The 72,089-nt window shown below is 43.8% G+C and overlaps 1 protein-coding gene and 1 long non-coding RNA gene across 2 annotated transcripts; one reads left to right on the plus strand and one right to left on the minus strand.

The window, feature by feature from the left end:
• Positions 1 to 5,276: 5,276 nt before the first annotated feature.
• Positions 5,277 to 59,455, minus strand: slc12a3 (solute carrier family 12 member 3). The gene is made up of 26 exons (XM_034087937.2): positions 59,085 to 59,455; positions 58,150 to 58,284; positions 37,831 to 37,906; positions 37,611 to 37,706; positions 37,331 to 37,470; positions 37,101 to 37,211; positions 36,211 to 36,322; positions 35,923 to 36,053; positions 35,680 to 35,764; positions 34,812 to 34,972; positions 20,203 to 20,310; positions 19,998 to 20,121; positions 19,549 to 19,650; positions 18,832 to 18,987; positions 18,632 to 18,731; positions 16,156 to 16,267; positions 15,392 to 15,529; positions 13,344 to 13,450; positions 12,433 to 12,515; positions 12,184 to 12,252; positions 7,526 to 7,624; positions 7,181 to 7,292; positions 6,784 to 6,870; positions 6,269 to 6,404; positions 6,043 to 6,110; positions 5,277 to 5,824 (listed from the first exon to the last, which is right to left on the minus strand). The coding sequence occupies exons 1-26, from the start codon at positions 59,346 to 59,348 to the stop codon at positions 5,683 to 5,685; spliced, it is 3,054 nt and encodes a 1,017-aa protein (XP_033943828.1). The 5' UTR covers positions 59,349 to 59,455; the 3' UTR covers positions 5,277 to 5,682.
• On the plus strand, positions 48,178 to 54,536 carry LOC139434143 (uncharacterized). Its single transcript, XR_011643576.1, has 3 exons — positions 48,178 to 48,395; positions 48,750 to 48,841; positions 54,369 to 54,536. It is a non-coding gene; the product is annotated as an uncharacterized lncRNA (long non-coding RNA).
• Positions 59,456 to 72,089: the final 12,634 nt, after the last annotated feature.

Here is a 72,089-nt window from a genome sequence, read left to right on the forward strand (position 1 = left end):
ATTAACGACATGTTTGGTTTTGAAAAGTGAAAGAATGGGAGATAAATATCCCCAAATCTCAAAATGGTATACAATACAATACAACTTTATTTATAAAGCACTTTAAACCTCCAGACCAAAGTGCTGTACAGGCAAATAGATAAAACACAGCTCAGCTCACACACCATAAAACAAGTAAAAGTAAAAACAAAAAACAATTTAAATGCAAAAAAAGCAACACTCTAAAAGATGTTGAAACGCCAAATGTTAAAACGCTAAGGAGAAGAGGTGGGTTTTAAGAAGCGATTTAAAAGCAGGCAGTGTGGAGGCCTGTCTGATCTCCAGGGGCAGAGCGTTCCACAGTGTGGGAGCCGCTACAGAGAAGCAACGCCCCCTCTGAGCTTTTACCTGGTTTTAGGCACATTCAGGAGCAGTTGGTCCGCTGACCTGAGAGGGCGGTTCGGCGTGTAATGCTGTAGCAGCTCAGTAAGGTATGGTGGGGTCATGCCATTTAGGGATTTAAAAGTAAATAAAATAATTTTAAAATGGATCCTAAAATAAATTGGCAGCCAGTGGAGAGAAGCTAAAACAGGGGAAATGTGGTCAAACTTCCGTGTGCCAGTTAAGAGCCTTGCTGCAGCATTTTGCACCCGCTGCAGTCGTGCGAGCGAGGACCCACTGACCCCCATGTTGAGAGAGTTACAGTAGTCCAGCCGGGTGGTGACAAAGGCATGGATTACTGTCTCAAACTGCTGTCTGGAGAGAAAAGGTTTTACTTTCGCTAGCTGCCTCAGGTGATAAAAGCTCGTTTTTACCACCGACTTAATCTGACTCTCAAGTTTGAGTTCACGGTCCATTTTCATACCAAGGTTCGTAACGGTGGGCTTGGTGTACTGATGCAAGGGACCCAGGTCTACAGAAGTGGTGTCGGTGGTGCTACCAAAAACCATTACTTCTGTTTTTCCTTCATTGAGTTTAAGGAAGTTGCACGCCATCCAGGCCTTTATGTCATCTAGGCACTTTAGCAGTGGGCTAATTAAGTAACCCTCCTTCTTTGTTAGAGGGACATACATCATGTCAGCATAGCAGTGGAATATTTTGTGTGTGTTTGTGGTCATCTTTCAGTTGAAACACTGTAGGTGAAGGATGCTTCAGGAAAAGACCAAACACTGGATGTCTTTCAGTCGCCAACATGTGTTTTCGAGACACAGATATTAACGGAGAAACCCTGCAGGACCCAAATGCCTCGTCTTTGTTCCCCTAAACTCATTTGGGAGTGATGACTGGTTATTATTGTTATGGTGTGTGAAGCAGGTAGGACCCAAATGCAGATTAAAGTAAAAATAATTCCTTTATTTCAAGGTTATATATACACAGACAGAACAGAACACTCACCGAGGACAAGCCAAATCACAAGACGAACCGACACTGAACACTGGGAGACAGGGGAATTTAAACACAGGGTAACTAGACACAGGTGGGAACAATCAGGAGTGGGGCTGACACTGATGAGCACAGGAGACACACAAGGAGTGACAGGTGAAAACAATCAGGAAATTAGACACACCAGGGAAACTAACGACGAAACTAACGACAGACAGGCAAAACTAGGGCCACCAGGGTGGGTGGAGGGGGTCCGGAGGACGGGTCTTGGGCTGACAGCCCAGGGGCACGGCAGAGGACCAGGAAGGGGTCTCGGGCGGACGGCCCGGGGGCAAGGCAGAAGCCGAGAAGGAGGACTCTGGCGGACAGCCCGGGGGCAAGGCAGAAGCCGAGAAAGGGGACTCGGGCGGACGGCCCGGGGGCAAGGCATAGTCCAAGGTGGGGGACTCGAGCAGACGACCCGGGGGCAAGGCAGAAGCCGAGAAAGGGGACTCGGGCGGACGGCCCGGGGGCAAGGCATAGTCCAAGGTGGGGGACTCGGGCGGACGGCCCGGGGGCAAGGCAGAGTCCAAGGTGGGGAGAAGGCCAATCAGCTCCGGAGGACGAACAGAAACCGGAGCCGGTGGGACAGGCTTCGGCAGGATCCCCCACGGAAGAGGACCAGGAGTTGGCAGGACCTCCGACGAGACCAGTGCTGGCGGGACCTCCAACTGAACAGGACAAGGGGTTGGCAGGACCCCCGGCAGAAGACTTGACAGCGGGACCCCCAACGTGACTGGACATAGGGTTGGCAGGACCCCCGGCAGGAGAGTAGTCGGCGGGACCTCCAACGGCACAGGACCTAGGGCTGGCAGGACCCCCGGCAGAAGAGTCGTCGGCGAGACCCCCAACGGGACAGGACACAGGGTTGGCAGGACCCCCGGCAGGAGAGTAGTCGACGGGACCCCCAACGGGACAGGACATGGAGCTGGCAGGAACCCCAGCGGAACCTCCAACAGCACAGGACATAGGGTTGGCAGGACCCCCGGCAGAAGAGTAGTCTGCGGGACCTCCAACGGCACAGGACCTGGGGTTGGCAGGACCTCCAGCAGAAGAGTAGTCTGCGGGACCTCCAACGGCACTTCAGTAGGGACTTGAGATGGGACTAGTGAAGGGACTAGGAAAGTGACCTGAGGAGGGACTAGGGAAGGGACTACAGGAGAGACTAGAGGAGGGACCAGAGGAGGAACTAGAGAAGGAAACTCGAGAGGAGACTTGAGAGGGGAACTAGAGAGGGGACTCGAGGAGGGACTAGAGGTGGGACTAAAGGAGGGACTAAAGGAGGGAACTGGAGAGGGGACTGGAGAGGGGACTCCAGAGGGGACTAGAGGAGAGACTAGAGGAGGAACTAGAGGAGGGAACTCGAGAGGGGCCTGGAGAGGGGACTCCAGAGGGGACTAGAGGAGAGACTAGAGGAGGGACTAGAGAAGGGAACTCGAGAGGGGACTTGAGAGGGGAACTAGAGAGGGGACTCGAGGAGGGACTAGAGGAGGGACTAAAGGAGGGACCAGAGGAGGGACTAAAGGAGGGACCAGAGGAGGGAACTCGAGGGGGAACTGGAGATGGGACTGTGGCAGCTGGGGCCACATCTGGGTCTGGAACCAAGGCTGCTGGGACCGGGACTGGGGCCGGAATTGAAGCCCGAATCCTGGCTGAAAGGTCCGGTTCTGGAGCCGGAAACATGGCTGTAAAGTCCGGTTCTGGAGCAGGGACCATGGCTGCTGGGACCGGCACTGGAGCCGGAACCATGGCTGCTGGGCAGGGAACCGGAACACGGATCCATGGCTGTGTGGGGTGGTACTGGAGCACGGTACCATGGCTATGTGGGATGGTACTGGGGCACGGAACCATGGCTGCTGGGGCCAGAACTGGGTCCGTAACCATGGCTGCTGGGGGCTGAACTGGATCTGGAACCCTAGCCCTTTGGGCTTGTGCTGCCAACCTGGCCTTGCGACCCCTTCCTTTAGGAGCCGTTTTGAGGCTCCGTGGACCTCCAAAGGCCAGACGATTACCAGCGAATGGCTCCTGGACAGTAGCAAACACTGGGTGAGAAGCAGGGGCTGACGCCAGACGGACCACACCAATGCGTGTGGTGTCAAAACAGGAGTTGGGAGACCTGGGTCTGTCAGGATCGGGAAAACAAATTGTGAGGTAATCCAAAAGCCTGGCAGGTAAGAATTTCACCAAACTTTGATTCCTCAGTGTAAGGTGGACTGCATCTGCCAGAGCAGCATCTCGCTGCTGAACCCTGACCGCTCCTATCCATTGATCAGAGCAGGTAGCCAAAGAAAAAGTCAAATCTAATAACTCCTGCTCAAAAGGATCTGCTGGGCCCATATTTAAGGTCGGGTCGTAATGTTACGGTGTGTGAAGCAGGTAGGACCCAAATGCAGATTAAAGTCAAAATAATTCCTTTATTTCAAGGCTATATATACACAAACAGAACAGAACACTCACCGAGGACAAGCCAAATCACAAGACGAACCGACACTGAACACTGGGAGCCAGGGGAATTTAAACACAGGGTAACTAGACACAGGTGGGAACAATCAGGGGCGGGGCTGACACTGATGAGCACAGGAGACACACAAGGAGTGACAGGTGAAAACAAACAGGAAATTAGACACACCAGGGAAACTAACGACAGACATGAAAACACAGGGAAAAGAGACCAGACAATATACCAGGAGGAAAATACCCATAACCAGACATACAAAATTACAAACGTGACAAAACATGAGAATCCTGACAATTATCAGTCCGGGGGACTGTGGCAGGCTGGCTTGACTGTGTTTTCCGAAGTGGAGGCTGGCTTGACCGCAGTCCCGGGGGTAACGCTGCCCTTCCTCTGCACGTTGTTTCTCTTTCAGAAACACAGAGGACTGTTTGTATGATGGGATCACAGACACGCTGCAATCGGTTTCCGCTAAAAGTCGAGTCCAGTGTCTGGAGTTTCATTTTTATTTTTTAAATATTATATATATTATATAGTATATATATATATTTGGGAAGAACGAAATTCGGTAGGGAAAGCCAGCTAAATCGGTAGGCGGTAGAAACATGTCAAAAGCGATAGACTACCGCCTAAATCAGTAGGGTTGGCAGGTATGCTTATATCCGTTAGCGTAGCTAGCACTAGATGCTAACCACAACGATCTCCGGTACCGGCGCGCGCTTGCTCGCGCACGTACACAAAATGACTTGTGCACACACACACACACACACACACACACACACACACACACACACACACACACACACACACACACACACACACACACACACACACACACACACACACACACACACACACACACACACACACACACACACAGAGCAGAGCTTGAATGAAACACAGAGACCCAGAAGTAGGCTACTTGTAGTGTACTGTAGCATATTATTTTCAAATCTATCCTTTTTCAAATTATGAATTTCACACGATAAAAAAGACATACGTTTCTTGGGGGTGCTTAAGGGGTGCTATGGCTATCCTGGGGGGTGCTTCAGCAGTTGCTAATATTTCCCCTAAAAAAAGACTATAACAAAGCCCTCTGTCCCAATGGTATGCATGCACCAGTAGCCTACATGCTTTGTAAAAGCAACTACAGTAGCCTACTCTTTTTAATCTATTGAAGTTGTATCAGTGATGTTACATCAGCCGAGCCATACTTTGACATGCACAGGATCTCAACCAATATCCAGTTATCCTAGCCAAAGAACACACCATCATATTTATTGGTTATTTGAGGCTTCGGATGTGAAAATAAAAATACTGCTGAAAATCGAATCAAAGTGGTTTGGCAAATAAGATGATATACAAATTACAGCACTTCAATAAAACCGTTTTTTTCTATCAATTTAAATGTTTTCTTTAATGTGTGCATCATCAACAGGTGTAAGTGTCCAGAACATGGTGATTAAAGGAATCATTCATTAATATAAGGATTAGATGATCATCTTTAGTCATCAAGGCATCGACATGTCTAAATCTATACATTCATCTGAAATGGTCACAAGTTATACTTTGAGGTTCAGTATCTACAGCTCTTGAAAAAATGAAGAGACCACTCCAACTGTTTCTTACATCTCAATCTCTGCAGCCAATCCATGTCAGTGACGGCTGAATTCCAAAACAGAAAAATGTTGTCAGTAGTTTATAGAATAAAATAAAAAAATGCATTGTACTCAAGCACATACCTATATGTAAAACCAGAGAAACTGATAATGCTGCAGTGGTCTCTTATTGTTTTCCAGAGCTGTATACTGTTCTCATGGAGACATTTATTGGCAGTAGTAGGTGAGGACGTTTTCCTGGTTTCCTCTGACCAATAGGATGGGAGCTCTCAGATCTCGAGACAGGAAGTCGAGCCAGGCCAGGTATAGAGTGTTGGGACACACCCCTTTCCTCCCCACTGGCATGGTGCTGTCAGTAGTAATTAGAGTCAAATTAATAACTTCAACAGTTTGTTACTACTTATAATGAAATACAAAATGTATAAGTAAATACTTAAAGACAAATTGATTATACTGGGCCTGTGTATGCTGGCAGGCTAAGAATCAAGAGCCATGTAGTAACTCTGCATTGTCTTCTTTGTAATAAAGAAGAACTCATGGACTAAAAATAAAAATGACCGTACTCACATAACAATCAGAGCAGCTTCTCTGGAGTAATCCTGCAGAACCTCATTCAGACGAATCTGACGAAGAGACTGGATCACGCAGAGAAAGTACAACATTTAAAGAAAAAGACGGGGGAAAACGTTTGTAATGTTTGGAGTGTGTGTGTGTGTGTGTGTGTGTGTGTGTGTGTGTGTGTGTGTGTGTGTGTGTGTGTGTGTGTGTGTGTGTGTGTGTGTGTGTGTCAAACCTTGGCCCTGTTCCTCTCCAGATCCTGGTCAGTGATCATCGACAGCTCCTCCTGTCTTGGTAGATCACAATCAGAGTCCTGTTTGGGATTAGTTTCCATCTTGAAGCGACCCACCATATCCTCAAACTGATGAACACTGAAGCACACAGAGACAGACCAGGAACATGAGTAACTGCAGACAGTTCTACAGTAAAACAAGTCTGAATTAATGCCTTCCTTTTAACTGTTGTTTTTTAAACACTTTTCCTGGCAATTGCAATGTTTTTGTTTCGTGAAATATGGACAATTGATAAGAGCTGGTGAACATAAAGGCCTCGGGTGTTATACTGTATCATTTAGGATCTGATCCATCATAACTCTACAGTATCTATACATCTTTTCCCCATGGAATCTTTGCTTTTTCAAAGATGGTTAACCCAGCTCAACATGAATCATCACATTTCACATCGCACAAGGCAGATCTATTCCCTGTTGTCAGTGCTTTGCTTCATTCTCTCAACTTTTGGCAGCCTTACTTTCCCAGCTGGGGTGTTTGGTAGATGTCAGGAAGCACTTCAACGTCATGGAAACCAAGGCGGAATTTCTTGATCAGTGCCAACACCCTGAGAAGAGAATGTAAATGTATGGACAATTAGGTTTTCTCATGTGTAAACCCCTGCAGTAGTCTTGAAATCACGACTAACATGTCTCCTAGCACGGCTCTGCTGAATGTGTAAACAGGTATTATTGGGAAATGTTGCCATGTCAACTGTTTCAGTGGAGTATATGTGAGTTGTTTAAACACCTTGTTTCTGTCTTTACTTCTCATATATCTGTTAACTCACTCACTGTCACTGTCTGGGGCTGTCAGTCGTCATAGCGCTCACCACCAGCTGTTTACATCTAGAAGCACAATTAAATCAAAGTACTTACTTCTCTTTCTGCTCGTCCTTCTGCTCTGTCTCCCCCCCCACAAACACTCGGACCTTACATCTGGCCCAGCGCTTCCTCCGAGTCAGCAGGTAGGGCAGAAGCAGGGTCAGACCTGGTTAACACACACACACACACACACACACACACACACACACACACACACACACACACACACACACCACACACACACAACACACACACACACACACACACACACACACACACACACACACACACACACACACACACACACACACACACACCCACACACACACACACACACACACACACCCTGTGATAATATTCTTGACGTAAGAAGAAGATGTGATGGATGGATGTTCATACCTCCGTCATCAGACAGCCAGTACACATCGATAGTCTTCTTCCCTTGTTTTTTCTGGAACACTGTACTCAACTGAGGTCCTGGTTCAATGAATTCAGAAGCTGCAAACAATTTTGAATGTACAACAAAAAGTAATTTTTTACATTATAATGAAATTGGTTAATTGGATTAGCAGGTTTTTAAGTTCACAAATGTTAAACATGTTCTATTCAGTGCCATTGACAGTTTTAATTTCCCCAGATGTAAGGGCCACTCAGGTCAGGTTTACTAGATGTTACCATTTGCCATGATACATTTAAGAAATAAGGTTAAGTAGTTAACTTAGGTTCGGGAGCAGGACTCAACTCAACTCTTATCACCTCCCAAGCACATTTATATCCAGCACATTCAGACAGTTGTCTGTTCATTCGCTACGACAGAGGGACCAGGGTGCCCCCCCAACGCGTGATCTCATAACTCAAAACTTCCGTCCCACATTTGTACTTTAACAGACTTAATGGTAATTAGTCAAGTCAACACTGGGCAGTGGTGTAAAGTAACTAAGTACATTTACTCTAGTACTATACTTAAAGACCCGTGAAGTGTGTGCCTGTGCATGATCTGTTATGCTAATATAGTAATGACCAAAAGTGTCCATTGAAACCCATATCAAAAGATGTTGGAATAGCAACTAATTTGATGAGTTTTGAATTTGCTGCCGTGAAATCCGCAGTTGACCTCCGCCTTCGTGGGCGTGGCTTGCGATCTACTGCGTGACGTCACGAGATGGTCGCCTCCGAAGTGTTTACATTCATCACAGTGTATTGTTTCTCTGTTTCAAAGTCGAATTTATCAAAGTTTTTGAGCGAGTATTTTACTGGAAAGTGTGTCGGAGTCGACTGGAAGTGATTGCCAATCGAGAAAACCTGACAATGGAGGCGACAGTGAAGAAAAAGGGAGGAAAAACACACGGGAAGCGATGCATTGCCGCTGGCTGTAGTAATGTCAAGTCTGCCGAAGTGGCGATGTTTCTGTTCCCAAAAGATGAAGGTGAGTCTGGCTGGTGTCATTGTTTCGTAGATTCGTTGATTGTTCATGACAAATAAAGGCCACTGGTCGATTCGAGAGAAAGAGAAAGAGAGACTGAGAGAGTTACAGGGTTGTTGTTAGCATCTAGTGCTAGCTCGGAGCTAACGGAGATTAGCTGTTTCAAGAGGGAGAGTCCTCTCCTGTTGGACTGAGAGAGATAATGTCAGCTCAGGGAGGTAAAGGACTCTGAGTGATTAGATTGTAAACTGTAGCCTAAGTTTTCTCAGTTGGTTTGGTCATCTATGTAAACAAATATTTCCATCTATGTTAGTTGTGTAAAATAGGTTAAGAAATCCTTCCAATGTTTTTTGATTATTGAAATATATGTTTGATATGAGTGTTGAGATCTGTATCCATAAATCTCTTAATGTTGCCCTCAAAGTGCACCAGATTGATGCCTTTAACTTCAATTTAAAAAAAACATCTTCCCGGGTGAGGGTGTGAGGTCATCACAAATAAAACAGGTTCACATGGATAGGATACTAGATAAGTGTGCACACTCATTATGTACATTACACATTTTTCTTGGATTTGTTAACACTATAGTCCCTAATATATTTGTAGAAAGGCAGGAAATGGAATTAAATCGAGAAAAACTGTCAAAATCAATCATTTCTCTCACACTTGTATCACTTTCCAAAGTCTCCGCCATGTTTACAATCACAACTGGGCCCATTTTGTGACGTCACCGCCGCTATCGTCTGCAACTTCCGGTAGGCTCAGACGGCCGTTATTATTAAAAAATATTTTTTAATTTTTCATAATGAATTAATCAATAATTAAAATTATTTTAGCCATGAACAGGCACAATGATATGTAAGGAATGAAACTGCCATTTCATTTTGGCGAAAAAAAATGCACTTCACTGGCACTTTAAGTACTTGGTCATTTTGATAGACTGGAATACTCTTAACTTGAGTATTTTCATTTGTTGCTAATTTGTACTTCTTCTCCACTACAATTCAGAGGTCAATAATGTACTTTTACTCCACTATATGTGGACATGTATTTAATAGTTACTTTACAGATCTGGATGAATGATGTGAAATATAACCAAGTCTTAAATCAGACTTTAGTTCCACCTGGAGTGAATCCACCAGCTACCCTGCAGTCTACAAAGTACTTCAGACTAGCTGCACCTTCACCAGCTTTGAGAACACTTTCATGATCAATCATTATAAAATATATATATATATTATTCTGAAATGGACCAATCTGCACAACGACTACTTTTACTGTCGCTACTTTAACTAGATTTTGATGATAATACTTTTCTGCTTTTACTTGAGGAACATTTTGAATGCAGTACTTTTACTGTAACAGAGTACTCCTACACTCTGGTACTTCTACTTTACTCAGGTACAAGATCTGAGTACTTCTACTTTTACTCAAGTACAAGATCTGAGTACTTCTACTTTTACTCAAGTTCAAGTTTAGATTAGATTAGATTAGATTACTTTATTGTCATTACAAAAATGCAAGCACAGTGTAACGAAATGTAAGGATGGTCTAACCAGATCGCAAAACAGTCAGTTACATACACATTTATCAGAAGTATATACCAAAAAAGAATGATACAAAAATAAAGGTAAATAGATGGGAAATGTATAAATAGGAATAAATACACAGATAATAATAAATAAATACAGTGAATACAGAATTGCGCTTCAGCACAGCACACGACAACAACTAGGCAGTATGGGACAGCGTGGGGTTCATTGTCAGCAGTCTGACTGCTGAAGGGAAGAAGCTGTGCGTAGTCCTGTTGGTTCTACCCGGGAGGCTGCGGTAGCGTGTCCCAGAGCGGGTGCCACGTAGGTTCTGAGTACTTCTACTTTTACTCAAGTACCAGATCTGGGTACTTCTACTTTTACTCAAGTACAATATCTGAGTACTTCTACTTTTACTCAAGTACAAGATCTGAGTACTCCTCCCACCTCTTAGCTAAATGGGACACCTTTCTTCCTTGTTTAATGTGTTACCTCCACGGTGCAGTCCTCAACACTTAAGAGGCTTTGATCTCACAACAAAAGTAGGAGAGCCTGAAATTTAAACCTGCCATAACTCCCAAAACCTGCACTCTTAGGACATCATTTTTCATGAAAAACATAGGAAAACCTTTCTTAGGTTGAAAAATAAAAAAAAATAATAAAAAAAAATCAACAAAATGCTTCTTGAGAGCATGACAAGACAAAGACTTTTCACCATGTTTCCATTAAGGCCCATTGTAAATGCAGCCTCGTCTTTCCTCAGAGCGCCAGCCTCATACCTTCAGATAAACTGCCAAAGAGCCACATTATTGACCCAAAAGTACACAAAAAGCAAGTTTTTCCAACAGTCAGTGCAATGTATTTGAGCTTTAACAATTTCAATCCAAATAATTGCACTTTTCTGCATTTTTCCTCTAAGTTCAGCAACACACTTAGGCCTGCTTGGTGCATGTAGCTAAATACAGCTACAGACAGCATTCAGCTGTTCAAATATTCAGCTTTTTCTGCCTTTTCAGCAACACATGTTCTCGGCTTACAGCATTCGCACGCATTTTCAGCAGCAAATGCATTTTCTAGTTAATATTCCATTCCTTACACATTTAATGTATATATAACATCCTGCTTTATATTTTCTTAATGTCAATTTGTATTTCAACCTGTATATTTTCTACTTTTTCAATGCTATTTTATTTCTATTTGAGATGTTTACATTTTGGATTGTTTATTTAGTCTTTTAATGTCTCTAATGTACAATGCCATGTCTTTTTATGCTGCTGCAACGCAAACATTTCCCAAATTGGGATCAATAAAGTAATTCTTATCTTCTTATCTTATCTTAAACATCCGGAACTTCAATCAAACAACATGTTTTTAGAGTTGATCTTACTACTAAAATAAATGTATTAGTTAACATCAGGCCTTAAACACTTCTCTCATCATCCTTTAAACTTCTCTAAAGTCTAGACCAGTGTTTCTCAAACTTTTTCACAGCAAGGACCACTTGACCAATACAAAAACACTCGCGGACCACCTAACTCCACAAATATCCAAAAACACATCGTTTTTTTAGAACAGATTACAAATCGCCTGAAAATGGTACAAACAAGTGGCAACATGTGTGATTAAGGTGTTGCGCTGGGCTATATCATGCAATCGAAAGTAAAACTTAAGCTCTCTCCATTGTGGAGATATTCCTGCGAGAGTGCGGAAAACTTAAATAAATAAATTTATTTCAAATGTGAAATGTTAACAATATACTCACGGACCACTAGGGGGCGCTCACGGGCCACCAGTGGTCCGCGGACCACACTTTGAGAAGCACTGGTCTAGACACACCCTCTGTTTCCTTTCCATTCATCCACTCTCTCGCCTACCTCATCCTATCCCCTTCCCTTCATCCTTCCCTTCCTTCACACTTCAAGCCTTTCTGTTCAATCGTATGCAAAACTCTCCTCTGGCTGATTCTTGTTACTGGGGCCTGTAATCACATCTGGACGGAACCCCCCTGACTTTAGAATGCATCCTTTTCCCGCCTTTACCCATTCCATTCTTTCCCCACAATCCTATATACCTCCAGAAGAGATGATAATGGATATACAAACATGAAGCTCTTGTCTGAATCCGGGAAGGGACAGGTGTACTCTTGTGTCCTTCATCAAAGCCTGGATTAACTGAAATAAAAACAGTGTCACTTGTTACATATTGATTAATATAAAGTTTGTAAATGATAATGATAATAGATGGATGTGGACATTAGTTAACACGAGTGCAGCAGCAGCAGTCGGAGGTCATTCGTGAGTTTACAGTCATTGTGCCCCCCCCCCCCCCTGAGTGAGAAACCAGGCTCTCACTGTGCGACTGAGCTGTGTGAGAGACATCCAGCCCCTCCCTCAGTCTCAGGATACACACTCCGTACTGCAGGTCGAAGGCATCACTGAAACACACAGAGCAGCTTTATTACAAAACATATGATTCATCGTTCAGAAGTACACCACACACACACAAGCATATGGCAAGCCGGTTGAGTATCTATTCCATATTCTTGATATCCGATGGCAGCGTACACAAGTTAGCTATTTGTTGACCACTTATTAGACATTTGGTCACATTAGATTAGCACTCTGTTTTACTAGTTGAACAAAGCATTCTACAAGTCACTCTTTTACAGCAACAAGTGGCACTTTTGTCTGACTAGTTCCTTCATTTCATTTCAAACCTTTATTTATACAGATAAATCCCATTGAGATAATTGATCTCTTTCTCAAGGGAGACCTGCTCAAGTAGTTCCACATGAAACATAACAACATAAACAGAACAACAAAAGGACATGGAGCCAGGAGCTGCACGAGTAGCACCAAAGTCCCACTACTCAGCTTGTTGATGAACGAGTGGCCCTCTGGAGTGAGTGACACTAAGAGTCCAGTTAACTAGCGAGCTGTAAAAGCTCTGACATGTCAACAAGCAAAAAATAAGCAGACACGTTAACTATTGGCATACATTATTTGCACTAGTTAACTAGATAGATCCAAAATCACTGATGCATCATTGGATTATGCTTGTTAACTAGTTAACATTTTGGCCTAAGCTAGCTAACTAGTTCAAGAAAGTGTGAACAACTTGTCAACAAGTAAAGTCAAAAGGCACTCCTACTAGTTAACTAATGGGCATTTCGGCGTACACTAGTACAACTAGTGTTGGATGAAATACCCTTACGGCCATACGAGCACACGGAACACGGTGAATGGATCCTCGCTGGACTCACTGCAGTATTCCTATGTAGTTGTCTGCAGCCTGAGGTGTGTCACTCTGCCAATCTTTCTTGAAGCCCATCAGCAGAACATTGGGCTTGATACGACCCAGACCTGCCCCCTGGTGGACAGATAGCAGCAAGAGAAGAAGAGATCAAACAAGGTCTGTGTCACAAAGCATGTTCAACCTCTCAGGCCCTCTGAGATATTCACCAGTTCTGTTTAACTAACGTCAGCAACACATGAGAAGAAGACAATGCTACGGAGGGGGGGGGGGGGGGGTGCTAGTGGATCGCCAGAGCTGTTAGATTAACAATAACATGCTTACTGTAGTTGTAAGTGCACGGCCTTGCGGCCTGAAGCAGCATCCTTGATGGAGCATAAGGAAAGGAGTGAGCAGAGGGTAGAGTTGTTCATTCTTGTTCTGTTTTCTGTGACTATCTTCCTCACCCTCTCAGACTTTCAGTTTTGCGCACGCTACTAAAGAGACGCGTTACCATGGAAACCAAACAATGGTGTAGCTGTATTAAAGTCCGAGTGGAAACAGTCCTGAGTAAATCTGATTATGTCAGAAATCGGGAGAAATATGAACCCGGGAGGAAACCGGGAGAGGGTTATGAAATCGGGAGTCTCCCGCGCAAATCGGGAGGGTTGGCACGTATGACCCTGCTGTCGTGTTCATGTCTCCCCCCTTACTTTGGTGTTCCCGCTCAAATTGGACCGGTCTGTTTTAACTGCTCTTAAATGAACACAGAACCCATTAATCATCACCACATTGTTATTAAACACCCTTTTCAGCTGTAAACATAAACACTGTCGGACTACTGGGTTCATGAGTTACTGCAGTGAACACACAGACACTGAACATGTGTTCCAACATTAACATGTTGTTGAATAGTGCGTGTGTACTATAGATGGATGAACATAATCTAGGGCAGGAGTCACCAACCTTTTTTAGGATGAGCGCTACTTTCAAAAAGTAAAACAAGTCGTGAGCTACTTTCACTTATATGCTGACCTTTAACCTTTGTGTGCTGGCTGTGGGACCCGTTTTCAGTGTTTACTAAAAGAACATGTTTGCAATTTAATTATTTTAACCTGCTTTTTTTTAGGGGTGGACCTTTTTTAAAAGTTGAAGTGAAATGCATCAATCTGGTGCACTTTGAGCACAAAGGGAATGTATGGATACAGCTCTCAACACTCTATGAAAGGAGCTGTATACTTTTCAATAGTTCACACATCTTTAGAATATGATCACAACCAATAACAACTCATTTAAACTGGTTTATTCTTATCCTATGTTACCTAGTTAGCATTCTTTCTTTCTATCTATGCATATTCTACTAATCACTCCCCTTTTAAACTGAGTTATTAGTTTTACTGTCCTACAGTAGGCTACACATTGGAATGATGTCCTTCTACATTTCTTACAACTAGGCTATATTAAATAGATAAAGGTCTCTCTCTCTCTCTCTCTCTCTCTCTCTCTCTCTCTGTGTGTCTCGCTCGCTCACAGAGGCTGAGTGCTCCTCCGTGGCGATGACGGCTTGCGTTAACACATAATAATAAACATAGGCCTATTTGTAAAGCGGGGGGACACATTGCTTCTCTTCCCGACTGCAACACTGTTGCCATCGGGAGATTCAGGACTTTTCCCGGTGGGCCGCTGCTGTTCGTGGGCTGCTGCCTTTAGTGGGCCGCTGGCTCTGGCATAGGTGGGGATAGCAAGTTCGAGTCCCACTGCAGTCAGCATGTCGTTGTGTCCCTGAGACACTTGCTCCTGTGGGGATTGTCCACAGTACTGAATGTGTAGTAATAGGATAAAAGCGTATAACAAATGACATGTCATGTAATGTAATGCCGTAGACTTTCACAGCACCGCATCCGCCGCATTTTGTCAACTCTAAGATCCTTGTCGATTGGTCCGGAGCTGGTTGTCTACTGTGTTTTGTTCTCAAAAGAATTGTTTGACCTGTAGTTCCCACGCCACCATGAGTGGGCCGACACAGTTCAGTAGATGGAGACAGTTCTTTAGAATATAACAGGTGAGGTGAAATCCCACCTGCAGCAGAATGTTAACTCCTGACCGTAGGTCTGCAGCCGCCACACCTCTGTAGAATGACTTGACCTTCCGTTGGTTTAACCAGGCCACATGACCTTCACAGCTCGCATCTGGCAGTACTGATGGGGAGGGACCAGCCTGAGGGACAGGGGCACATGGACAATGATTGGATCGACTGTATGACAGTGGTGTACATGCACTCAAGTACTTTACTATTTTCTCTCTGTGCTACTTAATACTTCTAATACAATACCATACAAATGGAAATATTGTACTTTAACTTCACTACATTGATTTTACAGCTTTAGTTACTTTACAGATTCAGATTTTAACACACAAGCGAATTATACAAATATGATGTTTTTATTTAGCGTAAACATTCCAACATTATACTTAAGTACACCTAAAAAAGTGACTTGGTTGACAGAATATTGGCAGTAATCTTACTAATTGTTTAAGTATTGTTCTGCGTAAAAAACATTTAACAGTTCCAGCTTCTCAAATGTGATTTTTGTTCTGCAATGAGTACTTTTACTTAAGTATATTTTCATAAACATGTATTTAAAAACATATTGTTCTTGTGTTTTTACATCATCAATATGTAATGTTCACTGAGGTGTGTGTGTGTGTGTGTGTGTGTGTGTGTGTGTGTGTGTGTGTGTGTGTGTGTGTGTGTGTGTGTGTGTGTGTGTGTGTGTGTGTGTGTGTGTGTGTGTGTGTGTGTGTGTGTGTGTGTGTGTGTGTGCATGATGGGGTGGACTCACAGTCTCCACACTGCCACACATCATGAGACTGAGGCTCTTTGTGAGACAGGAGACCAGGTCCACCAGAGCTGGTCTCCTGCTGGGAGGACCGGTCAGCACCAGACACTGCGGCCTGCAGCCAAGAATCACAGTCACATGTACACTTTCATTCATCTCTTAGGCATTGCATTAATTCTATCATTTATCATTTGTGCCTTTCACTTGACTTATAAAGAGAGGTTTTTTACTTTTTAGCAGCTTAGCAGTAAACTTGATGTTGCAGTCAAAGAGTAATATGTGAAGATTGGTATGTACGGGTTAATATGTAGTTATTGCTAGCAGGCAGTTACAAAATACACCTGCAAGCACCTTTTAAGCTCACTAACCACACTTATGACGCACTTCCACTACAGCGCGGAGCTCGCTTTAAGCGTGCCGTGCCCGGCCCATTTTTGGTTGCGTTTCCACTAGGCGTAGTTCCGGCTAGCGGGTACTTTTTCCCAGTTTTCTGGCTCTCCAAAATCGAGGTTCTTTCCGGGCCAACGACCGTTGGCATGCTAAACTAGAGAGAGAATCGCTGGCAACTCCAACAAAATGAACATATTTGACCGTGATTTAATTGTAATACACGTTTCAAAATGATGCTGAAGTAACACCATACTGATACCGGTTAGTGAAAACCATGAATTAATGCTTTAACAAGTCTGCAGACAGACGGCAGAGAAACACCTTTTAAAATGCGTGTTTTCAGAATGGAGATCGGCTTAGCTAATATGCCAGGGTTGCCAACTCTCACGCATCTGGCGTGTGACACACGCTTTCACTCTCAATGTCACGCTCTCACGCTGCCCAAACTATTCTCACGCCAAAAACAAGATGAACCGGCGATCGTTTTTGGTTGGTTATTTACAATGTTGAGTTGACAGCTGTTCAAGCTGTCGATCCGCTCCCTCCCCGCCCCCACCACTCTTAACAACGTTAACAGACAGCAGAGCAGTGGGAGCCGGTCGGTCAATCCCCGACCCGTGTTGCGCATGCGCAGATCTAAGATCCAGTGGAAATTATCAAAAGTAAAAGTCTGCTGCTTATTGTTCTACTCGGCCAAAACAGACTCAAAGAGTATATGAGAGTGAGAATGTTTTAATTAATATATTTGGCGTGTGTTTCATGTATAGGCCTCTCACAATAATACATTTTGTTGGATACATTTTCCCAGAAATTATTGCGATAAACGATAATATTGTCGGCACCGTTGTATGACCATTTTAGACCACTGACATAATAATAATAATAATAATAATAATAATAATAGTTCAAGTACATACTTTCAAACTGCTAGTCACATCCTCATGTAAATGGAAATGTATCGAGGTCAGAAAAGTTATGGAGTTCATTTTTATTTATCGTACGATAAGTCAATTAATTGCTTATCGCGCCTATGCACACAATACAACAGTGGAAACCAACATGTGTTTGACTTTCATTAGTGAATGAAACTTTGTGCCCTTTATATTCTGTGTCCAATATTCTTCTGTATTGGTATATATATTGTATATATATCATATGCTATGGTCCCGCTACTGACACGATAGCAGTCATTTAGTGCGCATATGTGTAATCAAACCCATGATATCAAAATCTCACTCCAGCCAGGTACCCAAAGTTGGCTACCCTGATATGCTCCGACCGTCCACACTCACAACAACGGCCTACAGACATAAATAAACCAGCGACTGTATTCTCCATGACACAGGCAGTCTGTGGTTTGTACTTGTTTAACTTGTGTCTAGTTTCTGAACAGATATGAGGAGCTGTGAGCTCTGAGTGCTAAGAGCTAACGGCTGTGTTGTTTTTCTGGGGCTCTCATTGAAGATGACGTCACGGCTCCGCCTACACTGCGTTACTATAGTTACTACCCCAGTTCCTAAACTGTAATGGAAATGCAGCATAAAGTGAGCCTGGCTTAACAAGGCCTTACGAGGCCTAGCCAAACCGTACTAAGCCGAGCGAGGCCCTACGGTGGAAAAGCGCCATTAGTGCAGTGGTTCCACATAATCACTCTCTGTCCTCTGCTTTCAAACTCCTGTACAATTGAATTGATAACATTTAGGAAGGACAAATAACGAGGATTAGTCTAGCTGCAAAGGTCAGTCTAACCATGCAAAGGCCGAGGATAACAGACATTGAAAATATGGTATCTCCATACCACCTAGCCTCATATTAAACAGGTATGGGTAAACAAAAAAATGCTAGTGTTGATCTTCTTAGCCAGTTAAATGGATGTTTGTATTGAACAGCCAGCTATTCCTCACACTATGCCGGAACTACGGTAAGCGACATCCTTGACCAAGCAATATTCTGTCGATGAACACCAGATAGTGGAACATTAACAAGTTACTTAGTTGATATTTAATCCCTACACAAATTCCAAAAAGCAACAAAATAAACATTCCTCTTCTAAATGTAGAGAAAGGAACTATAGGATCCTGTCACCGACCTGTAGTTCTTGACATGGTCCCCCACCTGGTTGAGGGCCACACACTGGGTGAGAGCCATGTTGTAGGAGCCGGCCTGCACCGAGGAGCCCCAGTTTACGGCTGCACAGAGGGGGGCAGCAGAGTGAGGGTGGAGGAGAAGAGGCAGGCTAAGGACATCTGACTGTTCATGGTGTATCCCACTCTATATGAGTGAACTTACCAGGCTTCTTGTAGAGTGTGTATCCCAAAAGGACAATGACGATGCCGAAGGCAATGAGGGCCGCCCACCAGCTGAGCAGGAACATGATGACCAGACAACACACAGAGACCAGCAGAGACAGCCACTTACTGTAGAACCTGAAGGATGGACGCCAACCTGTACACATACACATGTTGTTACACAGTGTTACTTTTGCCCCTACATTTCAGCTGCAATTCCTCTTTGTGTATTTGTTATAGTTGTATTTAATAAATAAAATCATTCATATGTGTATGTGGCATAAACAGTCATGTTATGCAGGATATGTTAGTGGTGATAATTGAATAGTGTAAAATAATAGGCTATTGTTGCATTTTCTTTGTGTCCAGGGGAAGACATTTGACATTTTAGTTAAGAGTTTAGCAAGTAATATTGTTTATTGCCAGCGTTGTTGTTTATACATTTCAAATGATTGCCAATAGGTGTCAGTATTGCTACAGTGTGTTTGCAATGAGAACGTGATATGAAGTCTGACGAGAGCAGGTAAGAAAATGAGAGTCTTTGGATGGACATTGTAGTAGTTAGCGCCATGTGGACATGCATGTGGCTTTCTGCATTGTTCAGAAAACCTTTGAGCCTGTGTGACTATCATGCTGTGCACGCTACATGTAGCTTTCTATCTTAATGTTAATCATTCACACCTTCATTCATGCATTTATCAAAGCCAATGAGTTGTACCTGGTGAGTTGGTGATGGAGGCGTGGAAGCAGCTGAAGTTAATCAGACAGTAGGAGCAGAGGTAGAAGTTGGAGATGATGGGAGCAATGGTGTTCAACTCAGCTGATGGAGAGAGACGACAGAAGGGAGTTTAAGAAAAACATGTATGAGCTGTATTACGATCCTTTTAATGCAAACCAAACATGTCCTACTGCCACTGCTATATAAAGTGTCCGAATGAAACATAAGGTGGCTTGAAAATCTGATGTCTTTGTCACCGAGGTTACTGCCCCCATCTCAACAGTGTTCTCATATGTGTAGCTGTCTTGTAACCACTTTCCCCATTTTAAATCACAGAAATGTATTCTTCTCTTTATGAAGTTTCAGGACATAACAATTTCAATTCAGACGTTATTTGTTGTAATTCCTCTGCTCGTCTATAGGGGTCGGAGGGTTCTTCAAAGCCTTACCAATAAGAATGAAGCAGGCAGCGATGATGTACGTTAGAAAGTAGCCCCGGAGCGGTTCATCATTCCTGCCATACCCTTTCCCAAAGACGCCGATAAGAGGGTACAGTTTGTCCTTACACAGACACTGCCGGAGAAATACATGTTGGTCACATCATGAAGAAAAGCTTGTTGTTAAACACAGACAGTGAGTAGGAAATATGTGTACCTGAAAGACTTTGGGAGCAGACACCAGGCAGGCCAGAGCAGAGGACAGAGTCGCTCCAAATATCCCCGCAGTGATGAGAGGGCTGAATGCCGACACCATGCTCATCGTCTGCGGGACATGGTGACCGCATGGTAATCCAACTCATTGTTTCAGGACACACTCAGTCATTTAGAATATATAATAATTCATAAATTAACTTAATCTGCTCAGAGTGTAGCTCAACCCTTTAAGAAACTATGAATTAGCCTACCATCCAAATATATGAACAGTGTCTCTGACCCTAACCACGTCTTACACCAGCCCACTCTCTTCAGTCTGCGTACAAATGACACGACTTTGCAAAGGCGTGCAATAGATACGCAGAAGTCCGATTTTGCGTGCATATGATACTCCCACGTTACGTTTGTTATGAACGTATCTTAAATGCGTTTATTTTCTACATATCTTTGCCATTTATTTAACCCTAACCATAACCCAATAAGCTGCTGTGTCGTTTATTACACCGCAAACATTACAACTGTCATTAGAACGGCGATCAAGCCTGAAGCCACGGAGCTCTTTGTTTTGCAAAATCGGACTTCTGCGTATCTATTGCACATCTTTGCAAAGTCGTGTCATTTGTACGCAGACTGTGAGGCCGGGTTGGTTAAACAGTACATATTCATTGTTGCTATTGAATTGGAGATACAGGCTTTCCCCATGTAAGGGGTAGGTTGATCCGAGTCAGGGGGTGCATTAAACCATCTGGGGGTAAATTGACCAATTTAGTTTTTCAAGTTTAATCTCGGGTTTGGCAATATTATCACATTAATTAAATAACATAGACAAAAGAAGTTGTTGCTTGAACAAGACATTCCAACCAGATGGAATTCGCCTTCCGACATGATAAAAAGCGTCTGTAGAAACCCACTGAAGGGCGTCCTCACCACACACAACTACAGCTGAAATGGTATAAATGGGTTAAAAAAAAAAACTATTGCAGGTATGTGACTGAACTTCTGGTAGGAGAAAAGTATGTTTCTTGCTCTGCTCTGCCTACTTTTTGCCATCTCTCCCGGGTGACGGAGAGCTCAGATGATGACTCCGCTACGTGCTCAAATTCAAGTCAGATCAGACCTGGAGACACGCAAGGAAAATGCCAACATTGCATATCTGAACATTGCCACCGCATTTGACCCGAGATTCAAGGACTTCAAGTGTATAGAGCTGAGAGGGATGAGGTGTGGGCCTCAGTCACCAACTTCCTCAAAGAAAGATTGTTGTTGCGACTTCCGGACAGAATGCCGCAGCCCCTCCTTAAAATTCTGTAAATTTGACTGCCTCACAACTTTAATTTATTCACATAGCCATAGTCATTTGAACTAAAAGTACTTCAGTAAATTCAGATGGCGCCAAAACCAGGTAAACAGGGGCAAAACAATGGCAAATTAAACTTTTCAAATGCCTCGAAGCAGCAAGCTAATACAAGGAGTGCAAGTTGACCGGAAAGCAGTCACGGTGCGCGTTACTGAAGCTGAGGACAACATTTCCACCAACTAGCTCAAAACACAGCCATGAAAACTACTGTAGAGGAGTTGGTGCTCGAGGTGGATGATCTGGAAAATCGCAGCCGCCGCTCCAACCTTTGTCTGGTGGGTATGCCGGAGAGAAAGGAAGGGATTGATATGTGCGCATTCTTGGAGAAGTGGATACCTGACCTTGGTGCATCAAACTTTCCAGGACCACTACTGATCGAGAGAGCGCACAGGATTGGTAAAGTCACCGAAGTTGAAGCGCAGCCACCGAAGTTGAAGCGCAGCCACCGAAGTTGAAGCGCAGCCACCGAAGTTGAAGCGCAGCCACCCGCGACCCAGGGTTGTGATAATGAAGTTCCTGAATTACACGGACAAATCTCGAGTCATGCAGGCTGCCAGAATGAAGGGACCAATACTCCTGGATAACCAAAGAGTGAGGTTTTTTCCTGACATCTCTGTGAGCTCCTCAAGTGAAGAAAGGTGTTTGACGGAGTAAAGAGAGAGCTGGCATCCCTCTCCATCTCCGACCAGAGTTACGGGATTGTTCACCCAGCTCAACTCCTAATAACACACAATAGAAAACGCCACGTTTTCGACACAGCAGCGGCGGAGGAGAAGTTTGTGTAAGAACTACGCAGTAACACTCGGGAAACTAGGAGCAAATAAGTCTGCAGTTCTAAAACCACTTTTTTGGATATCAACTGGCCTCAGCAGGTATGCTCCAGAATACACAGTATAATGCACATGAACGTGCAGTGGGGACTAACGGTAACTGTACTTTACCAACACAATGTGTACATTACTGAACTTGCTTCGGACTGTGGTATATTTTTCTGTTGGCACTTGGATAAACTAGTTTTGAAACAGGTCATGTTGTTTCGGTTGTGATAGTTTATAATGCTGATAAAGGAGGGAGGGCTTTGTTCTGGTCGTCATGTAGGCTGTTCCTCACCAGGACGATGGTGCGGGAGGACCAGCAAAGCTCCATGGTTGGGCTCTTTTTTGGGCTCCTTGGGATGTGCGTACTGTGGGGTGGGGGGGTGTATTTCAGTTGGGGAATTAGACTCAGTATGTGTTTAGTCTTCCATGTGTTCTTAACGGACGTTTTTGCCCTTTATTTTGTTTCATTTTTGCTATGTTGTGTTCTTTTAGCAGCCTACCCAATTATGTCCGGCCTGACATGACTGTTGTGATCTATTTGTATGTTATCTGAAATCAAGTTTTCCTCCTGGAATGTAAGGGGACTTTCTTACAGTGCAGACGCTTGTCTGCTTGCTCTTGCCTCTGCTTACTTTTTATGCTGATTTTCCTATTCTTATTCTCTGAAAACTTCCAGCAGTGGCTCCTGGACATTAACTTATCACTGGGACAGTTCATCTTCGTAAATAGACGGAGGGTTTCAGCCATATTTCAACATTTTTACGACGACCTCAGTCTTACAGTAGCGTGGCCTAGCAACAGCTAAAGCCTGGTAGGCTACTGCATGCTATTTAGCTTAAGCTAGTTGGTAGCAAAATGCCTCCGTTCTCTACAGATGACTTCCACAAACGTATACAGAAGATGGCTGTGTTGGAAATGAAAATGCAACGGTTGGAAGTTAATGTGGAAGTGAATGGACTATGTCGTGGGAATGACACCACTTTACCAGTGTTGCAAAATAATGGAAAAGAGTATGCTAACTCACAGCTAGTTAGCAGCTACAAGGATTCCAAGGAACAGGAGGGCTGTGTACTGGGTAATAAATCTACAAGTGGTAGTCCTCCCTGTAACTCTCTGGGTGCAAAGCCTAAGAGTAAATCATTTTCATGGGATTTGGGAGGACGGATAACAGGCAGAGCCCAGCGCTCTGAAAGCTATGATGCGACCGGCTGGCCTGCATTGTTATCACCCAGGAAGAGCGCCTCTTCAACCCCTAAACAGCCGTGGACAGCTGCTAAAGGGAGAACTAAAAACAATCCTCCTAAACCACCAAGTGGGCGAATCCAGAACAGATACGCTCCGCTGACCGAGAACCGGAGATCTCTTTCTGATGACCTGGATAACCCGTCCTCTTCACATAGCAGGGTAAGGACCAATAGCTACTCCAAAAGTAAAAGGCTAGAGGGAAAGCTAACGACTGGGCCTGCAACTCTGATTGTGGGTGACTCTGCTGTAAGAGATGTAAAAGGTCTGTGTAGTAAGAACAACACCAAAGTACTCTGTTATCCCAAGGATACGGTATCTGACTTGGCTGAGAAGATCCTGCATATTGGGGCTGAACATCCGACTGTGAAGAATGTGGTTCTGCACATTGGAACAGATGATGTTGTGAAACAAGAGTCAGAAGTGTTGAAAAAAGACTTTGAATGTCTGTTGGAAACTGTCAGCTCTCTCAATGCAGAGGTGTTCATCAGTGGGCCTCTACCGCCAGTCAGAAGAGGAGTGGAGAGATTCAGCAGACTGTTTGCACTGAACACCTGGCTTTCAACTGCCTGTACCGACCATTCTGTCCATTTTATTGACAATTTTAACTTTTTCTGGGACCGCAGACATCTTTTTAAGGCAAATGGAGTTTTCCTGAACAAGTCAGGAGTAAAATAGTTTATCTCCAACATATTCAACTGCCTGCGTCATCAATCTGTTCCCTCTGCCAAGGACAAGCGGCAAGAGGAATCAAAACAGGAGAAAGACACAACACATCGCTCAGAAAACCCTGAAGAAGTATCACTGCACCCGCCTGAGGAATGTTCTGATTATGGGAGACCTATGACACAAATGGAGGAGTCTCCACCGCCCTTCACCCCCCCTATCAACGCCTTTGAGGATACTCTTCATTCATCCCCCAGGTCTCTCTACTCTTCGCCCACCCCCCTGGAGTTCGATGACCGCATGAAGGCAACACGCAGGGTTGGCAGCATGTCCTTTACCCCCGCCCCTCAATGACGCCCACCAAAATCACTGAAGCAGAGATGCGCACCATCTCCCCCGGCTTCATCACCATGCCTACCACAATCATCCAAACCAAAACAATACAAGGAAGATGGAAGCAGATTTCCAAACCCCCCTTTCTACAGTGTAGCCCTCACCCTGCCCTGCTATGATGAGAGGAGCAGGGTGGTGGGTCCTGCCTCCCCTTCAAAGCCTGATAGGGATGTGTGTGTACAAAATGCTGCAAACTGATATGTGCTGGGTCCAGGCTCAAGGGCGTATGGCACTCTCAACTCTTTCCAGGACATGCCGGGGCCCTGCCTGCCTGTAGCTTTGCTGATATCTGTGTTGATAGGTAATAGATTAAGAGCGGTGAATCATCTTAGATACAGGAAGCGCTCAAACGTTTGTGTGAGTTTATCTAATTTAGCAGTGATTCCATGTCAGCCACAGCTTGTTACAAAAAATCTTACTGATAGTGTATTTAACGAACTTAAACTAGCTTTATTAAATGTCAGGTCTTTGGCAGGAAAAACATTTGTAATCAATGATTTTATCACTGAGCACAATCTGGATTTTATGTTTTTAACAGAAACTTGGATTGAACAAAATAACAGTGCAGCTGTTCTTATCGAATCAACACCTCCCAACTTTAGTTTTATGAGTCAGGAAAGAATGCATAAGAAAGGGGGTGGAGTTGCTATTCTGTTCAATGATTCCCTTCAATGCAGGAAGACATCATATGGGAACTTTGCTTCTTTTGAATATGTGGCCCTTCAGCTGAAATGCTCCTCTCGAGCTCTGTTCCTAAATATCTATAGACCACCCAAATACTCTAAGTGTGTATTGACTTTGACCGTCTAGTCATTGTTGGTGATTTTAACATCCATGTTGACAACCCCCAGGACAGAGGGGCTAAAGAACTGTTTTGTGTTCTTGATAGCTATGGACTGACTCAGCATGTGACGGAGCCCACGCACAATAAGGGGCACACTCTGGACTTAATTATCTCAAAGGGTCTGAATATCTCTAAGGTTGTGGTGACTGATGTTGCACTCTCTGACCATTCCTGTGTTTTCTTTGAGAGCTCTATTTCTGTTCACAAACATGTTCAAAAAGAGGTAACCACAAAGCGATGTTTAACTGAAAATACTAGGGAAATGTTTACTCAGAATTTTTCTTCCACACTTGCCCCTGCTAACATCTCAGTAAATGAGCTAGTAGATCATTTTAATTCAAAAATTAAAAATGTTATAGATGCCATTGCTCCAATTAAGGTAAAGGAAGTGTCTGGCAAGAACATATCTTCATGGAGAAAGGCCATGACCGTGAAAACAGAAAAAAGAGAATGTCGAAAAGCTGAACGCAGGTGGCGAAAAACAAATCTCCAGGTTCACTTTGAAATCTATAAAGAGAGACTTGGCCTTTATAATTTGGAATTGAAAAACGCACGACAATCGTTCTTCTCTGACATCATTACCAAAAACAAAAACAACGCACGTGCCTTGTTTGCTACCGTCGACAGACTAACTAACCCCCTAGTGTCAGTAGTCTCTGAATTTCTATCCACCAGGGCGTGCAATGATTTTGCCTCCTTTTTCACTGACAACATTCAGAAAATCAGACAAGCAGTCAGTGCCTCTGCATCAGGAACAGCAAATGTGTTGTCTTTGTGTCCAACTAACATCAATTCAGACACCATGACACAATTCCATCAGATTAATGATAAAAACCTAGAGGACATTATACAACTTCTGAAGTCCTCCTCCTGCTGCCTTGATATTATTCCAACAGGATTTTTCAAAGATGTTTTGCCTTGCATGGCCTCAGAACTACTTCATATAGTAAACACATCTCTTCACTCAGGTATTTTCCCACAGGCCCTGAAAACTGCAGTCATTAAACCGCTCTTAAAAAAGAATAATCTAGATGCTTCAGTAATGAACAATTACAGGCCCATATCAAACCTCCCATTTCTAGGTAAAATCATTGAAAAGGTTGTTTTTCAACAGTTGAGTAATTTCTTGCATTTAAATAACTGTTTCGATGTGTTCCAGTCAGGCTTTCGTCCAAACCACGGCACTGAGACTGCTCTTGTAAAGGTCTTTAATGACATCCACTTAAACACAGACAGTGGCAGAACTTCAGTGTTAGTATTATTAGATCTCAGTGCTGCGTTTGACACTGTTGACCACAGCATATTACTAGACCGACTGGAAAACTGGGTGGGACTTTCGGAAACAGCTCTAAATTGGTTTGAATCCTACTTAAAGGACAGAAACAACTTTGTTTCTAGAGGTAAATACACATCTGAGTTGACAAATATGACATGTGGGGTACCTCAAGGCTCCATCTTGAGGCCTCTTCTCTTTAACGTCTACATGCTACCACTGGCTCAGATAATGAAGAACAACAAAATAAGTTACCATAGCAATGCGGATGACACACAAATGTACATAACAATTTCACCAGGAGACTATGCTCCAATTCAAACACTGAGTAAGTGTATTGAACAAATCAATGACTGGATGTGTCAGAACTTTCTCCAATTAAACAAAGATAAAACTGAGGTAATGGTTTTTGGAGCCAAGGCAGAACGTATAAAAGTTAGCGCTGAGCTTCAGCCTGCAATGTTCAAAACAACAGATAAAGCCAGAAATCTAGGTGTAGTCATGGACTCTGACCTGAGTTTCAACAGTCACATTAAAACAGTTACTAAATCAGCCTATCACCTAAAGAACACATCTAGGATTAAAAGACTAATGTCACAGCAGGATTTGGAAAAACTTGTCCATGCTTTTATCTTCAGTAGACTGGACGACTGTAATGGTGTCTTCACAGGTCTCACTAAAACATCTATTAGAAAGCTGCAGCTGATTCAGAACGCTGCTGCTCGAGTCCTCACTAACACTAAGAAAGTGGATCACATCACTCCTGTTCTGAAGTCTTTACACTGGCTTCCTGTGTGTCAAAGAATAGATTTCAAAATACTGCTGCTGGTTTATAAAGCACTGAATGGTTTAGGCCCAAAATACATTTCTGACCTCCTGCTAAACTATGAACCATCCAGATCTCTCAGGTCTTCAGGGACTGGTCAGCTTTCTGTCCCCAGAGTCAGAACTAAACCTGGAGAAGCAGCGTGCAGTTATTATGCTCCAAATATCTGGAACAAACTCCCAGAAACCTGCAGGTCCGCTGCAACTCTGACTACTTTTAAATCCAGGCTGAAGACTTTTCTTTTTGTCGCTGCTTTTAATTGAACTATTCACATCTTAAACTGCACTGTAACTTTTATCCATGTATTTTTTCTTTTAATGTTTATTTTATTAGCTTTTAGTTTTAATGACTGATTTTAAATGCCATTTTCTTAATGTCTTTCATTTTTTGTAAAGCACTTTGAATTGCCTTGTGTTGAAAAGTGCTATATAAATAAACTTGCCTTGCCTTGCCTTAACAAACTTGTCAAACTAAAGCAAGTCATGAGCCCAAATCGGCAATCAAAAGCCCAAATCGTTTTTCTCCAGGAGACGCATCTGACTGCTGTAGATGTGGTGAGGGTAAAGAGCAGATGGTCCTGTCAGGTGTTTTCAGCATCTCTTAGTAAACACCCTGATCAGCTAACATTTTCTTGCTGTTCCAGTACCTATCAGACTTTCTCTAGAATCGATTATTATTTAATGTCATCTGATTTAATCTCCAAAATTGAAAGTTGCTGGTATGATAGCATAATAATCTCGGACCATGTTTCCATTTAATTTCTCTTCAGATTCGCAAATCTTGTACCCCATTTTCCAAGGTGGAGTCTACAAACAACTTGGCTTAGAGATCCCATATGTATACGTTTTATTGGAGAACAAATCTACTGATCAGACTTCTGCAAGTGTGAGATGGGAAGCATTTAAAGCATTTCTAAGCATTTCTAAGTTCTAGTTTTAAAAATACATCTCACAAACAGGAAATCGAATAACTCGGAAAATCCATTAAAGAACTTGAGACCCATATTTTCCAAAATCCCTGCCATCAGCTTAATACAGAGCTTCACAAAATGAGAGCCAAATATAATGTTTTGTCTGCAAACAAAGCAACTTATAGTTTGATGAAATTAAGGCAGTCTTACTTTGAACAATGTGAGAAGGCTGGTAAACTATTAGCATGGCGTATTAAACAATTGCAATCAGAGAAAGCGATAAACTCAATTGAGACAAATAAAGGGGCAGTTACATCTGACCCAAAATAAATCAATGATACTTTTCAGGACTTCTACCAAGACTTATATAGTTCTGAACGATCAGATTCAGCCCCAAATACTCAAAGGAACTGTCTTGATTCACTAGACTTTATGCCGCTAAATAGCGAATCCATGGGCTTGTTGGAACTTAACCTTGGGGTTGAAGAATTATCTGAAGCTATAGCCAGCTTAAAAGGAGGGAAAACACCTGGATCCGATGTTCTGCTCCAGTCTAAATCAAAAACTGCCTGCTTTACTTGATCTGATTAGTACTTTTGGCATCTTTTCAGGCTACAAAATAAATAACAACAAATCTATAATAATGTTTTTGTCAGAAAACGAGAGGCTCAGTCCTCCAGTTTGTATCCACTTGTGGGATTAAAACCAGGATTTACCTATTTGGGTGTCAAAATCACCCCAATTATTAACGAAATTATCCCAGCTAATTGAGGTGGACTACAATTACCGAATCTCACCTGGAATTATTGGGCGGCTCAAATTAGGGCGGGACTGTTTTGTTTTATGAAGGACAACCCTCCTGCATGGGTCACAATGGAATCACTGTCACTTGCTGTCCCCATACACCAGGGGTGGGGAACCTCCGGCCCCTGGGCTGTATACGGCCCGCGAGACCATTTGGTACGGCCCTCGAGGTAATTTATAAACACACGCAAAAAAGAAAAAAATTAAAGAAATCTAGACCGCAAAAAAATTAAACAAGCGAGTGTCTGTTTTTCCTGGCCAAGGTCAGGGTCCTCGAACACAACACAAGCCTAACGTGCCATCACGTGATATACGTCTCCTCTGACAGGGGTGCAGTTATGCCGGAGAGCACCAGAACGTCGCTCCGGCACTTCCAAAAATTGCAGTACCCATAAGGAGCTGTACACACGACGCAGTTTTTGCGTGGCTGTGTCTTTAGTTGAAAGCCCAGTGGCGATCTGCTCATCTGTCATACTGATCAGACTAGGGATCGTCCGATATGGCTTTTTCAAGGCCAATACCGATTATTAGTAATCAAGGAGACCGATAACCAATATTTGGAACCGATATACATTTGCAGTACAATCAGAAAATCTTGGTGTCAAAATGTAGAATAACACAACTTATTTGAAATGCCTTTTTATGTTTAATGAACTTTTCAACATCTTAAAACTGGTTTCCTCTCTGTGACCCTGAGTAAAGTAAATGAAGTAAAAATAAAATACAAACTACTAAAACTTGTTCTGAACTTCTGATATTTGAGTCTCACTCATTTAGTAGTCCCAATTCAGCAGCACCAGCTTGTGGTGCAGAAAGCAGAGTTGCTGCGAGGCTCCACTAGCAGCCTTCACAGTCCCAGTCGTCGCAGCGCGTCACAGTTTCTCCGCTGCGAGACGCTACCCGCGTATCTTGCAGGCCTGGAAATTGGACTTACAACTAATTATAACACAGGAGGTCAAAGGCTTGCTCCTTGGTTCAAACTCAAACAACGAACACACACTCCAAATTACTAAAGTATAAATGGCTAACCAGACAGTACATTACTCCGGCTAGGTTGCACCACTTTAATCCTATTATTCCTGATAGATGCTTTAAATGTAACAACGTGAATGGGTCGCTCTTTCATTGTATGTGGGAGTGCCCACAAATAATCTCCTTTTGGAAAAGGGTGTTAGAGCTGATCAGGGTGGTTATTGGTAAAGAGGTACCTCTTGATCCTAAATTGTGTATCCTGAATATATACCCTCATGACTTTGTAACTTCCAAGAATGTAAGATTTCTGTTCAATGCTTGCTTTTTGGAGGCTAAACGGTGCATAGCTCGCACATGGAAGGAACCATCAACCTGTGGACTTTCTCAATGGCTGAAGGGGATGACTTTCTACCTTGCTCTTGAAAGGATAGGTTTTTTCCTTAAAACAAACTGGATAGGTTTTGGGAAATCTGGAAAACCTTTTACGACTTCCTGGAGCATAATGGTCTACAACATGATTGGGAGAATGAAGACACTTGAATATTATTTGGGCTGTGTTTTTATTTTATTTTATTCTTTCTTTATGTTTCTGTCTTGTTAAGACTTTTCTGTCTTGTTAAGACTTTACATACTATCAGCAAAACTGCTGATAGTATGTAAAGTATGTCTTGTTTATTAAGTGTCATTTCTATACATAAAAACTAATAAAGAGATGTTGGGGAAAAAAAGAGAAAAGAGTGTTGTTGCAGAGAAAACTGTGGAAGCAACAACATCTGAGCCACAAAAGAAGAAGTTAGCTCTATTGGCTGCTTCATCAGAGTCTGATTCTGAACAAGAGGAATACTCAGTTGAGAACAGTGTGCGTCGATACCGAGCGCAGTGCGGCATCAGTACAGAGGCCTGTCCGTTAGAGTGGTGGTCCCAACATACAGACTGGCCTCCATTGCACAGAAGTACTTGGCCACCTGCAACATCCCAACCCTGTGAAAGGTTGTTTTCTCTTGCTGGGTATATTGTACAGAAGAAGAGTTTCTTCATCATCTGAAAATATAAATGACATTGTGTGTCTTCGCAACTGGCTTGGTGCGGGGGGTAAGAAAGTGTAAAGTTGCTGGAATGGATAATTGCAGTTCATTTTGTCATTGTGTAACTACTCAGCCTGCATCTCTGAAATAGTTATTCTTGTTTTTTGTACTGAAGTCTCCAAAGGAAATCCAGTACAGACTTGGACTTCACAGACTAAAAAGTCCCATGCACAGTAAATCCCAGCTGTGTACTTTTTTTTCAGCTCACCTGTTAAGAGCCTCCTCTGTCCTCCACTTGTTAACTGTATTAATGGAACCTGTTTGAACTCGTTATCAGTATAAAAGACACCTGTCCACAACCTCAAACAGTCACACTCCAAACTCCACTATGGCCAAGACCAAAGAGCTGTCAAAGGACACCAGAAACAAAATAGACCTGCACCAGGCTGGAAAGACTGCATCTGCAATAGGTAAGCAGCTTGGTGTGAAGAAATCAACTATGGGAGCAATTATTAGAAAAATGGAAGACATAAAAAAAAAAATATTGTATATTATCGGGTTTATCGGAATGGAAGACATACCCCAGATCGGGGGATAATCTCCCCCGATCTGGGGCTCCACGCAAGATCTCACCCCGTGGGGTCAAAATGATCACAAGAACGGTGAGCAAAAATCCCAGAACCACATGGGGGGACCTAGTCCATGACCTGCAGAGAGCTGGGACCAAAGTAACAAAGGCTACCATCAGTAACACACTACGCCACCAGGGACTCAAATCCTGCAGTACCAGACGTGTCCCCCTGCTTAAGCCAGTACATGTCCAGGCCCGTCTGAAGTTTGCTAGAGAGCATTTAGATGATCCAGAAGAGGATTGGGAGAATGTCATATGGTCAGATGAAACCAAAATAGAACTTTTTGGTAAAAACTCAACTAGACGTGTTTGGAGGAGAAAGAATGCTGAGTTGCATCCAAAGAACCCCATACCTACTGTGAAACATGGGGGTGGAAACATCATGCTTTGGGGCTGTTTTTCTGCAAAGGGACCAGGACGACTGATCCGTGTAAAGGAAAGAATGAATGGGGCCATGTATCGTGAGATTTTGAGTGACAACCTCCTTCCATCAGCAAGGGCATTGAAGATGAAACGTGGCTGGGTCTTTCAGCATGACAATGATCCCAAACACACCGCCCGGGCAACGACGGAGTGGCTTCGTAAGAAGCATTTCAAGGTCCTGGAGTGGCCTAGCCAGTCTCCAGATCTCAACCCCATAGAAAATCTTTGGAGGGAGTTGAAAGTCTGTGTTGCCCAGCGACAGCCCCAAAACATCACTGCTCTAGAGGAGATCTGCATGGAGGAATGGGCCAAAATACCAGCAACAGTGTGTGAAAACCTTGTGAAGACTTACAGAAAACGTTTGCTCTCTGTCATTGCCAACAAAGGGTATATAACAAAGTATTGAGATGAACTTTTGTTATTGACCAAATACTTATTTTCCACCATAATTTGCAAATAAATTCTTTAAAACTCAGACAATGTGATTTTCTGGATTTTTTTTTTCTCATTTTGACTCTCACAGTTGAGGTATACCCAGGATGAAAATTACAGGCCTCTCTCATATTTTTAAGTGGGAGAACTTGCACAATTGGTGGCTGACTAAATACTTTTTTGCCCCACTGTATATACTGAATTGTCTCATGCTTGTCTTGTCTTATCTTGTTTTTTGTGTGTTTGTACGGCAACCTTGAGAGCCTTGAAAGGCGCCTATATAAAATAAATGCATTATTATTATTATTATTATTATTATTATTATTATTATTATTATTATGCCACTCTTTGATATAAGAAAAATGTTTCTGCTTACCTGTTCAGAATAAGAAAGAAAACTGAAATGTTAACTTGCTGTCTCTCAGCCTGTTATATTGTTATGATCATGGCTCTGGAATCTGAGGTTCACTTCTATAACAAACCAGATAACACGTTAATGCCCTGGCAGTGGCAAATAGCTAAGTTAAAAAAAATTATCCTTTTTCTGCCACTACCTGCTTTAGTGTCTGCAATTTAGTGACACCTGTTTCCTCAACATTATAAATCATTAGTGGTGCACGATAATTATCGGTCCGATATTAGGAATTATGATGTCATCCCGATAAACCCGATAATATACAATATATTTTTTGGGTAAAAAAAAGAAAAAAATACTGCTGTGTGGGTGGATTGGGATGAGGGGCGCTTGTTTTTCCCTCGGCTCCTCCCGTTTTGCTAGTACTGTGGTATTAGTGGTTTAGGAAGAATCCAGCGCTCCCTAACTCGTGCCTGGCTGTAACGTAAATGGCGTGCAGCCGTGAAGCCAGGACAGTAAACAAACATGTCGTCGGTAGTATGGGACTATTTCAAAGTTTCAGAGTTAGATAGTTTGCTTGCGACGAGCTATAATACTGCCAACCTGATCAGTCACCTGAAACATCGCCATCGCTACGATGGTGTGTTATAAGCGTACAAAGACGCCTGCGCTGCTAAACTAGCGGCGAATCCAAAGCCAGCTACAAAGGCACCGGGGCTTTTACCTATCGACGAGGCTTTTGAAAAAGGCAAGAAGTTTGCCAGAGACGACCTCAGGGTTAGTTTTGTTCATAGTAGTAATGCTCATGTCATTTGCTCACAACTAGTCTTTTTTTTACCACCAGGTGTGCAAAAACTACAGGCAGGCTACATTTAATATATATATATATTATATTATTATCGGTTATCGGTATCGGTCTTGAGAAGCAGGAAGTTATCGGTATCGGTTTCAAAAAAACCAATATCGTGCATCCCTATAAATCATGTTTCAGGGAATTAATGCCAGTAAAACAAACCTGACCTACTGAATCATGTGATCTCTTGGAGACCCTACCTGCTAAACCCTCTCCAGCTGTTTGGTACAGGAATGTTGTTTCTGTCAGTAATTCAAAGCCAGTTCACAGCATTTCTTTGGAGTAAGGCCATGGAACTGGTCAACAGTTTTCACATCTGGTCTGAGGCCCCTTCTCTGTCCTGTGTGAAGACCCTCTCTCCTCTGCTGTTCCTCTGTACCTCCTGTTTTCACTTCCTTTCCTCCTTCCTTTTTATGTCTCTACGCAGGGTTGACAAGCCAATATTAATAACAATAACAATTGTGCACAGTTCCCTACATAAAGGGGGGTGGGTCAACTTACCAACTGGCTCATCTTACCCCACTTTCTCCTAACTTATTGTATCGCATCATATCCTATCGAATCATAACATATCTCATCACATCGTAACGTGGCATATGGCATTGTATCGCATTGTATTGTAGGGTAATGTATCATATTGTGTCGTATCGTATAGGAAAGAAAAGTCAAATAAATGTGTGTGAACTGGCCGATTTATCTTTTAGCAACTTTTTTTTATTAATGTTTGGGTGTTTCTGCAGGACCTAGTGAAGAGTAAAGATGTCTTGTTAATGAACTGGTTCTGACCTGATAGTAGTTATTGATACCGTAGGTGCATGTGTTATTCTTGATACACTCTGTGAAGTCCCATCCATACTGACAAGCTAAACCAACACAAGCCTCACTGGGGGGGGACAGGGACAGGGTGTCGTTCAACAGGCCGGACGCGTCCCGCACCACACAGGATCCTGGGGGAAGAATTACATGAAAAGCTATTTGAAGTCCTGAACAAAATTATTTTATTCATATTGTCTGTATGGGATGTTCAGGATATGAGATTATTCAACTTTTGTCATTATACTTGCAGACGAAGAACATGAATACAATGTGGGAAAGATAGTATTTTCAACCTGCTAGGAAAACAAAACAATACATGTAAGAGCTGTAAGTCTGTTATGGCGCATTTCCACTACAGCGCGGTTTAAACGTGCCGTACCGTGCCCGGCCCGTTTTTCCACTAGGTGTAGTTCCGGCTAGCGGGTACTTTTTCACAGTTTTTCTGGCTCTCCAAAATCGAGGTTCTTTCGACCGTCCACACTCACAACAACGGCCTGTACAGATATAAATAAACCAGCGACTGTATTCGCCATGACACAGACAGTCTGTGGTTTGTACTTGTTTAACTTTAGTCTAGTTTCTGAACAGATATGAGGAGCTGTGAGCTCTGTGTGCTAACAGCTAACGACTGATGTTGGTTTTGTGTTTCGCATTGAAGATGATGTCACGGCTCCGCCTACACTGCGTTACTATAGTTACTACCCCAGTTCCTAAACTGTAATGGAAACGCAGCATAAAGTGAGCCTAACAAGGCCTAACAAGGCCTAGCCATACTGTACTAAGCCGAGCGAGGCCCTGCAGTGGAAAAGCGCCATAAGTGAGTTTGAAGATAAAGTACCGATTGTTGCAGAGATGAAGAGGTAAGATATGGTGGTCCAGAATATTGCTGTCAGTGTTCCTTTGGGAATTGCCTCTGTTGGATTCTGGGAAGGCCAGAACAAATAACAAGTACATACGTTTGAAATTGCCACACACGTATTAAGAGTTGTCTCTATATACATACAGAAACAGGTTAATGTGTGAGGCAAGCAGTCAGATTTATATACCACTGAAAACAACAGACAGAAACAAAGGTACATACCTTCAGATCTCCAGAAATGTTAGCGCCTGCCAGGATGCCAGTGGCAGAGGGGAAGAAAATGGAGAACATGCCGAAGAAGCTGCTCTCTGGTCCCTGCCACCTGGGCACAAAGTTTTCGACAAAGATATCCGCTGTAGAGAGGACATTTTCCGTTTACTGCACAGCTGACAGTGAGACACTGATGATTGGTTATCCTTGCACTGTGTAAAAACAACCATGCACAACCTACTTCACTCCTACTACTATATTAAAACAGTAAACTGAGAACAGTCATACAACAACAGTCACCTTTGTAGCTGAAGAAACCCTTAGCTTGTTTTTCTGGTGTAGCAGGGATAATCGTTCCAACAATGTAATCTGCCAATGACACCATGATGACTAGGAAGAATAGAACCTGGGCCTATGGAAGGCAGAATAAACAGTAAACACATGGACACAGACAAACATGCCAGAACGGGCTAATGTCACTTACTATACCATTACATCAACTTTTTTTTTTGTCATGCTAACTACTTAGCATGCTTAATACAAACACAATGAACTTTGAGGTTGCTCACTGCCTTTATGCTAACTTAAACTTATTGACTGGCTGCTCTATATGCCAATAAATTAGATCGGTTTCAATAGTTTCATCTAACCCTTTGTGAGAAATAGAATGGTATGAGAATTAAATCAGTCACTTCTCTAGCATTAAAGGTCACCTATTATGCAAGATGGCGAGCAGGATCTCTACAGGAGAGTAAAGTTGTTATATCTATGTAAAGCTATGTGCTGTATCAGAAACAATGTGCGATGTGTTTTGGAAGTAATATGGTCTGTGTTTACATTAGCAAGCATCGCCAACACTCAGAGCTAATCATGGCAGCGTTTAGCTGAGTATCTGCTGGTAGACAGTCTTCTCTTCACAGAGCTCACTGCTTGCATGCGGACGCTCCAAAGGGGCGTGGCTGGATTGGACCCTCTGGCGGGCCAGTTTGTCCCGTGGGCCATATGTTTGATACCCCTGGCTTAAATGTTCACTTATCTTTTCACCTAGGCAGTTGTGCTTTCGTAGGCACCACTATAGTGAACATTAAAGTGTGGGAGTTGTTTGTTTTGACTATATTCTAAAAAACCAGCCTATTGTTGTTGACCATAATAGCAGTTTACCATGTTGTCATATCGTTTGTTGAACTAACCTTTGACTCCCACGCCATGCCAGCCATTGAGAGACCCAGTAGTAATGTGACAGTAACGATGCCGATGATACGGATGTCATTGGTTCGGTCCACCATGACAGCTCCATGTTCCTGAGGAGGACAGTACGTAAAACTATGTGTGTTTAAACAGAAGGACAAAGTGTGTGAACTGTACAGAATCATTGTAAGCTTTGCTCCACATACATGTTCCCGCACAGCAATCTACTTACACTCATGAGGTCTCTTACAGTCTCTGCAAAGCCCACAGTGTGCATGGCCACAGCTACAGCATTTGCAAATGCAAAGATCAGACCGATGGACCCCCCCAGCTCTGGACCAAGGCTGCGACTGATCAGGAAGTAGGTCCCACCTGAAGACAGGAGAAACATGTTGTGGGAAATTTGGTCATCAATCACTGTCAATAATGTGTAAAAAGGTCCATATATTCTTATGATATTTTTTAACAGGTAAACTACAAAGTTGGCTGCATGTTAAACTGAGCACACAGACCTCCTTTGACCTTGCCATTGGTAGCGATGGCAGAGGTTGAGAGGCCGGTGATCCCAGTGATGAAGGAGGAGAGGAGGATGATCACCCAGGTCAGACCTGACAGAGACACAGACGGAGATAAATCATGTGTGAGATAGACTGAAGCTTTCACAGTCAATAACTGTTTTAGGTTCAATTACATCTACAATTGATAAAGCAAATAAACATGTTGTGGACGTACCAATACCAGCCTGAGCAGTGATCCAAGTCAGCCTCAAGTACAGGATCACCCCCCAGATGTTCAACATGCAGCGGACCTGAACATGGGCACAGAGTTACTGACACCAGAAGACACGACTACTGCAATGGTGTCTTCACAGGTCTCACTAAAAAATATATTAGAAAGCTGCAGCTGATTCAGAACGCCGCTGCTGGAGTCCTCACTAACACTAAGAAAGTGGATCACATCACTCCTGTTCTGAAGTCTTTACACTGGCTTCCTGTGTGTCAAAGAATAGATTTCAAAATACTGCTGCTGGTTTATAAAGCACTGAATGGTTTAGGCCCAAAATACATTTCTGATCTCCTGCTAAATTATGAACCACCCCAACACATTATCATTCCCAACGCGGCCTATGTTGACGTTATGTCAGGGTCCCTGTCGTCACTTTCCAACACAAGGGGGGGGCCTTTAGCGTCGAACTTTCGGGGATGTCCATAGACTTCTATAGAGCTCCCTGAACGTATGTAGTAGACGAGTTGAGATCGCAGAGAAATGCTCTCCGCAGATCCATTCTCACAGCGTTTATCAACCTTTTTCTTACTCAATATCAAGCCACACTTGATTTTTTTACTTCTTTATTTTAATTGAATAAAGTAAGACTTTTGTTGCCGTCAGTTATGGGGAGAGTAGGGGCTCAGAATATTGAAATCTGTATTGTTTCATCGTTTTTTCCTTCTAATTTTGTATTATTTTCTAAACCACACATTGTTATTTACTCAACAATAAGACACAATTATCCTTGTGTTTATTTATTTGTTTGATTGTATAATGTCAGACTTTTGGAGTTTGTCAGGACCGAGGGTCGGAGCAGCTCATAGTAGTTGCTTGAGAGAATTTTACACCCGGAAGTAAGTATTCTCTTGGCTTTGCTTGAAAAAACCTACAAACCCTGTGATAGTCCTCAAGCTCTGTGATTGGATGTTTGAGTGTGCGCCGAGGGTTACGCTGAGCGTCAAACAGCACTTTGAAATGGGATGGAACCACGGCAGACTGTCCAAAACTGGATTTTAACGGGTCCACCCCCCCCCCCCCCTTGATAAGCCTGAAACATGCACTTGTCAAGGTTCAGAGGCACATTTTGCAAATATGGCAGTAGCCATCGATCAGCTTAAGATAAGATATATGCTACTTTATTGATCCCAACTTGGAAACATTTGCGTTACATCAGCATGTGTAACAGTAAATCATTTAGTATAATCACACAAATTCTGTGTTTTATATTTAATAATTCTGTGTTCTTTATTTATTGAATATTCAATACTTGACAAGGTTGGAGATGAAAAAGATTGGAGATGAAGAACTTGGGTCGCAGGTTCCTCAACAGTGCATTACAAGATGTATGTGTATACCTCCACCATTAAACTCTATTCTGCACATTTCTTATACTATCTACATACATCTTATAAGAGTATAATATGTATAATATCAGTTAAAATAAGTGCTTCAACATAGTTAACATTGCAGGAAAGTTGATTGTCAAGTTCCAAAACAAACCATGCAATATATTAGACGTTAAGTATTTTGTCAGGCTTAATATTTATCTGTAGATAGATACCCCCAAAGCTTTTTTCTTATTCAAAAGAAGACCTTAACCTAAAGTATTCTTTAATGTTTGAATAAAGCCTTATTAGTTTGTCTGTTTTGCACATCCTCCTATAAGGCAATACACTGTTTTATTGTAGAGATCACTACAGCTTCTTGATATTTTCATCTATATTTCTATCATTGACCATCTACTTTCCCCTTATTTTGTATGTACTCTTAATATGTTTATGTTTTCATCAAATATAACATATCAACACAAAAATTCAATAACGTGCTTTAACCACTAGGCGGGTTAAAAAAACTGTCAAGTTTACATATTGTTTTTATATTTGTAACACCAAATCGACAGAAAAGATGGTCTTAACATGACCCAGTGGTTTAGTTAATAAAATATATATTATCAAACATAATATTAAAATGAACTCTTATTTTGAAAATACAGCTTTCTGTGTTCGAATGAGCTGCTCCGACTGTCGGTCCTGAAGGACTCCAAAAGTGTGACATTATACAATCAAACAAATAAATAAACACAAGGATAATTATGTCTTATTGTTGAGTAAATAACAATGTGTGGTTTAGAAGAGAATACAAATTTAAAAGGAAAAAACTATTTAACAATACAGATTTCAGTATTCTGAGCCCCTACTCTCCCCTTAACTGATAGCAACAAAAGTCAGACATTATACAAAATAAAGAAGTAAAAACAATAAGTGTGGCTTGATATTGAGTTAGAAAAAGGTTGATAAACGCTGTGAGAATGGATCTGAAGAGAGCATTTCTCCGCAATCCCAACTCGTCTATTACCAACGTTCAGGGAGCTCTATGCAAGTCAATGGGACGCCCTGATAGTTGAATATCGACGCTAAAGGGCCCCCACTGCATTTGCTAGTGACGCCAAGGGATCTTGACATAACGTCAACATAGGCCGAGTTGGGAGTGAGAATGTGTTGACCACCCAGAACTCTCAGGTCTTCTAGGTCTGCTTTCTGTCCCCAGAGTCAGAACTAAACATGGTAAAGTATATTTTGGTCATTGGATTTTCTTTTCACAAAAGGATATTCAAAAACAAAAAACGAGTGGATATTTAATTTTCGTTTGGAAATTGAAAAAATAAAATTTAAATTAAAGGTGTTTTTCGTTATCATGGTCAAAAAGGGATTTACTAAACTTAAAAAACGGGATGATTTTCATTGTCTACTTCTCAAAACGAAAAATTCTCTGGGGTTACGTAATGTAACCCAGCTTCTATGAGTATAGGCGCAGCCCTCTAAGGCTATCGCTATTGGGTAATCCCCACTGCACGTGTGCAGCACTGACAGACTTATTCCACGCCCACCTATGACGTGGGCCCCACCTCCAGGCTCACTTCCATATAAATAGGAAGTAGGCCCTACAATCCACTCCAACAGCTTTTCTTCAGCTATTCGCGGAGCCAGTGGGGCCCGAACCTTAGAGGGCTGCGCCTATACTCATAGTAGCTGGGTTACAGTACGTAACCCCATTTTCTATATCGTATAAGGCTTCGCCCTCTAAGGCTATCGCTATTGGGTTAAGGGCGAAGCAGGATGTAGTCTACGCCTGACTGGTTCCGTCAGTTACCAGAAGCACAAAACACACCTACTCAGTTAATAACCCATGTCCATTTCGCCGTGCGTAAATGGAGCATCCCATTCCCAGGGAATATAGCATTAAAAAATGAATATTTCTCCATCAGGGAACGAAGGTAGGCTTACTCGGGCTACCTGTTGTTTATAAAAAGTAGAGATCGAGTCTCACTTGTTAAAACGAGAGAAGGGAGCAAAAAGCCGCTCTCTAAGTGCCGACAGGCAGGAGAGAGAGCATGCAATTGAAAACCCCCGACAGTACTCATTCTGGCAGGCTATTCAGTACTGAATGTGTCAGAGAGGAATGGGAGACATCCCTCAAATACAAACGAATAAACGAACAGGGGGAAGACCAAGATGCAGCAGTGCAAATGTCTTCCATTCCTCCGTGCAACGCCGTAGACGTTGATATTCTCCTGGTGCTGTGCGCTTTAATGTTTTCCGGGGGATCCAACCCAGAGGAAACATACGCCTGTGACCCCGCCTCACCCAGCCAGTGTACAGGCGCTGTGCAGATAGAGGCCGCCCTACTGAGCGCTCTCTGTAATGCACAAACAGACGCTGGGATTTGCGTAACGCAGCCGTGCGTGTAACATAGCATGCCAGTGCGCACACGGGACGGAGGAGATGAGATGTGGCTTCCTCCTCTGATGTGTGAGGAGGAGGAAAGAAGCCCTCCAAGGTTATCACTCTCGATCTGAACGAGCTTGTGATCACCTTCGGCATAACAACCGGGTTAGGGCGCAAAACAGCTGAGCTGCCATCTCCTTGGATCTGGAGACATGACGGAGCCACAGAGAGAGCAGACGCATCACTCACCCTTTAGCTGATGTGAGAGCCAAGAGCAGAGCTACTGTTATCTGTGTGTGATTTTTCTAGCGTCCAGGAGAGAAGTTTAAAAAGGAGACTAAATGGAGTCTCTGAAAAGGTTCAAATTGGTACTTTAATTAATAAAAAGCGTGGTGATGTTACAAGCAGGATATTGTTCAGTCAGGAGAGAAAGTCTGCAGCATTCCTCTCCCAGGTGCTGGCCGTGCAGAAGAGACTACAAGCATTCGTCTTTCCCGCTTGCTCGCTGTTCGCTCCTCCTCTCTGGGAGCTGTAGTGACGCAGGGGACTTCCCCCCTCGTTCTCCTGTGTCCGATATCGCGTTAAACAGAGGATTTCAACATTTTACATTCATTGCTTACTTCCCCATGCCTTTTCTCCTCCGTATCTCTTTCATAACATTATATGTAATACATGTTAACGGCGTCAATAGCCACTTTAATGATACTAATGGGCGGTAGTCCCGGATGTCGTCATGACGGATTTTCAGAATAAAAGCTTAGTATTGAGAACTTCCGGGTTTTTCCAGAATAAAATAGCATCCAAACTGACGGTATGTTTAAGGTACATTATGCCATAAAACATTGATTTTAATTTCTAACACTACCTTGGCTGACAAGAACTTCAGGGGGACCTGATCTAAAGGTTCAAATGGAGCTTTACTCAGTGCGCCTAACACTAAGCCAAAACCCATTGAGGCGCCAAAGCGCGTGACACAGGTCTGAGTCTCTGTGCTCCCCGTAGAAAACGTTTTGTCAGAGGGTGACTAAACACCGTGCTGACACCAATCTACGTGGCAAGATGAAATGGCTGCAGCATATGTTTCGACCGTGCTATAGGTCAAATTCCTGTCCAGCAACAGCTGGAGGAACGACAGCACGAGGCAGGGGGGCCGTAATGGGGTCCAGGTTTTTCCCTACACACAAACGGAACATTGTCCATTTGGCTGTGTAGGATGTGTGTTCAGCAGCTGCGCTGATCGAACACCTACCTAGCGATTTATACAGGCCGCCGCTGCTTTGTTGTCTGTTCGAATCAACACATGTTGATTGTACAGCAACGGGACAAAGTGCTGGATTACTTTCCATATAGTAATTCCAGCACGTTTATATGGAGACATGTGACCCGGCCACTGTCCCCCCACTGCCTGCGACATGCACGTTCCTCAGCCTGCGAGAGATGCGTCTGTGAACACTGTGGTGTGTGACGTCTCTCTGCTCAGTGGCACCCCCACTGACGTGGAGATTTTTCCAGTGGGTTCAATCCCAACCCACGGAAGGAGGAATGTACACCATGCGTCTCCTCTGACGCACGGGGTCTATACGCAGGCAAATAAACCACCTCTGGAGTCTCCTCACTGTGAAGGAGCCCCAGGGGGATCACCACGTGACCAGCTGATATCATGCCTAACAGCTGCATCATGGAGAGGGCCGTCACCGCCCCGCGGGGTGTGACGCGCCGGAGGTGAGCTGTCCGAGCTGTCTAAAACCCAACAGGTTTTAAAGACAGCCGGTTATGCAGTGAGCCATGCTGCCTATAACCGACAGGTTAGGGGCAGCCGGCTTACCCGGTGGGCCTTGTTGCTTATTATTATCAATCTGTCCATCGAATACACGTGTCGCCACTCTGAGTAATACTCTGAGAGCGCACGCCTGTTTTGGATGTGCTGTGGTTGTCATGGTGACGAGCCACGTCAGAGCCCTCGCCGCCGTTGCCCGTGAAGCAGCCCAAGAGGGGCCCGGACCGAAAAGGCTGCGAGGGGCCCTCCACACGCTGCATCTCACACCGGCTCTCATCCTGTCTCTGTTTTGGAGAAGGCTCGTAAACTGGACATTGAGGCGCGTTCACGCTCAACCCTGCTGAGGAATGAGCGGAGGTGTGTGCAGTGCTATTCACACAGTGCGTAATAACAGCCCTGGGCTCATTACGACCGTGTGTAGTATAGGCACATCTGGGACAGAGGAAAAACCGTGCTGCCTATAACCGACAGGTTAACAGCTGCACCGGAGGAGAGCTGTCACTTTCTCCATACTGTGCTATGAGAGTCACGCTCTCTGCGGGCTGAGTTCAATTCCACTCCCAGTTAAATGTCTGTGAGGGACGAGGACAGCTCTTCTTCCAGTTGATAATGAAAACCCAGGCTTGACAGATGAGATACGAGCTGTATCGTCTGAAAAACCGCTTCCTCCCTGGAGCGAGCCAGCCACAGCCGGTCGTCCAGGCAAAATAACCCTCATCCCCATTCTGAGTAGCTGCTCCAACTGTCTCCACCCACTTTGAAAAAAGTGTGTGGAGCCAGGAATGAGAAACGCAGGAATTTGCTGTGTTTCGGGATGATGGTTACGTGGAGGTAAGCATCCTTCAGGACTATGGATGTGCATCTCCCTGGTGAACACACTCCAGCACATGTTTGATCGTCAGCATGGGAAAAGGCCATTCCCTTGTTGGACACTGACAGATCGAGGATGGGTCTCATTCGCCCCGTCTCCTTCGGGACCAGAAAATAGCGGGAGTAAAAACCCCAGATTTTTTTCCTTTTGAGGAACCCCCGGGAAAAGGCTTTCTTTAACCAGAGTTCCTGCCGCTCTGCACGGAGCGCGAGACACTGTTCTTGGTATGACAGGACTTCCTTTATCCCGTAGAACTGCTGGGGGGAGAGGCGAATTGCAGAGACTACCCTCTGCCCATCCGCCTGCTCATCCATCTGTCCATCAGACATACTCGCCGCCACCCTGAGTACCATACAGTACTCTGATAGTGCCGGGTGTACATTCTCTGGATGTGCTGTGGTTGGTAACAAACCATGCCAGAGCCCTCCACATGCTGCATTCCACACCAACTCTCAATATTTCGTTGTTAAGGAGAATACTCGTAAACTGCGCGTTCACACTCAACCCCACTAAGGGATGAGCGGAGGTGTGTGCAGTGCTGTCCACACGAGGCGTAATAATGGCCCTCCGTGGGCTTATTACGACCGTGGGTAGGAGGTGTCTGAGACAGAGGAAAAATCCATGCTGCCTAAACCCATAAAGTTTACGGTAGACGGATTTGAATAGCAAGCCCAGCTGTTTTATTAACCGATACGTTAAAAAACCCAGCCGGCTTAGGCAGTGAGCCATGCTGCCAAGTAACCAATAGGCTATTGGCAGCTGGCTTAAACCGGGGAGCCTTGCTGCATATTAACTTCCCTCTGTCCATATAAACCACGCGCCGTCCTCAAGGCGCGAACCTGCTCTGGATGTGCTGTGGTTGTCATGGTGACGAGCCACGCCAGAGCCCTCCTTATGTCGCGTTTAGGAGAAGGCTCGTAAACCGGACATTTAAGGTGCGTTCACGCTCAACACCCCTGAGGGATGAGCGGAGGTGTGTGCAGTGCTGTCCACACTGTAATAATGGCACTCGTGGCTCATTACGACCGTGTGTAGGAGGTAGGTTTGGGACAGAGGAAAAAAATCCGAGCTGTCTAAAACCCAACAGGTTTTAAAGACAGCCGGTTATGCAGTGAGCCATACTGCCTATAACCGACAGGTTAGGGGCAGCCGGCTTACCCGGTGAGCTGCTTACTATTATCAATCTGTCCATCGAATACACGTGTCGCCACTCTGAGTAATACTCTGAGAGCGCACGTCTGTTTTGGACGTGCTGTGGTTGTCATGGTGACGAGCCACGTCAGAGCCCTCGCCGCCGTTGCCCGTGAAGCAGCCCAAGAGGGGCCCTCCACACGCTGCATCTCACACCGGCTCTCATCCTGTCTCTGTTTCGAAGAAGGCTCGTAAACTGGACATTGAGGCGCGTTCACGCTCAAACCCGCTGAGGGAATGAGCGGCGGTGTGTGCAGTGCTATTCACACAGTGCGTAATAACAGCCCTAGGCTCATTACGACCGTGTGTAGTATAGGCACATCTGGGACAGAGGAAAAACCGTGCTGCCTATAACCGACAGGTTAGGAGCATCAGGTTTAACCGACTGGTTAATTACAGCTGGCTTGTGCCGCGAGCCCCGCTGCCGCGCTAACCAACAGGTTACAGCCAGCTCAAACGGCGAGCCCCGCTGTCTGTTTAACCTTACCGGTAACAAACAGCTGGCTCTTGCACCTCCACACGCTGTATTACACAGCGGCTCTCCTCATGTCGCCGTTTAGGAGAAAACTCGTAAAACGGGACATTGAGGTTCACGCTCAAACCTGCTTGAGGAATGAGCGGAGGTGTGTGTAGGAGGCACATCTGTGACATAGGAAACAAACCCGGGCTGTCTAATTAACCGACAGGTTTTAAAGACAGCTGGTTTTAGCCGTAAGCCTTGCTGCCTCACAACCGATAGGCTGTGAGGCAGCCGCTTATGCAGCTTTATGTCATCCGGAGGAGAGCTCTCCTGAACCGGGAGATCTCATTAGGCGGCTGCTTTTCCGATGATCTCCGGGAGTTCCTGAAGAATACTGCCTATCGACGGCAGAGCCGTGATGGCGGATAGAGGGACCCGTTGACCCGTCGTCAGCCCGGCAGCTGAACCTAGGCTCGGCTACCGGGCTGACTCCGGGCCCCCACCCCGTCTCCCCCGCCGGAGGAGAGGGAGACAGGGCGGAGGAACCACATGGTGATCCGTGAATGGAGGGGAAGGAGTCGCCTGACTGCTGCCCGCCACTCGGATCCAATAAATAAAGGGCTTGGTCCACAGAGTAAAACTCCTGGACTAGCCAATCATCCTCGGCCGCAGCCGCGAGAGCGTCCGCTCTCCACTGCCTGTGGGCCCGAGGGAGGCGGACACAATGAGTGCACGACACCTGGGGAGTGAGAGCCACGTTTGCGTGCTCTAATCCCCGGCAAAACTCACACCGTGAGCTCCGGTCGTAACTCATATGTCGGGTTGACACCGGGCCCCCACCCTGTTTCCCCCGTCCGGAGGAGAGGGAGGATGGGCCCAGGGGAACCAGGAATGTTTGCTCTTTTAGTAAGTAGCTCTTAAAAGAACTTGTTTTGCCTGTCAATGCTTCTGCAACGGAGTGCTGAAGAAAAGTAGGAGTGGATTGTAGGGCTTACTTCCTATTTATACGGAAGTGAGCCTGGAGGTGGGGCCCACGTCATAGGTGGGCGTGGAATAAGTCTGTCAGTGCTGCACACGTGCAGTGGGGATTACCCAATAGCGATAGCCTTAGAGGGCGAAGCCTTATACGATATAGAACCACTAGTAAATAGAAACGGAAAAAAAAACCGTTTTTTCATAGTCTGCTACCGGAAGTTGTCTCACAAAATAAGATCGCAGATGAGGACGGACCTGTGATGGCCGTGATTCGGTGTTCCGTGGTCAAATCAGCCCGTGCCTAAAACATGATATTTATAACTCTGGACATTTTTGTCCAAATGGTTCATTTTTCACATTTCATTTGGCCATAACTTTGGTTGTTTTACTGCAAATGGCATGATTTTTTATAACAAGGCTATATTCTCGATATATTTTGGAATTACAATTAAAATGTTTTTAAAAAATGGACTACCCTAAATGACCATTCGGGACAAAAATGTCCACTGCCAAAAGGTTTGATAAAAACATTATATTAAAATATTTTCTCACCACTTTGTTGGGTTCAATCTTAAAGCAACTTCAGCCCTAATCAAGAAATACAAAATATGTAATCATTTTCACGATTTTAACCCTTTAAATGCCATTTTTAATACATGAATTCACTGTTGTTTTTCATGATAAAAACAGAGAAAATGTGTTATTTTCCTATTGGCTTAGATATATCTCATGATTTGTGTGAACATAAAAATAATTTGTGTGTAAATATGTGATTTGTAAATGTAAAACACCATCCACAAATGCATTTAAAAGATTTGCAAACTCACAAATAAATGTGCAAATGTAAAACAGATCTGAAAATATAAAATATTTTTACAAATAATAAAAAAATCTTTCTACCAAAACTGTGCTTGTGGATCTCACATCTCTGCTTGTGGATGGTCTTTTACACACACAGAATTTTGAGACAACCTTTCCGCCGGTCTCGGCTAAAATCTACTCATGTCACTTGGTTATTTTCGGAAAACGCGTGATGGCCGGCTGAAGACGACATTTCCGCATGGTTTTCAAAGTAAGAGCATGATGTTTTTGTATTATAATGAACAGCGGAACATTAGATGCATTCTTTATCACCATCATCATCATGTTATATGCCCCTTTCACACCAGCACCTTTTCAGCTCCGGCTCGGAGCTAGAGCCTGAAAAGCGCCGGGTTTTCCAGTTCACACCGGAGCTGCGCCGGCTCTTAGCTCCGGAATCCGCTTCATTTCCAGCTCCAAAAAATTGTCGGTCCAGAGGCAAGAGCTTTGGAGCTAAGAGGTGACGTCGCTTACGTCTCTCTTACGTCGAGGCGTGCAGGAAACTAAACCCACCTCCCCTGAACATGGGTCGACTGTCATGCCTGCCTACAACCATAGATATATATAAACACTAGATGGCTCATGGGAGATTTTCCAGCGTAGCTGACCGGCCGCCATCTTGCTACAGTCAACAGTTACTCTGATTCGCGTTATGGTAGCTGTTGTAAGGTGAGTGATCTGCACAAAAATACTCTTAACTCGCTGAAATCTTGACTGATTTACAAACGGTTTGGTTTATTATAAACATTATTAGCATGGCTATGATACAGGATGCTTGGACATGTTGAAATTGCAGCTTTTCTTTGTGTATGTGGTTGTATTTATTAGCTGGCTAATAACAAGAGGCAGTCAGTGAGACCTAGTATTACAAAGTTGACCCAGCAACTTTACACCAGTGGGAGAGGCAGCACTGCTCTTTCTTTTCAACACAACTTAAGTTACACATGATTTCTTCCAAGTGGTTTGGCTTGTTAAAAACATCTTGCATTATGATACAGGAATTTGCTGGCTTTGTGTTTACAGAAGTACCTGACTATGCCGGACTTTTGTGCAGCCTACGGATGCTCCAATCGCCGCTGTCTGCAAACAAGAACCCGTGGGATCACCTTTCACGTGTAAGATATGACAATATTATGACTAAAATTAGGATAATCGTTAATTACTTAGTGGATGTATGTACATTACAAGTCCTGCTACACAGGATCAGTGGGGCTATGTGAGATAATAGTATTGCAAGATTGTTGTTGACCCAGCCTCTTCAGAATATGTTGTTACCATTTCTTTACAGAATCAGATTTTTTTTTAAATACCCTAATTAGCCATTCACGGACAAAAATGTCCCATGTACATCCCATTATAACCACACCCTGGTCAGGGTTTTAATTTGTTTTTATCATTTTTACTGTATATCATCAGATGTGGCATTTTACCATTGAATTACATTCCATTCCATTACATGTTACTTGTTAGATGCTTTTATCCAAAGCGACTTACATACTCAATACTGTGGGCAATCCCCACAGGAGAAATTTGGGGTGAAGTGTGTCAGGGACACAACAACATGCTGGACATGCTGACTGCAGTGGGGTTTGAACCGAACGCCAACACCAACACACTATCCCACTGCGCCACACACCTCATGCTTGTCATTTCTTGGTTTCTGAGCCTGTTGTATAATGGGGCCCTGCCAGGCATTGGAATACATGTGTGCAACTAATATGATGTAGGTGTGTTGGTATAAGTGTTCATTTCGTTGACTAAAACTATGACGAAATATGTTCGTCAACGACCTTTTTTTCCATGACTAAAACGAGACGATGACGAGACGGCACCGACGGCAGTAAACAATAACTGTAACAAAATCATCATGCAATATCGTTGACGAAAAGTGCCGAGACGAAAATGTAGTTTACTGAATAAAAACTGTCAAAATCTCTCTTTATATTTTATAAATATTATCAAAGATAACGTTACATCTCTGACTCAGTTTTTCTCCCAGCAGTTCCATTTCCGGTGCTGCGCGGCGGTACATTTGAATTACACCGGGCCAGCAGCACACTGTGAACTGTCAGGAAGACTCGGGTCTAACTCATGGTCTAACTAACCTTATTTAACAGAAAATAAAATGCCCCCCCCCCCGTCATCGCGAGTGATGACGAGTTGTTTACAGACTCGACGGGTAATAATGGATTATGACGGAAATGTTACAATCCTGTCCGTCAAAATGACTGACAACGAAAAAGTCTAAAGCCACCACTGCTTGGGAGAAAGAAACAACGTGATATTTGGGCCCTTTTTTGCTACAATGAGACGGAGAAAAAAAGCGAATGCATTGTTTTATCAGAAGGGAAGCAATGTGGCCATAACACAGCTGGTACAAACACCACAAACCTGACCAGATACTCTCTGCAAAGCTGCTTTCTAATCAACCTGTGTTTTTCATCAAATAAGGACAAGATATAATCTTATTGTGAAATACGTTTGACTAAATAGACAAAGTATTGGTTTTGGCTAGACTACTTTGACTGGAATGTTCTATATAATCTGATGACTAAAAAAGACTCAACAGTTTTCATTGACAAAAAGTAGACTCAAATAATTAGTTTTCTTTGACTAAAATGCTCAGACTTTTAGTCGACTAAAACTTGACTAAAATAGTTACTGTTTTCTTTGACTAAAATAACATTAACATTCTCAGACTTTTAGTCGACTAAATCCTTATTAAATAAAAACAGGAGTGAATAAACATGACTAAATATGACTAAAACTAAAAAGGAAATTTAACACAGGACTATGACTAAAACTAAATAAAAAAATAGCTGACAAAATGAACACAAGTTGGTATGGATGTGGAAGAGTGGTATCAGCTGAGAAATGTGTGTGTGTGTGTGTGTGTGTGTGTGTGTGTGTGTGTGTGTGTGTGTGTGTGTGTGTGTGTGTGTGTGTGTGTGTGTGTGTGTGTGTGTGTGTGTGTGTGTGTGTGTGTGTGTGTGTGTGTGTGTGTGTGTGTGTGTGTGTGTGTGTGTGTGTGTGTGTGTGTGTGTGTGTGTGTGTGTGTGTGTGTGTGTGTGTGTGTGTGTGTGTGTGTGTGTGTGTACAGCAGAGGTCGCGTTAACCGAAAATATATATATATATATATGACGGATTTTTTTTAACAATGACGGACAAATCTGAAAGCAGTCCGTCATTTTGACAGATCAGAACAAACTCGGAACAGCGCCAAAGTTTCCCCGCAGCGAGGCTCCGGTGTTATGCCGTGTTATGCATGCCCTCCAAAAAGGAAATCATACCGTTTCCAAACCTAACTGTGCCGCACAAATCATTGAAATGTCTGAGCTTTGGCTTTACGCTGTGCACGCTCCCGCGAGGTGCAGCAGCCTTAAACATGGCGCATGTGAACTGTCCCCCCCCCACGTTGACAGTACACGAGCATGCTTCCCTCCCCCTCGCCAGAGTTGTGTAAAGGCCGACGGGTTATTCTGGATTTTGACGGAAGTTTTACGATCCTGTCCGTCAAAATGACAGGCAGCGAAAATGTCTAGCGTAACCTCTGGTGCACAGTGTGTGTATACAGTGTGCTCTCATGGCATTCTGTTTTTCATTTGTGCTGTTTGATGTGTCTTAGAGGTAAACAGATGTATGATCTTGGCCCAGCTTGACCTCGATGTTTTAAATTGTTTGGAACTTCAAAGTCCTTTTGATAATGTCTCTTTAGCAAACCGACATACACACCTATACATGCACTCCTTCAAGTAAATAAAAACACCAGGCTGAAAAGCAAAAGTTACACATATGTGTAGTTTTGCTGGCTGGTAAATCAATCAATCAATCAATCAATCAATCAATCAATCAATCAATCAATCAATCAATATTTATATAGCCTAATATCACAAATGTTACATTTGTCTCAGTGGTCTTCACAGTTTGTACAGAATATCAGTATGACAATACGACACCCTCTGTCCTCAGACCCTCTGTCCTTAGACGCTCTGTCCTTAGACCCTCTGTCCTTAGACCCTCTGTCCTCAGACCCTCACATCGTACAAGGAAAAACTTCCAGAGAAAACCCACAGTTTAAAGGGAACATGGGAGAAACCTCAGGGAGAGCAACAGAGGAGGGATCCCTCTCCCAGGACGGACAGACGTGCAATAGATGCCGTGTGTAAATTGAAAAGATAATACATTTGCAACATAGGTAGTCCAGATGTTTGGAAATGCATGTGTGTATAATAGGAAGATGAATCCACGAGGATATCCATCCAGGACTTATGATCCAGGACCACAGCCACGACTCAAGATCCAGGGCTCGCGATCCAGGACTCAGGACCACAGCAACAGGATCAGCCATGACTCAGGATCCCGGCGTATATATGGACACCAAAAATAAATTTGGGGAAGCTGGGTTATTCGGAACATAAGAGTACACAGCAGGGGCGGATCTAGACAAATATTCATGGGGTGGCAAGAGGGTGGCAGGAGAATTGCAGGGGTGGCATCCCCTGGCAGAAGTATATGCTGATTTAATCGCAGTCCTATCGATCAATGTTAAGTTGGAAATCCACAATATTGATATTTTAACTCAATAACATTTGGTGACATTATTGTGGCACATCAGTAAAGCCTTACATATAAATATAAGGTGGCAGACATCATTGAATGCATTTTAACTGAACAATAACTGAATGAGTTTGTCTCACTCTTAGACCAGCAGGGGTACCAAATCAATGCAGACTGCTGCAATAAGTACATTAATTAACTGTCTCATCGATGTTTGTCTGTATGAATGGGATAATATTACACTGAAAAAAGTGCAACGACTGTGTCATTTAAACAAAGTACATTTTTAAATTGGTCTAATTAAGAATCAAGGTTTCCGTTTTTGACATGATTTTTTCCGTTTGCCCCGAAGCAAAACACACCCCCCCTGAAATAACTTAAAAACTATATTCAACCTAAATCGTTATTTTCACTTCAAAGCATGTCACATGACCACGTGACGTACAAAGCAAGGTGACTTCAAGATTTGTTGCAGCTGCCATTACACCGCTACCCACTGTCTGTGAAAGTGTCTGACCCAAAAACACTTTTAAATAAGTTAAGGATTTGAAATGGTTGCTTTTTGTTTGTCCATTTAGTGTCGTATCAAGATAAACAACTAATTTACCATCTGTCTTTGAATATGTGTTAGCTAGCAACGTTTAACCATGTGTCACCATTTTTTAAGGATGGTTTAACCAGATAATTTTCATACATTTATCATGCAAGTGGCGATTTTTTGTTGTGTCGGTTTGACTAGTGAAAAGTTTAAATAGTTGCAAATGTTATATTGGTTTCACATAAGGTATTTTATATGGGGCTATGCAAGTTTAGCTACGTGCTAACTAGTTTTTAAGCTGTTAAACCAGGTCATTTTCAATGCGTGCTCCGCTCATAAAAAACACCACAGCATATTAAACACATTAATAGCCAGACCCCTGCCAGCGTTAGAGATGTTTATACTTTTGGCGAGCCGTTATTAATGCTCCGGGACCGCTATAGTTATGTGGCTGATGGTGTATCTCTGCTCTGCAGCAACCCGCACTCGGACCACGCCCCTCCGGAGGGGACTGTAAACAATGGAGACTTACGGCCCGTCTACACGGCAGCGTGCGTTGAAGCCAGGGTTCGAGTTATGTGGGAGCCCACGGACGCAGTGAAATCATACATCTGTGTGGGTCGCTAATACATTACCAACAACCATTCTTTTTATCAAAAATAATGCATGTGTCAATCAAAGTATTATTTATGCTAACGAGGTGAATAGGCTAAACTCAAAACATGTTTTCCAAAAGAACTACGCATCTCTTGAATGACAATATGCCTGCACTGCACTTCCAAGGTTGCGCAATATATGCCTGTGAGCGTGCTGCGCGAGCCAAGATGATGTGTGTGCGTAGTTGAACCTTTTCATATTTAAGTTTGTGTGTGTGTGTGTGTGTGTGTGTGTGTGTGTGTGTGTGTGTGTGTGTGTTGTTGTTGTTTAAAGACCCCATAGAGCTCAGGTTATAACTTGAACTCTGGTTGAAGCTTCAACGCAGCTTCCCATTCACTTTGACGTCACGCTTTGCCGAACTGCATTGTGCTTCCGTCGCTTCACTTTGCCTCCGTTGCTCGCTTCAAAAGTTGAGAAAAGTTCAACTTTTCAAGCTTCGACGGAAGCGTCAGCCAATCAAATGATATGCCAGTACAAGCTCTAGCCAATCAAACCGCGTGCTTGTGTGTCCGGGGCGGGAGATCGATGTGATTGAATTTAGCGTCAACGCACTCTGCCATGTGGACGCTGCGTTACTCTACTCTAATCTCAAGTGATAATATATCTAGTTAGGTACCCAAATGTTAAGTAAGGTAATTTAAAATATTAAAGTTAAATGAGAAAAAGTATGTATTGTACAAGTAAATTAAAAATACAAGACTGCACTTCATTAATATTGTTGCATGTAAAGTCAATCCTCACTTCTGTATGTTTATTGAGAGCTACTGGTGGCAATATTTTGCTCTGTCATTCCAGGCATGTCACTATTATGAGACATACACCGACATTCAGTCGTCAGTGTATCATTGCACTATTACTAATACCATTGTTTATGTTCTTGTTTTTTCTAGTTCCTTTTGGGTTGCCTGACATGACCGTGAAAACGCCAGCCAAGTTACAAATTCTTCTGAATCCCGATGACACCAGGAAGCTACTTCTGCCTGATGGAATTCCAGAGACAGTAAAGTGTCCGGAAAGTGTGTGAAATAGAGTGCCACAGTGACGCGTCCTAAAACCCGGAAGTAAACTCCTTCCGGTTCCCTCGACAAAAAAGCAATGCAATTTCTCCATAGAATTTTGGAAAATAGCTGGAAATAAGGTCTGTGGTTGAGACACATTTAAGTGACGGATCACGTTTTGTTCAGTCGGATCATAAATCGAATTGATGGATTTATGATCAATAGATTTATGATTCGAAAATTATAAAAGTAGGGTAGACATGTGGATATGATCCGGCTGAACAAAACGTGATCCGTCTCTTAAATGTGTTTCAACCACAGACCTTATTTCGAGCTATTTTCCAAAATCCTATGGAGAAATTGCATTGCGTTTTTTGTCGAAGGAACCGGAAGTGGCTTACTTCCGGGTTTTAGGACGCGTCACTGTGGCACTCTATAGATGAACTTTTAGAATGCAATATCAAGACGGAGACATTGGAGATGCACTAGTCAACCTGACATCCACGGCTGACCTTGAAGATTTGACAACTATCAAGGTCATCCCAATACCTGATGATGGTGTCCAAGAATACATCTTTACCGTCTGTGAAGAAGCAGCATATGCTCAATCAGATGATACTGACATATTGTCCACACCGTTTACAGTAAACAAAACACAGTATTGTATTGATGTACATTAAAGTGTTTGCTTTGTAACAAAAGAAAATATTTTAAGCTATAATAAAAAATATTGCCTGCAGCAAAATGAAGTATTTTTTATTTCTTTTTTTCACAAACTTAAAATTTCTACTTAGATCTAATATAAATATGAGGTTAGTCCAAAAGTTATAATTAAGTTATAACAAAGTAACACATGTTGTGTGGTCTTCAGAATGAATCATCTTATTACTTTGTGTGAATGTAAATATATATCTTAGACAGAAGCAATATTTTTCACTTAATTCAACTTAATTTTTTTAGGTTGAAAAATCAAGTTGCAATACAATAAAAAAAGTAGCTGTAACAAATTAGCGAATTTTTTTTTAAGTTAGTCCAAAGTATACATTTTTTCAGTGTAACAATCATATTATTCCTATCAGCTGTCAATCACTGTTATGATTCACATATTCAGTGTTATTATTAAATAAACTATATTTTTTGGAGGAGTTAATGATGAATGTTCCTCAAGATGCTTGCTCACCCTCCTTGAAATTTGAAAGACAAGTAATTACTATCATATATCAAAAGATTCAAAAGAACAGTTCAGCGCCCCACAACTTCATTGCAAACTTTCAGAAAGAACAAACATTAAAGAAGTGACTAACTGCATCAATTAGGGTTAAAAAACGTGTATTCAGCTAAAACATATACATCGCTGTAGTTATGATCCAGTGGAAAGTCCTTACCTACTGGCCTAGTTAAATCAAAGTGGTTACTTTCTTTTGGCGGCAGTGTAGTTTTACACACCGTCTTATTTGACTTTCTCAGGACTTGAAACAGTTTTTTGGGGGCAGAACCCCACAAAGAAGAAAAATATTATACACACGTAAGGTCATCATCTAAACAGTTTATTATTCTCATCGACTCATCCGTGAGCAGAGCATCAAGTTGGCATGCCTATAAACAGCTGAATGTGGCGTTTACCATCTTGATCAGCAAAACGCCTCACAAACTTATTAAGATTTAAAGCTTTAGTGCGTTTTGATTCAATGCTGAGTACAGCCAAAGTTGACAGGCTCTTCTCTGTCATTGTAGACCGCAAACAGTGGCGGCGCCAGAGTATTTGTGTTGGGTAATCTATGTTAGGGCCATACAGTGGTGGGGCTCAAGTTAGTATTTGCAATGTAATTACATACACGCTCCCCTTGACAGTGAAACGCCACGCGTGAGGTTTAGATTATTACCCTGTCTCAATCCAAATTGAACTGTATGAAATAAAAAGGCACATTTGTCTTGTAGTAAATAAAAAGGGCGACCTGGAGCCAATCCTGCAATTTCTCCACAGGTGAAAGGGGTGACATGCTCAAAACCCAACCCCTGCAAGGGGGTCTGGGGAGATTTTTTGAAATACTAACATAAAATACACATTCTGGTATCTATTACTACACGACATATTTAGTTTTTTTAGTTTTTTGTTACTTTGTTCTGAAAGCTGAACCTGCTGCTCCTCACAGAGAGAAGAGGGAAGAGGCTGAGTGAATTACTTTACATTGTGGATAAGGGTGGATAGCCCCCATTGTTCTGTGTGTCAAAATGAAAGACAGCCCACACACCTATCAATCATCAAACCGTGGGGTCTTATTTCATTACGTGTTGATTTCTATCAACACGTAATGTTGTATCGATGTATCGGGACATCCTGCAACAACACCATGCCGTTATCGTGATTCTGATTGGCCAGAAGACATTATCAAAGATGTTCTATTGAGAAGACGATCACTTCGTGACAAAAGTTTTCAAAACCGTTTCTAGTCTTCGGTATTTCCAGACAAGTGGCTACTGAAATCAATCTTACTAACTGCTGTCTGTGCAATTTACTCCGCGCGAGTTGGCGGACTTTATTTTGCTTACCTTAACATCATTTTTCATGGTGGGGCTAAGCCATTTCTTGGTATGGCTGTAGCCTACCCCAGCCATACCCTGGCGCCGCCACTGACCGTAAATACCTCATTCCTTCCATCTACTTGGATCCGAAATGCTTCTCGTTTTGCGCTGTCCCCGTTCAAATGAAATCGCCGCCAATCATATTTCCATGCTCGTTCCAGGGCCGGGGGAGGGGTTACAAGGCTCACGTCTTGTGCTGCATTCACTTGCACTCGGACATTAGAGATTTTCTCTCATAAATGTCCGATGAGCCACAACTTTTTTTTCAAAACAAAGCTGCCAACTGGGGTGGCAGCTGGGGTGGCAAGGCATTTTTCTGAGGTGGCAGCTGCCACCCCGTGCCACCCTGTAGAACCGCCACTGGTACACAGGTACTCTCATGTTCATTTCATTCCTGTGATACGCAACACGCAGGTAAGATAACGAGGCACTTCTCTGTGGGACATGCTAGGTATCATGCAGCCCTTAACTTCAAGCTGCATGATTTATTTTCTGAAACGGAAACTACCTAAAATCTCAAATTTAGGATATATGACATTTATGTTTTTTTCATGTGTTTCTTACCCCTTCGATTTTATATTCAAAATTGTGTGAATACAACTGGTGAATGGAACAGTTCTATGATGCTCTCAGCATACATCAATGATTGCTGTCAGCTCAAATAATCATGATTGGATCAAAGACAGTTATAGTTTTTTGACTTCATTCAATTGTTCTTTTGGAATTTTTACATACAAAAATAAACCTAGAACAAATAACACTGCACATTAAAAACCACATTTCACCAAAATTAAAAATAAAATGTGAGGATGTTAGTCCTGAGCTGATCGGCATCTCCGCTATCTGGATTGTTTGGGTTACAATGCTTTTTGATTTGTTCAAATCGAGGCTTTTTTCTTGGACCTTTCTGGTCGAGAATGATGGATGTCTTGGCAATTATTAATGGAGGTTTTGAAATAAAAGGCACATTTCATTACATAAATAATAACATGTATATTTCATAATATGTATATTTACTCAAATGTAAATAAAGACATAGATCAGCTACAACCTACAGATAAGGAACAAAACCGGGTGTAACCCTCCCTACCATGACTCCCTGGACCCAGCCGAAGCGGGTGGGTTCAGGTTCCGGCTGCTCCCCCTCCTCTTCCTCCTCAGATCTGTCTCCTTCCTCGAGCTGTCCACAGACTGTCTCCTCATACACCGGGGGTCTGCAGTCCACCTAGACCAGTGAGGACACTTTGTAACAGATATGAAGAATGATACAAACCAATTTTACATAAACAGAGTTTTTACATTTTAGATATTTTATTTTAGTTGTCAGTATTATTCCTTTAAACTACTTTAAGGAGTTTCAAAAAAGATTGCCCTTGCTATTGTTCGCTAATAACACAAGTTTAACAAAAAGAAAAATGACTTTGTAAATTAGAAACACAGACAAAAATACAAAATAAAATATTTTCTAAATCATTTATAAAAGCTAGTTGTTGCATGTTTTACAGATTAGGGTTACAATGGTATTTGATGTGAATGGAGCAAATGTTGTCAGATCAAGGATTAAGTATGAGGAAAATCTGATTCAGAATTCCTTTGTTTGTCCCGCAACAGGGACATTTAGACTTTAGAGAATATACTTACATATTAGAAAGTATGCACATGTTATTAATAATAAAAACACAAAAAGTAAAACAAACAGATAGCAGGTAAGTACACCATGTTTTTGTAAAGTTACCATTTAAATTAAGAGGTAGCTGGTACTGTTTACAGAATATAAATACATTGAAAGAAAACTAAAGCGTGAATTGCACAAGGGTGTATTGCATCGTGTATTGTACAGGTATAAGTGGCAAAAATGATGAACTATGTAACCTGATTTATTTAACATTATCTTTTTGTATTCTGGTAATGAGGGTAAGGCAAGGCAAGGCAAGTTTATTTATATAGCACTTTTCAACACAAGGCAATTCAAAGTGCTTTACAAACAATGAGTCAGGGTAGAGCTAAGCAGAGACCCCTTCTCACCTCAGGGTTAGCGTGCAGCTGGTACAGCAAGGGTCTGAACCGCCTCCGTCGGCCGTAAACCGCTGTGTTGGCGTAGAAGTCATAGTGTGGGGGGGCATCCAGAGTCTCGTAGCCAGTTAGAGCATCGGATCCCAGCGATGCTACATTGCTCCCATCAATGTAGCACTGGTAGTAGCTAGACTCATCCAACCCCCCAGTAGCTGCCTTCACACTGGGTCTGTATGCAGCCAGGTGAACACCATCGCTGGCTGCTGGAACCTCCATTCAGAACAGCAGATCTCTCTCTTGTCTATTTCATTTGATTGTTACCTCAATAACAGCGAATACAGTCTGCTTTTGTATAAATATGTGTAATCAAAGCTGTCTGAGTGTCTGCAGTGTAAGGTGTGTGAACAAGGATTCTTTGTGCGGCTGCTTTTATATACCTCAACAAGCAGGAAGAGCCCAGGGCTGTGTGCTGTAAGAATGCTGGTTCAGTGAACAATCAAACACAACTATTACAGGAACATTCAAGCACTGCATGGACAATTACACATTACAGGAAAAACATTCTGGACTGAACTGGCCTCGAAATACTGTTCCACCAAATTAGCAGAATTTGATTATGCTCTCTTATATTCAAGCTTGTCCTTTGTAGATATTACTGTTTCGTTTGTATCAGTTTTCAGTTGAATTTAGTTTTTCGGTGATGTCATCACAATTATTAATTATTAATCTCCAGAGGTGATCGTTATGCACACAGACCAACCTGTGAAATAACCTTGACTGAGACACAAATTCAGAAAAAAAATGTAATCCTCTTGCCAACTGTATTTCAATTTATAATTATTGCCATTTTATATTAGGGTATACTTTAGGAGCTTTTCAATGACAGTGTGTAAATGCAATATTTCCAAACAATTGTTCAATTTCTTTTTATACCATATATTTTTGTGATACAATCATAGTAAACAATAGAACAAAATAAACTGTTGTTATAACAAAACACATTTCTTATGTATATAGTCACCAGAGATGGTCTGTTTGACAGGTAAACAAACAACAGATAATATAACTTTTAATATAAAGAACGTATGTTTCATTGTCCTCAATCTATCCCTTCAATCCCATCTCTCCATGTATCCTTTATTGTCCTCTCTGCTCTTCTCAGCTAAAAGAACCAAATACATGCTTCCTGTACTCATTCGCAAGGATACGATCCTGGTAAATCTTTTCCCTGTTGACTTTGTCCAGCAATTCTCTGTGAATGTGACAGACTGCTGGATTGTTCATGCGAATTTGCATCAGCCAGGTCTCCAACCGCCTCAGAGCACTGAAGCTCCTCTCTGCTCAGCCAACCCGGTATCACGGCAAGACGTGAACATGTGACGATTTACCATGCTGGGAGACGTGAAGATGTCACGATTTCGTCCCTTCAAACGTGACGGTATTGTTAACATGGCTCAAATACCCGGAAATGCCAAGCAAATGCTGTACCACGACGGTCAGTTTTTATTGTCAATATTAATATAATAATTATTTATTTTTTTAATAGTCACACTCGATTTCGCCAATTTTCTTGTTGCCCCAGCTAGTCGACACCTCTTTTAGCAGAAACAAAGGCTACATTAATGTATTAAATCGATGTTATTCCATGTGTGCGGTTGTGGAATTTATGGACGTGACGTTGTGCGATTGCGTTGCCAGGCAACAACTTGGCTTCATGTTAATTTACAAACTCTTCAACTAGAACCAGTTATATTTAAAAACATTTTAGAAGGCCTCAAAAAATACTTTAATGTCAATTTAAATGTGAGGGACTGTGTATATAACAAAATACATCCGTCATAAACAATACCGGAAACAGACGTAGCCATGATCCTCAGCTCGGCGATTGGATGGTTTAGCCGCAATGCACGTTGGGATATGGTGTTTATGCGATGTGAAATCCGAAAACATTTTTTTAAAGTAAAACAATACTTTATTCCGAGTGTGCTTGCTTTTCTCTTTGAAAGTCATCCCATAACGACATTGTAATACACGGTTCGGCTTCATTAAATATTACATATCAGTAGTATTAATGATCCCGCTTTCGTCACATTAGTATGCATGAAAAAGTGACAGGTGATACGCCCCCAATTAAGTACATGAGCTAAGTCCCGCCTCCCATTGTTCGAGATCCTTTGATGTGAGTGGGTACAATTATGTTAATGAGCTAATTGCCGCCTCCCTTTGTTCGAGATCCTTTGATGGGTGTTATCACAGGTAGGTGTGAAAATCCCCCCCCCTGTGTAGTGCCTTTGTTGTCTAATTCTTTGATGTGTTGATTAAGGAAGTCTCTTTGAAGTTATGTTGTCTGGGCCCCTGCCCCCTCACACCCCTTTGTAGTCTAATCCTTTGATGTGAGGTGTTATAACAGGTAGGTGTGATATAAGCCTCTGATGTTAATCTAGGTGTTGATTAAGGCAGTCTCTTTGAAGTTATGCTGTCTGGCCCCTGTCCCCTCAGAGTTGACTAATCTAATTAGCCTTTGATGCTTGCCCTTTGATGTGAGGTGTTATAACAGGCAGGTGTGATTTCACACTGGTGTGTTATAAGCCTTTGATGTTAATCTAGGTGTCTCTTTGAAGTTATGCGTGAGACTGTCTAGCCCCACGCCCCCTCCCATCCCAGGCCTCTCCCCCTTTTCTCCACCCCTTCCTTTGACTATGACGCCAGCAAATAGTGGGGGCTGGAATCATGTGAAAATAGAAATACGCTCAAACTAAATAAAAAGAGAGTAATTTCCACTTACCAAGTCACCTTTTTTAAAAAAGAAAAATGGCCAAGAGACGCCTCGATATGGGTTTAATCAGCGAGAGGCCTGTGACAACTTACCGCCATCCGCCCGGAGCGCCAGTCAAGAAAATAATGCAGCATCAGTGCGGGGGTCAGACGCCTACAGCCGAAAGATCTGTGCACAAACTTATCTCGTGCCCTCTTTTGGTCATGTGTGTTGGAGGAGGGGCTCTGTGAAGAAGTGGCAGATTTTCCCCCGGTTGTGTACTTTTCAAATACGTAAAGAGGGAAATAATAAAATATCCTATTGCCCCATGATCTTTGTCTTTTTTATAATTACTTTACACCACTATAAGGAAACCCAATATGAAGTTGTGTTAGGTTGTATGGGTGTAATATTAGAATGTGTTGTAGGCAACAACAAAAAAAAGTTTGACTGCAAAAGACTCTCACTTTTTACAGAGGGCTCCGCCTCCCACTCAACATAACAAGTCCCGCCCTCCTCACCAGATCATTTAAAAGTAAGGGGGTGGAAATAGATGAAAAAAAGAAATACGCTCAAACTAAATAACATAGTCATTTTCACTCGCCAAGTCACCTTTCAAAAAAATAAAAATGGCCAAGAGACGCCTCGATATGGGTTTAATCAGCGAGACGCCTATGACAACTTACCGCCATCCGTCCGGAGCGCTAATCAAGAAACGAATGCAGTATCTGTGCCGGGTTCAGACGCCTCCAGCCGAAGAACTTCATGAAGAATGGACTCTGAAAAATGGCGATGTTTGGGGTTATGTATTCAACTATATGGCGAATGAACTGCATTTCTACAATCTGAAGAATGGAGAAACGTATGGACCCCGTAGTGTTAAAGCGACACTGACCTCAACAGATTGGGCTGTGTTAACTCTGGTGTCTTCCAGAGATCTCCACGCAACCACTGTATCGGAAGAAGGAGTGCATCAAGAAACCATAGTGGAACCAGCAGTGTCCAAGATATTTGCAAAGAAAAGCAAAGAAACACAGACAGCATGCAAGATCAAAGAAGAGTTTTCACCGCTGCCCCTCAATGTGGAGGAAGAAGAAGGAGATATTCCCCCGCTGCCAGAAGTGAGAAGAGTCCTGACAAGCACCGTCTGGGAAACTAAAAGCGGACCATCGGGGGAATGGTATTACCGCGCAAGCCGTTTGGTGACGCTGGGGAAGGACCCCTCTGATGATTTTGTTTTGGAGTATTTCAACTCTACATTAAAGCAAACAGATATTGTTCTAAACTGTATTAAAGTAAACCGGTATTATCTTGAACTGTATTGAAGTGAACATGTATTATTTGGGACTGTTATATATATAAACCTTCTTACTTACACTCCATGACCCAGACACCCTGCCACACACACATACACTTCCTCTCAGCACCAGCACACACACTCCCTGACCCAGAAATCCACACACACACACACACACACACACACACACACACACACACACACACACACACACACACACACACACACACACACACACACACACACACACACACACACACACACACACACACACACACACACACACACACACACACACACACACACACACACACACACACACACACACACACACACACACACACACACACACACACACACACACACACACACACACACACACACACACACACACACACACACACACACACACACAGGTTCTTTTCAAGGTTCTTTCTGGGGCCAATATAATCTCAAGCACCAATATATCTGTGCACAATGTTTGATACCAATATATCTGTGTACAATGTTTGATTGTTTGGGAAAGAATAGTTTGTGTGAAACCTTCCTTGGGAAATTAAAGGAGTGGAGTCCGGTGGAAGATAACAAGTGACTCTCCGCCCCAAATATGTCCATATATACTGTTGTTTATTCATGCACGATGCCCCCTGTTTCTGACTGGCTGGGCTCGATACCTGTATCACACAGCAGTAGAACTGGGAGTTCAGAGTACTCTGTAAACTTGTATTGGTGTTTTTTACCATTACAATCAGATTATTGTTATAACTTTTATGCCGGTGTTTTGAACTCCTTCTCTTATTAATCTGACCAGGCTCATCTAAACGGACGGCGCGGAGCGGAGCTGGGCTTTAAGCCACCACAACTGTGTCTGCTCCTACAAGTTCGTGATCTCCGACGTGATGAGTGCTGGTCTATAGGAGGACCACCGACAGCTAGCGGACGGAATTCAGTCCAGGGGAGGACACCCCGGATACCACTGACAACTACACCAGGGCGTCCTACATGATACAAAGGTAAAACAGATACCTATTGATTACCAAAATCTGTCATTTCGGTCATGTCCAGAAGGATAGGCAAATGGATTTCATCTTCAAGGTAAGACCACCATTTTATTGAAATGGGATCTTAATTTTTTGGGTATCATTTTGTTGAATTGTTTGTTTAAAATTAATCGAAGCATCAGACTAAAAAAGCTTTTGAAAATAATATTATATTTTGATTTAGGCCAAAATATAATATTTATAAACCTGAAGAGTCACTGCACGTCACTGCAGAAGCTTATATATATATATAGACATCTAAGTTTTGTGTACCCCACCACTTTTGTACATATAAAAATGCCACTGATGAGCAGCATACAAGCATTTACCACAAGGTAGTACAATGTAACAGCTACGACATATAAAGTACAGGAGGAGATGAAAGAGCTATATAAAGTGCAGAAAAAGAGCTACCAAAAGTGCAAGAGAAGATACCCCTGTATTAAAGTGCATTTAGCGGTGATCGCACGTCTGTTTGTTTCTCAACCATTCTTTGAGTTGACCTTTAAAACTATTGAGAGTGGGACAATCCCGTATCTCAGTTTAATGGAGAGGACATTTTGTCCAAAAGTGGTCCGTCTGCGGTGGACCTCACAGTCTCCTCTGGTTTCTGACCTAGTGCAGCATCCAGTGTGTGGATGAATTCCCCTAAGGGAGGGGGGGCCAGTCCATGTAAACATTTATACAAAAAACACCTACTTTTAAAAGACTTAAATTATGTCTGCCACCTTATATATTTATATGTAAGGCTTTACTGATGTGCCACAATAATGTCACCTAATGTTATTGAGTTAAAATATCAATAGTATGGCTTTCCAAGACATTGATATGACTGCGATTAAATCAGCATATAGTTGGGTCATCTCCAGCAAATCCATGACCGTGGAGACGGGAAGTTCATTTCTCAGTGGATTCGTCATCTATGAAGGTTTTTAAAAAAAATTAGCCCCCATGCCCCTCGGAAAAATGCGTTTCAGAACTTGATGTTTGACTCGAACACTGAGCACTTTTTTTGTTTTTGCGCTGTCTGGCTTTTTCAAGCTTGAAGATGACATTGAGATATAAAACTAGGGCCACCAGGGTGGGTGGAGGGGGGTCCGGAGGACGGGTCTTGGGCTGACAGCCCAGGGGCACGGCAGAGGACCAGGAAGGGGTCTCGGGCGGACGGCCCGGGGGCAAGGCAGCAGCCGAGAAGGTGGACTCGGGCGGACAGCCCGGGGGCAAGGCAGAAGCCGAGAAAGGGGACTCGGGCGGACGGCCCAGGGGCAAGGCATAGTCCAAGGTGGGGGACTCGGCGGACGGCCCGGGGGCAAGGCAGAAGCCGAGAAAGGGGACTCGGGCGGACGGCCCGGGGGCAAGGCATAGTCCAAGGTGGGGGACTCGGGCGGACGGCCCGGGGGCAAGGCAGAGTCCAAGGTGGGGCGAAGGCCAATCAGCTCCGGAGGACGAACAGGAACCGGAGCCGGTGGGACAGGCTTTGGCAGGATCCCCCACGGAAGAGGACCAGGAGTTGGCAGGACCTCCGACGAGACCGGTGCTGGCGGGACCTCCAACTGAACAGGACAAGGGGTTGGCAGGACCCCCGGCAGAAGACTTGACAGCGGGACCCCCAACGTGACTGGACATAGGGTTGGCAGGACCCCCGACAGGAGAGTAGTCGGCGGGACCTCCAACGGCACAGGACCTAGGGCTGGCAGGACACCCGGCAGAAAAGTCGTCGGCGAGACCCCCAACGGGACAGGACACAGGGTTGGCAGGACCCCCGGCAGGAGAGTAGTCGACGGGACCCCCAACGGGACAGGACATGGAGCTGGCAGGAACCCCAGCGGAACCTCCAACAGCACAGGACATAGGGTTGGCAGGACCCCCGGCAGGAGAGTAGACAGCGGGACCTCCAACGAGACAGGACAAAGGGTTGGCAGGACCCCCGACAGGAGAGCAGTCGGCGAGGCCTCCAACGGCACAGGACAAAGGGTTGGCAGGACCCCCGGCAGGAGAGTAGTCGGCGGGACCTCCAACGAGACAGGACAAGGAGCTGGCAGGACCCCCGGCAGGAGAGTAGATGGCGGGACCTCCAACGGGACAGGACAAAGGGCCGGCAGGACCCCCGGCAGGAGAGTAGTAGGCGGGGCCTCCAACGGCACAGGACACAGGATTGGCAGGACCCCCGGCAGGAGAGCAGACGGCGGGACCTCCAACGAGACAGGACATGGGGTTGGCAGGACCCCCGGCAGAAGAGTAGTCTGCGGGACCTCCAATGGCACAGGACCTGGGGTTGGCAGGACCTCCGGCAGAAGAGTAGTCTGCAGGACCTCCGGCAGAAGAGTAGTCTGCGGGACCTCCAACGGCACTTCAGTAGGGACTTGAGATGGGACTAGAGAAGGGACTAGGAAAGTGACCTGAGGAGGGACTAGGGAAGGGACTAGAGAAGGGACTACAGGAGAGACTAGAGGAGAGACCAGAGGAGGAACTAGAGAAGGAAACTCGAGAGGAGACTCGAGAGGGGAACTAGAGAGGGGACTCGAGGAGGGACTAGAGGTGGGACTAAAGGAGGGACTAAAGGAGGGAACTGGAGAGGGGACTGGAGAGGGGACTGGAGAGGGGACTCCAGGAGAGACTAGAGGAGGGACTAGAGGAGGAACTAGAGAAGGGAACTCGAGAGGGGACTCGAGACGGGACTCCAGAGGGGACTAGAGGAGAGACTAGAGGAGGGACTAGAGGAGGAACTAGAGAAGGGAACTCGAGAGGGGACTCGAGAGGGGACTCGAGGAGGGACTAAAGGAGGGACCAGAGGAGGGACTAGAGGAGGGAACTCGAGAGGGAACTCGAGGGGGAACTGGAGATGGGACTGTGGCAGCTGGGGCCACATCTGGGTCTGGAACCAAGGCTGCTGGGACCGGGACTGGGGCCGGAATTGAAGCCAGAATCCTGGCTGAAAGGTCCGGTTCTGGAGCCGGAAACATGGCTGTAAAGTCCGGTTCTGGAGCAGGGACCATGGCTGCTGGGGCCGGCACTGGAGCCGGAACCATGGCTGCTGGGCAGGGAACCGGAACACGGATCCATGGCTGTGTGGGGTGGTACTGGAGCACGGTACCATGGCTATGTGGGATGGTACTGGGGCATGGAACCATGGCTGCTGGGGCCAGAACTGGGTCCGTAACCATGGCTGCTGGGGGCTGAACTGGTTCTGGAACCCTGGCCCTTTGGGCCCGTGCTGCCAACCTGGCCTTGCGACCCCTTCCTTTAGGAGCCGTTTGGAGGCTCCGTGGACCTCCAAAGGCCAGACGAGTACCAGCGAATGGCTCCTGGACAGTAGCAAACACTGGGTGAGAAGCAGGGGCTGACGCCAGACGGACCACACCAATGCGTGTGGTGTCAAAACAGGAGTTGGGAGACCTGGGTCTGTCAGGATCTGGAAAACAAATTGTGAGGTAATCCAAAAGCCTGGCAGGTAAGAATTTCACCAAACTTTGATTCCTCAGTGTAAGGTGGACTGCATCTGCCAGAGCAGCATCTCGCTGCTGAACCCTGACCACTCCTATCCATTGATCAGAGCAGGTAGCCAAAGAAAAAGTAAAGTCCAATAATTCCTGCTCAAAAGGATCTGCTGGGCCCATATTTTTGGTCGGTTCGTAATGTTACGGTGTGTGAAGCAGGTAGGACCCAAATGCAGATTAAAGTAAAAATAATTCCTTTATTCCAAGGCTATATATACACAGACAGAACAGAACACTCACCGAGGACAAGCCAAATCACAAGACGAACCGACACTGAACACTGGGAGACAGGGGAATTTAAACACAGGGTAACTAGACACAGGTGGGAACAATCAGGGGCGGGGCTGACACTGATGAGCACAGGAGACACACAAGGAGTGACAGGTGAAAACAATCAGGAAATTAGACACACCAGGGAAACTAACGACAGACATGAAAACACAGGGAAAAGAGACCAGACAATATACCAGGAACAAAATACCCATAACCAGACATACAAAACTACAAACGTGACAAAACATGAGAATCCTGACACATCCCCTGTCATCCCCAGTCATCCCAAATCATATACTTCCAGCAGCGGGAGTCCGCAGGAACATCGCAGCGGATGGTGAACCGGGATGACTGGAAGCGACGATGGACTTAGAGATAACATTACCAAATTGGTCAAGTCCGGACCAGTTCTTGGCTTTTCTTGGTAAACTCTCCCATTTTGTCAGGATTCGGGAAAAGGTAGGACCCAAATGCAGTATTAAAAATGATAAGCGAGTTTTAAGGGTTAACAAAAAGCGAGCTTTATTTTACAAAAGCCGAAATGACAAAAGAAAACAAGAAACAAACTTAACATTACCAAATCAGGGGAGCCCGAGTAAAGAATCCAGGATCAAAAAACTTCAGGGACAAACATGGAGCGTGACGTGAAGGGAAAGACAAACAATGAACCGACATGGAGCACAGGGGAAGACAAGACTAAATACAAAGAAGGATAATCACAGGACAAGACACAGCTGGGCAGAGGAGGCAGAAACACAAGGGCAACAGGTGAACACAATCAGACAATCAGACACAGGAGGGCAAACACAGAGACAGGAATCAACACACAAGACAGGAGGTGAACACTTTTCAAAATAAAACAGGAAACCAGAGACAGACAAAACACAACACAGACAGACCGTGACATTAACCCCCCCCCCACCCCCCCCACCTCCTCAAGGGACGGATCCCAGACGTCCTTAAAAAGTCCAAAAACGTCCAGCAGGGTGGGTGGAGAGGGTCTGATGGACGGGTTTGGGCTGACAGCCCAGGGGCACAGCGGAGGACCCGGAAGGGGTCTCGGGCGGACGGCACGAGGGCAAGGCAGAAATCAAGGAGGGGGTCTCGGGCTGGTGTCGACGGGACCCCAAACAGGACAGGACAAAGTGTTGGCGGGACCCCAGCTGGAACAGGTGTTGGCAGGACCCCCGGCGGAACAGGTGGCTGCGGGATCATTGCCGATGTTGCCGGGACAGGTGTTCCCGACGAAACAAGGGCTGGTGTCGGCAGGACCCTCGGCGTAGCACGTGTCGGAGGGACCCCCAACAGGACAGAATATGGTGTTGGCAGGAAACCCGGTGGAACCCCCAATGAAACAGGACATGGAGTTGGCAAGACCCTCAGCGGAAACCCCAACAACCCCGTTTTTTCATATTCTGCTATCGGAAGTTGTCTTAAAAAATAAGAGCGCAGATCAGTACGGTCCTCAGTCGGCCGTGAATCGGGGTTCCGTGGTCAAATCAGCCCGCGCCAAAACATGACATTTAAGGGAACGTATTGAAACTGGAAAGAGCGAGCTCACAGTGACTGTATGTTGCCATTTCCTCTGTTTCTGGCAAAAGCGCCAAAGTTTACCAGCGTTTCCCCAAGTCCAGGCAAAAATGACTCTGATATGATTTTAGATATGGCAAAACAGGGTTTGCCATCTGCAGATATTTCTACACGCATATCCCACAAAAGTGGAGGCGGAAGAGGATTTTCTGCAAGAAATGTGAGGAGACTTTGCGCCGCAAAGGGTTCAAGCTTGATGGGACTACCAGACACTCATTTGAAGTAGGTCTCTAAGTGATGTAGAGAGGAGAAACTCCCAGACTGAAAAATAAGCACTGCTATTGTGTGGAGCTGTGAACATTTCCACCTGTACATACAGTATATGGTCATCCTCTCAAACTAGGGACAGATCATTAAGCACTGGAAATCATATGGAACAATCCCATGTCGAAACCACCTGCGAGGATTGAAAGATGGGGACTCAACCATATGACTTCAAGGTGGAATACAGAAAGGGAGCTGACAATCCAGCTGACTACATGTCTCGACACCCTCTACCGTCAAGTGACAGAACACAAGCAGCAAAAGTTTGATTGTGTGTGTGTGTGTGTGTGTGTGTGTGTGTGTGTGTGTGTGTGTGTGTGTGTGTGTGTGTGTGTGTGTGTGTGTGTGTGTGTGTGTGTGTGTGTGTGTGTGTGTGTGTGTGTGTGTGTGTGTGTGTGTGTGTGTGTGTGTGTGTGTGTGTGTGTGTGTGTGTGTGTGTTGTTGGAGCAAGGAGTGGTCTAAAACCCACCTCGGCTCCGTGTGTCGTTTGGTGAGCTGGGTAAAATCACAAGTTAAACAATAATCTGTTTTAATGGTAAACAACAATACAATACACTTTAAAGGGGGTACCCCCTGCTCTGGTCCCAGTGCCGGGAGATCCCATCATCTTGACGGCAGGAGGAAAAGAGGCCGAACAAAACACACAACAGCATACATGTAAGAACAACGGGGAGGGGTTGTGTAGGTTACTCCTCCTTAGCTATTTGTTATTGGCGATTTCACCTCTGGGCAAGCTAGCCAGTGAGTTGGCAGTTCTCCATTGGCCAGTTTCACTTCTGGGCGAGCCCTAGACTGTGAGCTGGTAGTTCTCCATTGGCTAGTTTCACTTCTGGGCGAGACCCTAGGCAATGAGTCAGCAGTTGTTGATTCCATCTGTTGCTCCATCTCCTGTGCGTGTGTATGTGTGTGTGTGTGTGTGTGTGTGTGTGTGTGTGTGTGTGTGTGTGTGTGTGTGTGTGTGTGTGTGTGTGTGTGTGTGTGTGTGTGTGTGTGTGTCTCTGCCCTCAGGCAGTCCCCCAACAATGATTTGGAGTCATGACAGAACGCACACTCATTCTCCTTTAATGCACACACATTCCCTTAGCATGTGTGTGCACTAATTTTATCCTGCAGCATTCCAGAGATTTGAGCTGTTGCTCCACTACTCCAAATACAAAGGTTTCACTTCCCATATTTCCAGCTTCTTGTTACACAGACTGTCATTATTGATACAATAATTAAACACACACATATATTTAAGACATGTAGACTTCCCTGATACTTTACATGCTGTGTGTAATGAAGAATGTCTCCTCCCCTCTCTAGTCTTTTGGGGACGGGTGGCGCAGTGGTCTGTGCATCCGATCATCCGATCAAGGGGGAGTGCTGGGGAACTCCAGTTCGGAACCCGCTCCTGCCACCACTGCGTCAGGCAGTTGTGTCCTTGGGCAAGACACTTCACCCGGATTTGCTCCTGTGGTTATTGTCCACAGTACATGTATAATACCAATGTGTACTTGTAAAAGCGCCTCGATGACCTCGAGGCGTGAAGATGGACGGTGTGGCACTGTGTGCTGTGCAATGATCATCAGTGAAAAAAGCCGGTGTGTCCTTGGGAAAGACACTTCACCTGAACTTGCTCCTGTGGGTATTGTCCACAGTTTCTGACCATTGCATGTATGTATGTATGTGTAATGTGTGTACTGTATGTGTGTATATGTAAAAGCGCTTTGAGTCATTGAAAGGTCGCTATAATAAATGTAAGGAATTATTATTATTATTAGTCTTCTGTCATGAAAAGTTGATTCTACTTCATACAGAGTAATTAAGCATGTTTAAGCCAAACACTCCACAATGTTGTAGCAATTTAGTACCCACACATGAAAGAATAAAACAGAGCTTATCCTACAGCCCCTCATGAATGTCACATGTCTTTCTTTATGAAAGCCATATTGGTAAATGTTTAAACGTCATCGTCCCATGACGGCCACAGGATCAGTTAACTAACCAAAGTTAACCGTTCCTGTAGCCTAAAGCCATCTCTGAACTTCCTCTCACCTCGAAGTCAGCTTACTTGGAATGAATACATGTATTGATAATTCAGGCCGACTATTGTCTCCAGGCCTCTTTATGAGCCTTGCAGGAAATGAATCATTAACTAACAAGACTTTAACTGCATTATATCTGAGGAAGATCTCTCTTGGAGTTCCCCTGTTAATTGTAAAAACCATTGATGATTAAAAAAGAGACTCATGGGCCCCTCTTGATATCTGGAAACTGCAACAAGACTTTCTGAAAAATACTTAACGGGTAATCTTTTCA

This window comes from Pseudochaenichthys georgianus, chromosome 7, assembly GCF_902827115.2.
Source record: "Pseudochaenichthys georgianus chromosome 7, fPseGeo1.2, whole genome shotgun sequence".
NCBI classification, from domain to species: domain Eukaryota; kingdom Metazoa; phylum Chordata; class Actinopteri; order Perciformes; family Channichthyidae; genus Pseudochaenichthys; species Pseudochaenichthys georgianus.

Bases quoted from the DNA above. Each gene is read 5' to 3' on its own strand.
- slc12a3 (XM_034087937.2), bottom strand. From the start codon at position 59,348: ATGGAGGTTCCAGCAGCCAGCGATGGTGTTCACCTGGCTGCATACAGA. The intron at 20,311-34,811 runs GTCAGAACCAGT...CATGTCCCGCAG, and splicing joins GTATCAATAACTACTATCAG to ACGATGAGCATGGTGTCGGC. The intron at 6,405-6,783 runs GTAAGGCTGCCA...TGTGTGCTTCAG, and splicing joins CAAACACCCCAGCTGGGAAA to TGTTCATCAGTTTGAGGATA.